Here is a 71,461-nt window from a genome sequence, read left to right on the forward strand (position 1 = left end):
AACTCTTTTAAAATGAAATCTTGAATTCAAAATCTTGCAAACATAACTCCATTAAAAGATGCTCGGTGGTTAGATTCCTTCCTGCTCTTTTTCTTACCCCTCCAGCATTCTTCCTCTTACAAAGCCCTTTTTTGTCTAATCTCCCTCTCTTCTAACTGTTATGTCCTTTCCTATTTTCTCACTTGCCTTCCTCCTTTTCTCCTTTTGCCATTCCTATCTTCCTCCCTTATTACCACCCTTCGTCTCTCCCTCCCACCTTTCTCATTACTCCCTTGCTGTCCCCTTGTCTTCTTCCTCCTCCCTTCTTTCTGATTTCCATCCATCCCTCCCTCCCTCTGTCCCTCTTTCTCTATGTGATGAACGAGGAAGTTTTGGAAGAGAGAGAGTTAGAATGAGAGGAGGAGGTTGAAGGGGAGGGGTGGGACCCTATAAGAGCAGCTGCCTCCAGCTTCCACGTAGCCAGAAACACCAGACAGTGGGAGGCAAACGTACTTACCAACCAAGAACCTGCACCCAAAGGGAACTCTGTTGGCAACCCCAATCTCACCCCAACACAGGTAAGATGACCTTGGAGAGAGCGGTGGAAAAGGGTGGGAACCAAATGGCTTGACCTGTAGTTTTTGTACAGAATCTTTTGCACTTTAGTTGTATAAATATTGAATGACAAAAAAAAAAAAAATGTAAAAGAAAATTCCAACTGGAGTCAAATTTTTAAAAAAGTGAGGATAATTTTACATCCCTTTAAATTTTTGAATGAAAGGGATGTTGCAGTCAGTCAGATTTAGGAACTCCAGTAAATGTCAACAATTCTACAATGAACTGTAGTGATTTATTGGACTTTTAATAATAAGTTTAAATTAAATTCACCTAAATTTGACAACAGTATTTGGACACGGGAGAAAAATTGAACCTTTCGGAACATAGGGAGTTAAGGTTTACAGCTGGGTGTATTATGTCCAAACAGTGTCCATCACTCCATCCTCCATGCTTCTCACACTTCTGCCAGGTCCCAGGATCATTGCTGCAGCTATTGTTGAGAAGGTGTGACACTCTGACCTTTGAGCTCCTTATGGTTAAGTGCATGTAATGACTGAAGCTTCATTTATTGTCACTTTTGGTGATAGACACACGATGAAATGCTACAGAGTGAGTTAAGATAATGTCTCAGGTCACTTTAGTTGACAAGCCATTGACTTTGTGCATCATAGAATCAATGCATCACCTCCTAAGGAGTATCTGTGGACTGTTACATCCTGTAATGGGTAAAGTTAAATATGCATTTGAGAGGGGTTAAAGGCATGAAGCAGCACAGATGTGCGCACCACAGAGAGCAGGAGGTGAAGAAGCTGCATCGGAGAAACACGCTGTTTGTTTTGTCTCTGAGTGGGCAGGCTATTTAGTAAAGAGGGAAAGGTCATAAATCGTGGGACGTGATTAGTCATTAATCATTAAGGCCTGATTTACTGCTGCGCTCTAGTGGATTTCATGAATGAACGGGGAGTCGGCACAGAAAACTACTCTTTGTGTTTACTTAGTAGCTCGAGAAACAGAGGAATGAACGGCAATTTAGGTGAATGAATGTTGGTTAATCAGAATCCGAGTTTCCTGAGCTCACTTTTCTTGCTATTAGAGGACTATTTTAAGGGAACTAGGTTAATATTTTAAAGATGAATGTTTGAATTTTACCATACCACAAATTTATAAAATTATATTATTTGAATCACATAGATATAGAATACAAACCTTGATGATATGCAACACTTGTGCAAATCCCCTAAATAATTAGAATAGCATTCATATGTAGATTATTATTAATAGCTGTTGTACTGTAGCATCAGCAGTTCATTTTTATAACAGCTTTACTATTATTATTTAAATTCTTTATGTGAAAAATTATTAAGATGTTAATGTTTTTTTTAAAGCTGAAGGTAATGACAAACCTTGAAGTGTCACCTTTTTTTAAACACTGAATAACGTAGTTAGTATTCTTTAGGCTGGGGCTCACTTTTCATTTGACCTTGAGAGTAACTCCATAAAAAAAGGCGTTGCTTATTTGAAGTCAGTACAGAATTTCTACTAAAAGCCTCCAGGCAATGACTGATAACTAATTTATTGCAATTACCTACTGTAGTAACAAAATCGTCTTGCAAATCCTCAGAGGTCGATCCCCAGTTACCGTGAAGCAATGTATTTTTTAAACCAATTCAGAGAAATCTAGAGACTGTATTCTCCTACGCTGAGCCTTCCTGTATTTACAACAGATTTGTTGACAAGTTTATCTCTCATTAGTTTTTATTAGCATGACTGTATTGGTTTGGTGAAACAAGTGAAATTACAGTATGTCTACATTGAGGTTATATAGAGGGAACAGAGAGAGAATAATCATATAAATTAATCTCAATTAACTCATGTTAAATGATCAACAGGTTTCGGCTTGTCCCTTCAGGGGTCGCCACAGCGACCACAGTTTTTACGCCAGATGCCCTCCCATTTTTATCCGAGCTTGGGACTGGCACCAAGGTAGCCCATGGTGGCTGGGTGAGGCTACACATGGTGGGATACAGACCTGTGGCTTTAATATTAGGTATAAGGATAGCTTGAATATTTTAAAACTAAAACTGACACAAATAGAGTTGTGGGTGTGAAGACAAACTCTTAAGATTTTATATTATTGCTGGATTTTAAAAACACTCCCTGAAACACAAGCAACATTAGCTGTTGATCATGATAGAATGCTATTGTTTTATGGGCAGTTTCACTGTGTTTCTCTGGATAGCTGGGTCAGTATGATGAGGGGACAGTGATGTGGGTCTTAAGGGTTAGGGTTGCTCCAGAACTTATTCTATATAGTGAAGAGTTGCTGTTGATGCCTCCTGTGACACTGACTCCCAGAACAGCATCAGCAGCACAACCTTGTAACTGTTTTTCAGAGAAGATCAAACCTAGTGCAAGGCGCCATCTTGTGCATAAATATTTAATGCTACAAGTTTTGATACATTTTAATTCCCTAGTTGGATTAATTTTGAGCCTCTTTCTACAGCTAGCTTTATTCCCAGATACTGCAGATTGTAGCGTTAAGTTTACTTTATTCAGGGCCTATCAAAACACATGTGGATAATGTAAGAAAATCTTACCTGATAAAGTAGGACGGGATATTTATTTTACATTATTTACCAGTGAAGGCTGATTGCTTGAGTTGTAGCCCAATTTCCACAGTCCATGCGTCATGTGCCTCATGTCCTTACATCCATCCATCCATTTTAATCCATCTCCTCTTTGGTATCAGTGAATTTGTTGATTCCCTCCACAGTACAGCACACCTCATTAGCTTTATGGATAAACTTCTTGACCCCAGGAAACCACTGAAGGCTGGATGGGGAAAATGCAGAGAAGATAAGGAGTGCTGGATCACAGGTCACACAGCATAAAGGGAGTTTGCACAGCTCTTATGTCTGCACTCATTGGTGATGGATGTGTGGAGTTAATCCATGGATACACAGCAGGGCCCTTGTCCATCCTTTTATGCTGGAAGGATCTCACAGATCCTTGTTCATGTTTCCATGCTGCTTCTCCTTTTCTGCTGTTTTCACATCAAAGTAGAAAAGATTCCCGTCAGATATGGTTGCAGTCATTTTCATTCTGGGGGCATTTTTTGTGATTATGACTGTTTATTGTTTTTTTAAAGGGAACATATCAGAGCAGAACAGCACTGAAATCTCTCCAGGATCCATGATTTTATGTTTATCTTTTAGTCTTGATGATTTAAGGGCTGAACTATATGAATATGCATATTGAAAGCTGAGATGAAAGTGTTGGACATACGATGATGAAGCCACATGTTGTGTTTGATGCAATATTGTTTTGTGTTGAGCAAGGCTTTGTGCCACGTTGCACCACTGTACTGCAAAGACTTGAGCTGCTCTATACATGTGGGTGGATGTCAGAAAAGAGACTGAATGAATGTTTCCTCCTTAATTATCCATTTTAAACCAATAAGATGAAATATTTCCCAGTCCAATGATAATCTATATACGTACATACAAAGCGACTAGTAGGTGGACTTGGAGACACAAATGCCAACACCCCATCTAATTTGCTTATAAAGTTAACCAAGTAGGATTTTTGACACCTACTGTACAGTATCTTCTGAGGAAACTACTAACTATGCAACAACCAACTTCAACATGGTTTCACAGTGCTATTGATTTAACTACAGTAATGAAGAAGAGGCTATACAGTTTCTGTTTTACGCATGCTGATGTTAAAGGGTTTCTTTCTGGTATCTAAGAGATTCCACAGGTTTTGACAGAGCATCAGTATTTGATACCCCCTGTTTAAGTATCCCCTGTTTGGGTTGCTATTATTACCTTGATTCTATGTATGGTTGCATAAATAGTTTTAATTAAACTCCATTTTGTATCAGGATAGCAAAGGTCAAATGTGGTGTGTTGTGTTAGGTAAAAGAACACTTAAAATGAAGCTGTGTCATCTGTCTAGCATAAAAATTATGTTTGTTACATATACATGATTTATTCAGCTGATAACTTCAGTTGGGAAAAACAAATAACGCTTCATTAACTTGTTTAATTATACATTTTGAACAAGTAATTTAAATTCACTTAACAGCAGCAAATATTAATTTTGTGCAACTAGTAGAGAGTTTAAACTACCAACAAGCCCGAAAAGCTAACTTACAGTTTGTTCACTGTTTAAGTTCCCAAACTCTGAACTTGGAAAAATCTGCTATTTATTTATTAACTTTACATAAACATCTATATTTTATATTTTAAAACTATATCAACAACATTTTTTATTCAACTTCGAAACTAAAGTTACTCAAACTTAAAATTATAAGTTAAATATTTTTGGGATATTTCTGAGATTTGGCTCAACCCGTTAAAATTATACAAACATACTTTTACATAATTTACTAAGATAAGCTACTTTTACTGATAAGGAAACAATTTAATGGACATTTTTGAGTAGGGTAGAAGTGAAATAAAAATTAACTAATTAATTTGGTAATTTGACATGTTAATATCGTTTCTCAACACAACCTTTAATTCAATATTAAGTTAAATGAATTTAAAGATATTTTTAAATCCAGCCAAAAAAATTATACTTTAGAATGTAGGAGACATGTCACAAAATCAAGTTTAGATAGCTTCAGAAGATCTGTAATAATATTATATACATATAAGAGTAATATGTTTTCCAGTTTTCCAAAACCTCTTTAATTACTGACCTTCTTAACCAAAATGGCTGATGATGGACAAAAACATTTATTCAAAGAGATTATTTTAGGTATAAAATGTTTACTATATAATGTATACTATATTTAAAAATCTAAATTAACATTCGTATGAGGACATCATGCAACAATGAAGAACGTGTTGGTTTCTGTAAAGTTGCTATGTATGTTGTATTTGCTCAGATCAGTTCTGAATATTATTTAAGATGCAGTAAACACACTAACTAACCAAAAAATGATTAGATTAACACTATAGTCAAACCAGTTCCAAATTTACACATGCATAGACCTATCTACACAATATATAATGTGGTGGGAGAATACATACAGTATCAAAGAGAAAAAAGTGCTGGAAAAATTTGACCTATTTGACCTTTAGAGATCATTTAGCAAAATTCAATAATTCATTGATTTGACATACCTTTGTCTCATTGCGACCTTACGTATATAGCAGAAAAAGCAAGTGTAACTAATAACATGCTACAATATTGAATTTTCCTTCCTTTTAGGTGTTTCTTTGTGTGTTCAGTAAAGGCCACAAGTTAGAAAATATAATATTAATAATAATAATAATAGCTGTATTTATAAATCCCTTATCAATTAAGTACAAAGGCTGTACAGTAAAAAGGGAAAAATTTAAAAATATATAAATAAATCAGGGTAAAAAGGATCAAATCAAAGAAAAACATTGGAATGGGCTTTTAAGGATTCAGTGTCTTGTCCAGAGACACTTCGACATATAGCCGGGACCAAGGATTGAACGACTGCCTTACGAACTGAGCTACAGCCGTCCCCCGTTTAAAGTTTTTTGATGAAGTGAGGAAAATAGACTATTGCAATAATTAACATGTGAGGAGATAAAAGCATGAATAATAGTCTCAGCATCATTAAAATTCTTTACCAGATGATAAAAGCAAGACTGAACTTGTTTCGTGATGTGATGCTCAAAAGCAACAACCAGTACTCAGTGATTTGTTCGATATGATAAGCAAGTGTGGTGCTTCGCAGATTAAAACTTCCAGTGAAAACTTTGTTGGAATAATGTTGAATGGACTAGTTGATGCATTGATATGTGATATGGTATAAAGTAGCTTAGACAGTGTAAAGGAAGATAAATTATTCAGGGAGTTCCGATCGCAATCACCAACAAGAGTAGAGGGTTAACTAGCCTATTGATATTATAAAAAAGAATTTGGGATTTAGACGATTCGCAGAGATGAGTTGTGAGACTCTGGCATCCTTCACCATCCTATTGAAAATATCTGCTTTGTTGGGGTCAATATTTATTTTTTCTCAATATCTTGACACTGTGATGCCTTCACACAACTTCACACAGAAAAGCTGAAGCCAGCAGGACAATTCAAACCTTCAACCTGTGAGACAGCAGCGCCAACCACACCATCATTGACTGTAGATGCATTGAGAAGTAACAGGGATTTAGCTTAGCATGTCTGCCTGTAATGGTTTCAGCACGTAATCTACTGCCTCGTCACACACAGACTGAACGACAGGAACATCTTGTAAAAGTAGTTAAGGTTTCTTTTTTTCTTTTAAATTCTAGCTGTAGATGTGTCAAAATGTCCACTTTACAGACACAGCTGTCAGCATGTGTTAGCTTACATAACCTGAGGAGACGCGGCGAGGCATCATAAGGAAAACATGTTATTCTTGTAGTGACAGTTCATTATAAAACAGTTAATTAAACAAACTGACTGGCAGTAGAATTTAAGGCAATGTGTTTAATAGACCCCTCATTTTTTAATATTCTACAATGGGATGTTTTTTATCATCTTGATGCAAATCTAAATCAGATGCTGGTGAAATAAACTGCTTTGTGTTTTTATGAAACAGAACTTATTTGCTATAGGGAAATGTTTCATTTTTTGAGCTATGAATGTGACGCATTATTACTACTAAAGCCCCTGTGGACTTTGAACCTAATAGTAGCTGAAAGATAGAGTAAAAGTGAGATATTGTATGACAGAGGGGGAGGAGCCTAAGTAGGTGAGAAGAAGGGCAACCGCAGACAAATCAATACCTAGGTAATGAACGTAGGCAGTGTCAGGGGCAATTAATATATAGATTGATAGGTAGTATAGATTTACTGTCCTGAAGTGTGTTACATCACTGGCCATTTTTGCTGCTTCGCTAGCTATCAATATTAAAACAAAGAGCACAATGTAGTTTGAGTGGGCCCGGAATATGCTGTCAATCAAAGTGACTTTTCTGACAGATAAAGTAGTCTAAAGTAGTAGTGCCATCTGGCTCCAGGCAGAATATTAAATAACATTCAATTACCTGTCAAAGTGACTCATCAAATGACAAAGCCAACAACATGAATACAGTGCAATTATCGGCCCTCCCTTTTTTTAAGGCTTGGAATTCATTGTCCTTAATTTTCATTCAAAGCAGTTTCTGTAAAAAACGCAAATTCTTTGGTCAATTTTGGAACAAATAAAGAGTTTGAAGGGTGTAATGAAACAATGAAACATATATTTTCTCATGCATTTGTGTTGAAATGTTGCAATATTGTAAAAGACACACAAGCTCCAACATAATACCATTTGACAATAATGTTTTTTGTATTGCGTTTTCAACTCCCTTCAGCTTTTTTACTTGAAAATGGTGGTGCTTGTATAGGCACAACTTCCTGCTGAGCTACCCGGGGTGCCAACATGACTGAAAAGGCTGTGGTTATTATATTTAAGTTATGTAATGAATCTTCAGTTCAGCCTTTTGAAAATAAAGATGAGCTCTAAGGCGGGTGCACGCTGCTCGTTTGTTCAACCATGCGTGAATAATCCGGGCTTTAAGTCTCTCTTCGAATGTGAAGTCATTTATTTCATACTTCCTGTTCTTGATGAGAAAATGGAAATAATGTAGAACATTTTTGTTGATAACATGTTGTGAGATTGTATGAGAATTTCCTGCTTAGAGTGAGTTTTGTGCTGTTGAATGAATCAGACGGAAGTGTACAGTTGAACATTACTTTATCTTTCAAAGTTACCTACTCATGATTCATTTACAATCAACAAATAGAAAATGGTGGTGCTTCTATTTAACTGAGCAAAAATAGTTACAGTTACACTCAGGTACTTCCCAATGAGACAATGCTGTGTTCATCTGTTCATTTATGATTCATCTAAATACTTACATTTGATGCCTCTTTTGGTGTTTGCTGCTCTTGTGCTCACCTTGCATTGCAGCATAAGATGTTTCTTACAGCGAAAGAGGACAAATGTCCTCACGCAGCTTATTCCATCAAACAAAGGCAACAAGTTGGACCTGGATCAAATACGACGTCAGATCGGATATCAGATACGTGATATTCCTGTATGGAAACAGTAAATTTCTGATCATTTACTGGACTGTAAGACCTTCACTAGTGGTGCCTCAGCCCAACACCAGACCGTAATGACTTAATTAACTGGTTTATTTAATGGTTAATCAGTTAATTAAAAGCAGAATAATTGGGTTATGAGGGCTCCTGAGAGAAAACCTGCAGATGTTGGTGTAAGAACAAAGACAAGAGCGTTCGCTGAGAAATCCTGCTGTTTTTCACAAAGCTTCTAACGCAGACTGATTTACGACATGAGATGAGGAGGAGGATGAGCAGAGAAAACTGATAACAACTACATTTAATGGAGTGTGTGCCCGTACTGGATCTGTGTGTGCATGTACAGGGGCTTCAGAAAAAAAGCCAACCTTTAACAACAGCTGTCTAAATATCATTAATCAATCTATCCACTACTGGAGACTACCAGGAAATGTTCACATATTGAACAAAACAAAATGACCTATCCTTCCACAATGTCTTTGAATAATTTCAGAGATCCCTTTACATGCAGTGCCATCCGGACAAAGTTTCAGTGTTAGCATCAGTGGCCTCCTTCATGCATTGAATGAATGATGGCAGCTAATTTTTGGAAGCTGGTACAAGTTCGAGTCAAAGGCAGGAGGATAGACAATGAGATGCATTGTGGGCAAGTGAACACACCTAAGCTGTTTGTTTAAAATCCACAGCCATCTGCCAAATGTATTCTGTGCTTAGGTGTCAAACTATTTTCGCGCCTAAAATGGTTTTGTTGCTCTTTTGTGCTTCACCCAAACGCCATCCTCTTTCTCGTTATACTTAAAAAAAAAAAAAAAAAAAAAAAAAAAGCCCTGACTCACAGTTGAATTGTTTGCACACAAGAAGAAAATTAATTCTGATTAATTTTGCAGAGTTGCCTTTTTATGAGTAAATTGGCATGAACTGTTTAGCAATTACACTTTTATCAGTTTTTAATTACTCTGAATAAATTCCAAATTTATAAGACATTAAAAAGTATTGTTTGACTGGAAACGAATTAGTTTTAGTCGATAGACAGTGACAACCTTCAGCTAAACTACGAGTGTAATGTGTGTGAATGTATTGGAGTCTTCTGATGTACTAAATAGGCATGTGTGAGAATGCATGTATATGTTTATTGGCTCTGTAAGTGTGTGTGTCTGAATGTTGTGTGTGAGACAGTGTGTCTGTCAGCAAAAAAACAATGATTCAGTTTGTTGCCAGAGGCATTAAATGAGGCATCAATTAAAGTAGTTAACGAGTTTGTTTAATGACATGAAAACTTGGGTTGTGTTTCTGACGTCAGACCCACCAGACTGAGCTGTTTCTACCAGAATAAGGTCAAATAAATTTCTTCTCCTGTTTCTTCCTTCATGAGTCATTTTTGTATATTTTTCTGTATCTGCCATGTCTCTAAATTTGCCCCTTATTCTCACTTTCTGTCCCCTTCTGCACAGTCCTGTCACTTTTACGCCCTTATTGTTCTCTATGTCCCTCCTTTTCCTGGTACAGTGTCACACATGCCAATAAGTGCCGATCCTCTACCTGGTTTGGACATGAAACAGCTTTTTAATGAGTAATTAGGATAAGTTAGAAATTAGATTTATACATCTGCAAAAAATGCAGACAATGTACTTTTCTACCGTGTCAGAAGAGAAACTGTGAAAGTTATTCTGAATTGTTTTTTTTATATAGTAGTATATAATGCTAACTGAGCTTGTTCAAGCTTGCACATGTGCTCAACCTTTATAAATGACTAAAGACACTGAATAGATTCCAGCCTACTGGCTTCATTACACTTGCTATTCAGAAATATCTGATCCATGGGTATTTGCACATGATATCAAAATGCATAAGCTCGATATCTCAATTGTGCAGGAACTGTGGTCAAATCTCAATATGTATTCTGGCATCCCAAGTTAAGTGAAGACAATGCCAATGTCAGGACCACGTGTCGTTCATTTCTATATCACACTTTGCAAGGAAAGACTTGCTGCTTGCTTGTTCAAAATGCCATTTACTTTTTCTCATTAACATGTTAATTTAAGGTGTAAATGACTTGCAATAGAGTTGAAAACCTAAATAAAAGCAGTACATAGTCCCACATTACTGCATTATTAGAAGTAAACAGATCTCTTTTCATGTGAGCAGAGTGTATCATACAGTTGACCTGAAGCTGTGTCTTTGGTGTTTCCTGTGTTTTGCAGACAGTTGGACCATGAAGACTGCTGTGGCTTTGCTGCTGCTCTGTTTGTGTGATCCAGGATGGACTGACTGCCAGGCAGACTGCCTGTCCTGCAGCAATATAATGCCTAAACAGCTCGGTTTCAACACCATGGTGAGGTGTCCACACAAATACACACGCACACGCTTCTTACACACTCTCCACAAATGCTTTATCCTGTCAAAGGTGTAAAGTATCACCCTGTCATTCAAAAATACTGTACTAACCCATATACATAGATTCACTCATTGGGGCTCTTTCAATTTGGTGATAAAATAAGTAGAACTCTCTGAGCCCACCTTCCACCATTTATCCTGTCCTCTCTTTATCCTTGTCTCTAACTCAACAAATTACCCTTTTGGCATTTGATTTTTAATTTGTTGTGGCTAATTGATTCCCAGGGATAAATGTGTGTTCCTCTTCTCAGTAACTATGCCTGCTGGTTATTTCTTTCTGCTAGTGACGTGTCGGCTTTTGGGAGACATTTTGGGAGGGAACACGCAAGAAGATATTTATATGTAGTGTTAGGCATTTAGGTCGCATGGGTATATTTATAGAATCCATATGTTATTTACTTATTTAAAATCTTTTCTCACTTTTAGCTACATCTTTCCTTCCTGGCTAAAATGGATTGTATTAGTAAATCAATGAGGGACCAGAGCTTCCATGATTAGTGATTAGTCTGCTACATGGAAACAATAGATGATGAGCTCAAAGCAATGTGGTATTTCATGCATAGTAATAATACTCAGTCTTACTCTGACAGATACATTCCCCCACATAATAGCACACACACACAGACACACACTCACATGCACACACAGAAACCCACTGGACCACTGAAGTGGAAGATATAGGTGATAAATCTCCCTGGAATCGAATCCATTTCATTCTGTCACATTGATTTTTGTATTATCAGTGCTAAGGACCTTCAACTCAACAACCTCGACAAGATGGTCTGAATAATACTGCAGCATGTTATTCATTAATATACATGAGGCCAGTAAACTGTGACTGACATCACTCTTACTTATTATATGCAAATTATATGCATATTATGTTTAGGTTATATGTGCGTGTCTTTTTGGGTCCTATTGTAAAGGATAAGGAATGAAAAGATAGCTGTACACATTTGAGGTGGTGAAGTAGAAAAGTAAAAGCCAAAATTGTCATGACAAATCTTCTTAAAAATGGCTAACACCGAATTATGCTACATTGGCTGGATTTTAAAATTTAAAATGCTGCGCATATCACAGACAGGACTGTACAATGGAAGCTTTAAATGTTTTTCATTTCAAATAATGGGTTGTTCCAAATCACCGGGTTCTTTTAGAGATATCTACCTTTACAAGTAGTTTTCTTTGCCAATATCTGCATGACACGTTATCATACAATTTAATTTGTTACTAGTTACTTACTAATTTGTTACTAGTGTACTCAGTTACTCTGAGCAAATCCCACACCGCAGTTTTATTATTTCGACCTACCAAAGGTTAAAACTAGTTCTTTTTTTACAAAAGGGTTAAAAACAATGTCTACAATGAGGCCTGTCTTTTTAAAAAGAACTGATCTGAACTGACTTCAGAAAGGTAATGCAGATGATCTGTTGTCTTTGTCAGGTGTGTCTCATTGAGTGTGCAGGAAACGTCTCCCCAGCCATTTCCTGGGACTCGTGCCGCAAGTTGCTGTTGTCACCAGTTTCTTCTCTGAGTGGTGCCACGCGGAAAAGATCTCAGGAGGAGGTGGAGGCTCTATTTCCTGAGGTGGAAGAGCAGGTGGAGAGAGGTCTGTTCCTGCCCATTGCTTTGCAAAGGTTTGACCATGTGACCCGCGCCCTCGGAATGGACGAGAGGGATATGACTGACAAGGGCAGTCAGATGAATTCAGCCTACAAATCCCACAATGACATATCCCTTGAGAATGAGTATGAGGAGGAGGCAGGGCAGGAAGAAGGTGATGCTGACTTGACAGCAAGAGGACAGGCTGATGAAGGACTGAGTCTCTCCAAGAGGTTTGGCGGCTTTGTCAAAGGAATGCACGGCTACAGGAAGCTCGTTTCCCCAGGAAGATCATACCAGAAGAGATACGGTGGCTTCATTGGCATTCGGAAGTCAGCCCGCAAGTGGAATAACCAAAAACGTTTCAGTGAGTTCCTGAAGCAATATCTAGGAATGAGCTCTCGGGCCACTGAGTTCAACAGTATGTCAGAGGACCTCGCCCAACAGAATGAAGTTTAGCAGCGTGCAACTTCACGCCACAACCAATAACAATTTCCTGATGTATTTTCAGTGATCTGTTTTTGACTTTCAATCACCGACATGTCAAACTTTAACAGGTGTCACCACAGTTGACCTATTGAATCCAATTTAATTTACCAAAAAGTTAAAAGTAAGGCTATAATCTAGGAAACCTTTGTCCCAAGACATAAGATTTGCTGTTTATAGTTTATATTGTTTATTTAAGTTGTAAAAAAATCTTTAATTATCACACATGCTTGTATACATTCGGATCCATCTTAATCTTCCAGTTGAACCTTTGGTTCCCCTGAAACTCGTCAATCTTCCAGGTCCCCTGCCCAGTTCTCGGGCCCCTGAATTATCCAGACCTGTTCCACTTCCCTTAGGGTGACAGTTTAATGAACATTTTTCAATTAACTGTCCAAGCCTATATGCTCCTGAGCTTCCATGAGGCATCCCTCTTCGAACCTGTGTTAAAACTGCAAAATGGTCTTACATGGATGCCTCTGGGTTTGAGGGGCTTTCTCTTATGAAGTATATCAGGAAAACTATTACAATATACAAAGTACCATGTTGTGCCAAAACGAATGACTCAGTCTCTGTCTCTGATAGGGAACAATATCACAGTTTCTCATGTTTTGGCATTACTGAGAGGGTCATGTTATCAGTTACGTACATGAAGTACTACAGTGCAGGTGATTTATGATAAATGAATGAAAACATGCAGAAACCCAGTTAAAACTCACTTATTTATCACTGTGCCAAACACACACCCATGACAGGGCAAGTGAGGCAGTTTGAATTCTCAATTTGGTGCAATGGTGAGCTAAAACACTCCATATTCATTTATAGATGTATTCTTCTGATCTTGCCAAACTGATGATGTAGAAGTGAGCATCATCTCGGACTGACTCTGTCAAGACACCACATTCCTGTCTACAAACTCTAATTTTTGTTCTTTAAATTGTATTTGTGTGAAATGTTTTTTTTTGTTGTTGTCAACTATGAATTTGTAAATAGCTGAATTTAAACATGTCAATAAAAATAGTTTATTATTTCCTTCATGGCTTGTCATGCAGCAACTGATTCTGTGTCTTTGTTCTTATTATTTTTAGAACAGCCACTAGCGGTAGTAACTATACTTTGCACGTTTTATGGAACTGCCATCGTTTGTAGACCAGTTACAGTATAGGTTATTGATTATTAGCCATTTTGAAATGAATATACAGTAATTTGAACTGATATCCCATTAAGCGTGACTTATAGCTACCACCTTTACTGGATATAATCACTGAAAATAGGCAAATAAGGCTGAGCCCTTTGATAAGTGGAGCTAATTTTTGAACAAAATAAAATAACTGTAAAATTACATTTGTGCCCAGTTAGGCATTGCCCGTTTGTTGTGGAAAAGAAAAAACAATCTTCCATGATATCATGTCTGGGTGTTCCAGCTCTTTATGGAGGCTTGAAAAAAAACTACAGCAGACAGTGATGGGCTTACTATCTCAGTGGGAGTTAATCTTTGACTGACATCAAAAGAAACTTACGAGAACAAGTTATATTTTTGCCCTTAGTGAGTATCAGTATAACCACCGAAAAAAGAAAAAACACTATGACCCAACATATGAGATTTTCCACACAAATGCCTAGGGGTTAGGGTCAGGGTTAGTGTTAGTATTATCTTTTTTTATTGACACGGTGCAAACATTTTAGATTTATGCAGTTGTTGAACATCAAGACGTGCACATTCATGTTATCAACATTATTAAATACTTAAAATCATTACCTTTGCATCACTTCATTGGTGAAATACTTTTAGAGCAGCTCATTACACCGTTTTTAAATGCCTTACACAGTTTGCCAGTCAGCTTCAATGGTAATTTAAATTTTTTTTTACTTGTTTTTATAAAACTTCATGGTCTTGCATCTGGCATAAATCTTTTACTTTTTGGTGAGGCAGCTTTTAGGGTTTAAGCTCCGAGCCAATGGAACAGTTTACCTGAGCACAAATTTTGTACACTATTAATTTATCACATTTATTTCCTTTTATATACAGTATACTTTTTTCTGTTTTGACTTCCCTCTATTCTCCTTTGTCATTTTCTCCCATTTTATCATTGCCTTAATTTGCTTTATCTATATTTTAATCTTTTTAATCTCTTAATCTGTTTTTATCATTTTTCATTTATTATAACCTTTTTTTTTATTATAGTCTTATAGTATTTCATGTGCATTTGTTTTATTGTCTTCGTTCTTATTAGGTTTGCCTATCTTCTCTAATGTTTTGTTGTCTTTTGACTGTTTCACATTCATTTTCACTGCTTTTATATTTTACTTGTTTGCCCTTGATCTCATCTATTAAGGACTTTTAATTGCTTTAATCTGTAGAGAAGATGCTATATGACTATTATTTTATTGACACGATTTGTCTACTCCTAATTTAAATAAAGAAGTATTGTGTAGGGTTTGTGTTCAACCACATCTGTGAACAAAACAACTAAAATGAAACAGCCTTAATGATCTGAACTCGGCCGATAAATGATTGATAACTGCTTGACTTACTGCACCAGAGCTCCAAACAGTCGGAGGGACATAATTGTGAAGGTTCACCGGAAGTGCACATTGTATTTGAAGCTAGCTTGATTTCATAGGACTGTCTGCTGTGCCTAAACAAGACTAGAAGACAGGGTCTCATATCATTCAGTGACTGCGTGCAACATCTCTCTTTAAAATATCCTAGCTTGTGGACTTGGTTGATTCCGTAAGTTTTGGGTTGTAATAAAACCGGGAGGCGCCACGGCAAGTGTTTTTTTAGACGTTCAGCTACAGCTAAATAGTAATCTGTTAGCTAAGTTAGCCGTTCATTAGCCTAAATTACGCTAACACTACACACAGTACCACTGGTGCTAACTTTAACCCAGAAAACGAAAATGTCTGGGAACTTTTATGCAACATTAATTGACTACAGCCAGTCATTTTACTTCAAAAGTGCATCTCCAGGATAATATACTAACACAACGTTACCGTAAGCTAAAGCTAGCTGTTCTGCTAAGCGTTTAACTCCAGCGATGCTTTGTAGTTAAGATAAGTCTGTAATAAAGTTGTGACAGCTCAAGGACTATTAGAAGTTGCTAGCTTACCAGGGCCCGTCTTTGTTGCAAGATGTTGAATATTGTATTTAATAAATTACTACTTGAACGTTATTTGAGCTCATTACAATAACTTGATGAATAGGACTGATTCTAGTATGATTTAAAAACTCTAAAATTACAAGTGACAATATAGTAGCACTGCATCCTCATACAACCTTGCAAAAGGTGGATAGTCACATTTGCAACGTTATCAATATAGCAACCTCTTGAAGATTTAAATTAATAAAGGAAATGTGAGGCTTTATGTTTGTTTGTATGTGGTTGCAGAAAGCACAGCTATGTGCAGCTGTGTGAGGAGCTCCAGGGCTCTGTCCGCTGTCCTGATTCCCAGGCTGGTGCCTCCCCAGACTCTGTATAGGTTGTCAGGCAGGGGCTTCTGGACCTCCCCCCACTGCATGGTTGCCAGTGAGAATTCTCAGCTGCCCCCACTGCCAAGTCAAGCCCGTGTGGTGATTTGTGGAGGTGGTATTGTGGGAACATCAGTAGCCTACCACCTAGCCAAGATGGGCTGGACTGATATTGTGCTTTTAGAGCAGGGAAGGTGAGATAAACATTTATGAAGTTTTATGCTTTGGGAACTCATGAAATTTTAGTGTTGGTATGGGGACATTTCCTGCATTGATGGACAATAGTGGATCAGAAAAAATAGCTGTAGATTGGATATTGTTATGCTAATCGAAAGAAACCTTTCTTTGCTGGCAGACTTGGTGCAGGAACAACTAGACTCTGTGCTGGCATTGTCAGTGTGGCCAAGCCTATCTCAATTGAGTGTCAGATGGCCAGTTATTCAAATAATCTTTACCAGCAGTTGGAGAAGGAGACAGGAATCAAAACAGGTCAGCCACATTGAAAACCTTTTGAGTGTAATTACAATAACTTTACTCTGTATGTTGGGTGTTTGATACACATAATATTTCTGTGACTGTGACTGTGTGTGCTATGTTTTCCAGGTTATGTAAAGACAGGGTCTTTGTGTCTGGCCCAAAATCAGGATCGCTTCATCTCTCTTAAGCGCCTGGCATCAAGACTTAAGTAAGACTCGCAAAATCTCAAGTCAAACTCAAAGAGATACATCCAAGAGATGTGTTAAGTCTGTGTGGATTAGGCATCTTTGCATAAGGGAGTAAATATCTGTGGTTGAAACAGCTCTATCAAGTGAGCACCAGTTCAAGTTCAGCCCCGCAATTTTTATGTAATTGAGCTCTTGCCAATAACTTGCCAGCTCTGACACACAACCCTTGTGTCTGCTGGGGTCTTGCTCAAACAAATCTACTTGTTTTTGTCTAGACATTTTGATTGCTGGTAGAAAGGAAATGTGCAGTCATTCTGCATCTTCTGTATGATCCTCTCTTTGAGCTAAATGTTCCTGTCTGCCGATTAAAAGTAAATGCATATATTTATTGTCTTAATTTGTCTCTCTTACATTCTATTCTAAGGGTAATGGGGATCACCTGTAACATCATTAAACCTAAGGATGTGGCCAAACTCCACCCTTTAGTTAATATTCATGACCTGGTGGGGGCAATTCACCTGCCTTCAGACGCTGTGGTGTCCCCACCTGAAGTCAACCATGCCTTGGCTGTGGCTGCTGCTGCACAAGGTGAATCAGAAACACAACTCACCTTTGTTAGGCTGTCAGTGGGCTTTTGTAGCAAAATGTTTTACAGGCAGGACAGATAACATTTAATCAATCCAATTTTACTGCTTCTGCCTCTGCTCCTCCTATTTATTGTCATTTCCTCCTTTTCTCTCCTCCTTATTTTTCTCTTTGCCTCCTTTTAATGTCTTGAGTTTCTCATTCTATCCAGGGGTTCAGATCCTGGAGCGGACCAGTGTTCAACAGGTTCTGGTGGAGAAGGGTCATGTGATGGCGGTGGAGACTGACCGTGGCCCCATTCAGTGTGAATATTTTATCAACTGCGCAGGACAGGTAAGCCTCTAGATTGGAGAGTTGGTGAGGGAAAGTCCTTGCAACAATTGAAGAATGATCTTTCTTTCAGCATTATTTAAATGTAAAACTCAATCTCATTCTCTCCTATATTGTAGTAACAGATACTCATAATATGACTAATAATTTGAAAGGATTTGCAAGACAGACTGGAGTGTCTCCAGCAGGACAGATAGACTAAAAGACATATTTGTTCTATCTGTCTCTGCTCCAGTGGGCTTACGAGCTTGGCCAGGCTAGTGAGGTGAAAGTGTCAGTTCCTCTTCATGGCTGTGAACACTTCTATCTCCTCACCAAACCACTGCAAGAACCACTTTCACCCAACAGCCCAGGTCTCACACATCCAACGCACACAAAAAGAAGAAATAAAAATAAAATTGTTTTCTTGGCAGCAGGCACAGTAACAGATGAATTTAAATTACAATCACTGTTGGTTTGTTGGCTAAAAATTATTTCTGTAGCATAAGAAAGTTTGATTAGTTCTTTTTGGAAAATTCCTATTCATATTTTATATTATTATTATTATTATTTATATTTTCATATAATTCATAATGCAATATATTGCTCGGTAAATAAGCCAACAAGCATCTTCCAGCATTCAAAGATAAAGTGCATACTTGACATTTGCTCTGTAATGGTATGACATTTAGTGCCACTTGAAAATGTAAGCATACATTTTTCAGTGAAGTGTATATTATTCCTAATAATGTGCAATTCCTAAAATACATCCTAGAATGTAATGTGATTCTGATGTCTCTGCAGGTTAAGTGTGTGTGTGTCTGTGTGAATGAGTGAGCGAGCGTATAAGATGTGCTTTATCCATCTTGTTGAATGAATTGATAATATATTCTCTAATAACCATTATTTTCCATTAAAGTAAATTCATTTATATGCTACTGACTGTATATGAAGTTGTATTTACTATAAACAAGGCCAAAAGAAGGTGGTTTAACTAAGTCTGTCTCTTGTCCACAGTGGTGATTGATATGGATGGCAGGTTATATGCACGGCATTGGCAGGGGGGTGTTCTGTCAGGGGGATTGGAGAAGAACCCCAAACCCATCTTTACTGAGGGCCGCAACCAGCTGGAGATCCAGAACATGCAAGAAGACTGGGACCACTTTGGTAAAACAAGGAGTATTGGAGGGTTGCAGCAGAAAAGAGAAATGGGAGGATGGTTTACATTGTAAAAAAAAAAAAAAGAAAAAAACAAAGCTGTCAGTCATGTGTTGGTGTCACGTGTTGTTTTTTAATATATTTTTAAATATTTTAATGATAATTGGCAAAATAGTTGTTATGCCATTTTTTGAGCAACCACATTTAAAAGGAGAGAACAATATCAAATGTCACGTCCCATAATTGTGTATGAACAGTCTGTCGTCAAATGTAAGAAATGAACTGAAGTTGAATTGGAAATTTCATTACATATAACCAAATACATTTGTCAGAATTCATTTTAACAAAATAAACACTAATCTGGTTGCAACTGGCACGTCAAATTAGCTTGATGCTGCTAACTCACCATTCATGGGGAAAAAAACCTTGCTGGACTGCAGTTCCAATTGCATCAGTGACTACCATGTTGAACCTCTTGCAATAGTAGACGGTTTGTTTGAAATGGTTTTTATTTTTCTGTAAGGGAAGAAGAGAAGCGGGAACAAAAGTATCAGCCTTATTTTGCTGCATTAAGATGCCCTGACTTATTCCTTTTGATGATATGAAAGCTTTCTGATTTGAAGTGCTCCTGTCTTTTACCTCTAGAGCCCATGCTCCGTGCCTTGCTCAGAAGAATGCCCGCTCTTGAGTCAGCAGAGATTCATCAGCTTGTCAACTGTCCGGAGTCCTTCACCCCTGACATGCGTTGTCTGATGGGGGAGACCCCAGGTGTCTCTGGATACTACGTGCTGGCAGGGATGAACTCCTCTGGTCTGGCTTTTGCTGGAGGAGCTGGAAAGTAAGCACGTGTATACTTTTGCTAGAGACTTTGCAGGGATAACAACTGGGATTTGTTTCTTTTTTTTTTTTTTTTTTTGGGTGAATTAAAGTAAGGCAAAAATGCCATATTATTATATTATTTGGTTTGGTATCCAGGTACCTGGCAGAGTGGATGACCTATGGCTACCCCACTGCCAATGTCTGGCCACTTGACATCAAACGCTTTGGCAACCTACAGAGCAGCCGCACTTTCCTGAGACACAGAGTAATGGAAGTCATGCGTAAGTAACTAGTTAGTTTTGTGTTCAGTTAAATTTCTTAATCAGGGAAACTTACATATTTTATTTTTTTTTTAAATTGCAATCAATTAAAAGGTCCTAATTATTCATAAATGTGTAGTTTTTTTTCCTGTTTTATTTTGTTATGACTTCAGTATCTCCAGTGTGTCTGTTTTGTTTTTTTTTGTGTTCAGCCCTGTTATATGAACTGAAGGTTCCTCGCTGGGACTTTCAGACTGGCCGTCAGCTACGGACCAGCCCTTTGTATGATCGTCTGGACACACAGGGAGCTCGCTGGATGGAGAAACATGGCTTTGAGAGGCCAAAATACTTTGTTCCCCCAGGGAAAGGTACAGATTATTGAACAGCAACACTGCAACCTACATTCACTGTATCTATTTTCAAATCCAGATTTAGTTTAGGAACAAAGTTTTCAAGTGCAGTACGGGTTAGTGTTATATTACAGTAAAAACTTATTTGCTTAGCTTGAATATGTCCTATTGTTTTTGTCTATTATATTTGGAAGTGATGGTACCTTTTTAGGTGAATTTAAGAAAACCAAAGTGTGGTCAGTATTTTGCAGGTGTCTATAGTGATAAACAATAGTATTAGGCAGTGTGTTGTACATTAAACTGTAATTTGAATCCAAGTTTTTATTATGATCCAAAAACAAAAAATAATATTGTATTACCCTATGTACACATTTTATGATTGGTTGCCTCCTCTCAGGCAGAATGTTTATATGAGCCAACCTATATGCCTCTTGGTTTGATTTAAAACTCTGTAGACCTGTTTGAGAATATGACCTGATACTGGCACTAACATACCAATTTAATTTTGATTCACAAATTTCAGAATAAAGTTGAGTCTTTGTGATTTAGTTCTTGCAGATAAATCCCATTGTTGTTCTCAGAATTTACCCTGGAAGCTTCATTTTCTTCCACATTCAGTTAGTGAGCAATATAGTCGTTTCTTGACATTGTCTAAAGTGCACGTTTGTAGCCTAAATTACAAACACATTACATGTTCTTAGAACTCTTGACAAGGTATTAATTTTCCTGATAAAGTGACTGAAACATGTTCATCTGTATTTTTTAAAACTATCATAATTATGGTTAGTCACAATCCCTTAAACTTAAACTGGTTTTGTATGTATTTGTAGATTTACTTTCTCTGGATCAGAGTAAGACTTTCTACAAACCAGACTGGTTTGACATCGTGGGAGCAGAAGTGAAATGCTGCAAAGAGGCTGTCTGTGTCATTGACATGTCCTCCTTCACCAAGTTTGAACTGACTGTAAGTCATGTCGGGCTATGGACAACTTGTAAGGGTAATCAACGCTGGGTCTTGTCAGACAGGAAACCGATGCTGCACAACCCTCTCTGGTTTCAAGTGATGTCAGCATGTATTTTCTCTTAATTCATCTGCTCTAACACATAGAGGAAGTATGCAGTTCTTTGCTAATTAGTAGCCACTTATGGAGCAGTAAAGTTTCCCCTCTTGTTAAATAAATACACTAGTCATAGAATAAAGGGCCTTGTCTGTTATGCTCATTAATGGAAGGCTAACACTTGGTTTGTCCTGATGTCCTAGTCAACGGGGGACAAGGCCTTGGAGCTGCTGCAACATCTGTGTGCCAATGACCTGGATGTTCCTGTTGGACACATCGTCCACACCGGCATGCTCAACGAAAGGGGAGGCTATGAGAACGATTGCAGTGTAGTTCGTCTAAGCAAAAACAGGTTTGAAACATTTGACCAATGCCACCATGAATCTTACACACTCTTTAAAAATGACTCATATTTTTGTTCCCTTTTCAGCTTCTTCATCATCTCTCCGACAGACCAGCAGGTCCACTGTTGGTCCTGGATAAAGAAACATATGCCCAATGAGCCACACCTCCACCTAGAGGATGTCACCTGGAAGTACACAGGTGAGGACACAGCAGCTTTTTTGAGGTCATGTAGTCATGTCGCCATCTAGTGTCCGCAGAATATTAAAGAGGGGAGGCAATGTATCACCATCACGCATCCACTCTTGACTCAGAAGTGGTATTGTAACCTGGTTATGATCCTAGCCTTTATGAAATCAGATGCTAGTAGGACCAAGTGGGTGCTTAAATGTCCAATCTTTAACTTTATATATACTTCATATAATGTAATTTTCTGTCATGTTAAATATGAGCAACGTTATGCCTACATTTATTTTGTCTTAAATAAAAGATCAAATGGCTGTGAATGGGCTGAGCTTTTTCTATGTTTATAAATGATTTTTTTACATGCAGCCTTAAATCTTATTGGGCCTCGTGCAATGGATGTTCTGGCAGAGCTGTCGTATGTATCCATGACACCTGATCACTTCCCCTCCATGTTCTGTAAGGTAGGAAACAGAGGTTTTCGCACTAGTATGTTTATAAGAGTAATAATAACAGTGGCGATAGCAGTAGTATGAATGGTTATATCAATTGTTAAACTATCTAGAGTGGGTAGAGTGGCAACTCAGGTTGCATCTGTGGTTTTAGTAATACGTGTGTTGATGCTAACAGAAACATGTTAATGTTTATAGGTAGTTATTATCCCACAGTACAGTAACTGACCCTGTTTTTGTGTTTACAGGAGATGAGTGTGGGCTACGCTAATGGGATTAGAGTGATGAGTATGACTCACACTGGGGAACCAGGTTTCATGCTCTACATACCTATAGAGGTGTGGGCTGCACACACACACATTATCTTTCACCCTTTCATATAAATATTTTTAAGGAAATGCTGACATTACTATTTTCATCTGCTGTCCTCAGTATGCATTGCATGTGTACAACGAGGTGATGTCGGTGGGTCAGAAGTACGGGATACGTAATGCAGGGTACTACGCACTACGCAGCCTGCGCATTGAAAAGTTCTTTGCCTTCTGGGGTCAAGACCTTGACACCTTCACCACCCCGCTCGAATGTGGAAGAGAGTTCAGAGTGAAGTTTGATAAGGTCTGTTGCTTTTTCTATCTTACCGTATATCATCAGCCAGTGTGGTTCCTGAATTGTTTTTATTTTTGGTTCCATACAGCTTTTTATTTGGCATCGTGGTGTTTGAACAGTATGTTAATTGTCATGGCAATTTTGGCAAATAATATGAGCACTAATGCACTGTATTTCACTCCTATCATTTTTTATACATAACCTCATCTGCCAAACAACAAGTTACTACTGTACCCTTTTCACTTTAATTGGTTGGAAGATCAGAGAACGGGAGCACGATATTAATAGATGCCATGTCATCTGCTATGCTGAAACCTTCAATAACTGACTTGTAGTTGTCGCAATGATAGTGAGGAATAATAGTCACCAAGCCGCACGTAGCCCAATAGCAGCAGCAGTAAACATTACCACCATAGTAATGTGCAAAAGTTAGTACCACTTCTTTCGATCTATGTTTTTCAGTAAAAACATAATAAAAATCAATTGTGATTGTAGCGAGTCTTAGTGTTAAGCAAAAATAACTTCAGACGAACAACAACATATAACTTTTTTTCCACCATGCCATTATTTATTTAACAAAAATGCAGAAAGAAAGAAAAAAAACATATGGGTAATACTAAATACCCCCTTATTCCTTCCATAGGATTAAGGGGATAAGATTCAGCCAGGTGCCGCTAATTATCAGCCCGATCATCAGTAGGCCTACATACCACCTATAAAGCAATTTTTTTGCCAAATGCCAAGAGGGAAAGACATAAGAAATTGTCTTAGGTACGCAATTGTTGCTGCCCATCAATCTGGAAAGGGTTGTAAAATTGCGTCCAAACTATTTTCCCAGCACAATCACCCCAAGGTCAGACTGTGCAGTACTCTTTTTGTATAGAAATACAAAAAGCCCAAGAGCTGCATTTTAGACCCTACAGGCCTCACTGAGCATGTTAAATGTTAAAGTCCATGGCAGCATAACTAGAAGACCAACAAGTACGGTTTGTTGTTGCCTCTTCTGTCTAAAATGAACTTTAAAGTATGAGTGAGATTTGCAAAACTGGATTTAAACAAACCACAAGACTAAAGTGGAGTTGTTTGGCCTTAATGCCAAGCGGCATGTTTGGTGCAAACCAAATTTAGCATTTTAGAAGAAACAACTCATACACACCGTCAAGCACGGTGGGGAAGAGGTAATGATTTGGGCTCGTTGTGCAGTCACAGGACCTGGGCACCTTGCAGTCACTGATTCAATCATGAACTCCTCTTTACACCAGAGCCTTCTAGAAGCTAATGAACAACAGGTGAAGCTTGGCCGAAATTGGTTCATGCAACAGGACAATAACCCCAACCACACCAAAAAATGTACATCAGAATGGCTAAAATTTAAAGGAGTCTGGGTTTTTATATATGGCCTGGTTTAAGTCCAGACGTCAACACAATAGAAATGTTGTGGTGGGACCTTAGGAGAGCTGTGCATATGCAAATGCCCAAAATCCTCACTGAACTGAAGCAATGTTGTAAAGAAGAATGGGCCCAACTTCCTATGTGGGAGTCTGATAAAGTCAACAGGAACCTATTACTTCATGTTATTTCTGCTTAAGATGAAGCTACATGGGGTACTTAGTTTTGCCCATGTTTTATTTATTTATTGACTTAATAATAATGATAAATAAATAATGGCACGGTGAAAGGTTATTCAGTATGTTGTTGTTCATCTAAGTTTATATATGCCTAATACTAAGACCCGCTACAGTAAGATTACTTTTTATGTTTTTACAAAAAAAACACCCATAAAATTAAGAAGGTGTACTAACTTTTGCACATGACTGTAAGCAGAGTTTAATGAATAATGTTAGTTTGACATATCACTATAATATAAGCATTGGCACGTGTAATCCATATGTATGGTATTATTTGAAACGTGATAAATCAAAAAGCAGTGGTTTCCTGTTCCAGCAGAGCTCTGCAGTGTTGAAGATTGTTTATAGGCCAGATTCCATTTTGTCAAAGATCAGCTGCTTTGGTACCGGCAGCAAAGTGGCCCTTGGTGGCTGGTGCAGCCACCAGGCCCATTTGCCAGATTCCTTCTCCCCATTTCTCCTTCTGTCTTTACAACCCTTCCTTTTCCTCTTCTCTATTAGGACACAGATTTTATTGGACGCGAGGCATTGCTGCAGCAGCGTCAGGATGGTGTGCCTCGGAGGTTCATCATGCTGGTTCTAGAGGACCACGACACCGAACTTGACCTTTGGCCGTGGTGGGGAGAGCCCATCTACCGTAATGGTCAGCTGGCCGGAACAACCACCAGCAGCGCGTACAGCTACACTCTTGAGCGCCATGTCTGTCTGGGTTTTGTGTCTCCGCCACCAGGCCAGGATGGGCTGCCCACACCCATCACCCCAGATTTCATAAACCGTGGGGACTATGAGGTGGACATTGCTGGCCAGCGCTACCCGGCTAAAGCTAAACTCTACCCCTTCAGCTCCCTCTTCACCCAACAGAAACGCCGCAGGGAAGACTTGGAGCTCAGCAACCTCCAGGGAAAGTGAGGCAGAGTAACACAAAACCTTCAGTTTGCCTCAGAAGAGGCGTGTGACACTCGCTTGGTTCAGCAGATCCACTCCTGCTCTTGCTTCGCGGTGCAATCCTATTATTTTATAATTTTCTAGCCCCTTAATTGACTTCCAAATTTTGTCTCCCTTTTTGAAAGTGCAATATTTAAAAAGCACCTAAAGCGTGAGCTGTATCAAATACAAAGCTCATGCGTTAATGAATTCTGCAATCTACCCCGCACTCCTTTAAACTCACATACGGTCCACACATTCTTGGGGCTGCTTTATTGGTACAATTTGTGGTCAAGTGCCTTTATCAAGGCAACATCAACACTATTTGTAGGGACTCTTTCACTGTGTTCACTTTAACCCATTGAGATGGAATTTTGACCGGCAATCTTCTCCAGTGTCTCGGTCAATATAAAGTTTCGTCTAGCAGAGTCTGAACGAAAAATCATTCGGTGCTGATGTGCAAATGCCTACACAGTCAATGTAGATGTTGACTCTAATTTCATTTTACAAATTGTAATTTTGCTGCTTTAATGAATATGGATTATTTATGATGTGTGGCCTAATTCAGATACACTATACTGTCCACTGCAGTATACATAATGAAAGATATCCTTCTCAATAAGGCAAGCAGGCGTGGAAAAGCATCAGGAATCCTGATGTTATCAATGGTAAACACTTTTTTGCCATCCCTTTAGTTCCCCCTTGACTAGAGTCATTATTATCAACTCTCAGCTGTTTTCATCCTATTAACTGTTTATGGAGCTTGTTAGAAAAATTGTCATATGTTTTGAGGTTGTTTGTTTTCAACCTGCATTGCTCGTCATTGCAAGTTTGTTTTTAGTGTATCATTGAATGTATGGCCGACGTTAGGTGACCTGTAGTTAAGGGGAACCAATGATAGGAAGGCTGCAACTGGAGCTCGAAATCCCAGACATGTCTATCTACATTCAAGACTTCTGACACAGAGTTAGAGGTTTGTGCGAAAGAAGTACTTAATAGGAGATATGAAATAAAGCAATGTATTTTTGTATAGCTAGTGTGTATAAAATCTCTATTTTCAGTACTGCCCATTATTATATCAATTTTTAAGTTATATTAGATGTGTGAATATCATGAGTTTGGTCTTTTGCTTTGTTCTTGCCACACTATTCTAAATCTGAATTATTTTTGTTTTTCAGAATATTTTTTAGATGGTAAAGTCATTTGGCAGCCGGAGCTTCCTTTATGTGCATTTGAATTCCAGGTAAATGGGTTGTTTTGTCTCTCGTTCCCGTCCACTTAACAGTGAGTCAGTGAGAGCTTCAGTGTTGCAGGTCTGGAGCTTCTAGGTATTTAGTGTCAGAGACACTATAGCAGCACGGTCGTTAGGAACAACGGACAAATGAGTAGAATTTTCCACAGCCTCATATCATGGCGAGCACATCACATCATACTGTACAATTGAGCATTTCATAAGTGTGTCTGCTCTGAGCCTTCACATGATGGGAATCTGAATGTTAGCTTGGCTGTTGAAATGAAGGGACAAGTCACACACACTGAGCACCTTAAAGATTAGGGCACAGAAATATACAAGATGAAGGCTGTAGATAGCTGTAGATGCATAGAGATCTATGTCACGTTATGTTGTAATCTCTGTACTTTAATATGGCTACATTACATTTTGAATCATTGCTCCTGATCTTGTCCTATTATAATTGCATCAAATATTGATGGCATTCTAATAGACAGTACGTAGCCACAGGTTGTTTTTGTCAGTTTTATTTCAGTGTCCTTGGGGTATTTTTTAAATATATTTAAGGCAAAATCTGTGATTCAAATGCAGCACAATAAATTGAAACACCACTGAATACACATTTCACCAGTCTGCATGGAGAGTGTCAATTTTTTTTTTTTTTTTTTTTGTCTATAACCTATTTGATTGGGAAATAATGGTTTCTCAGTCCCAGAGGAGAGCAGCAGTGACAGTTTTGTTTGGGGAGATCTCTTAAGCACAAAGCCGCAGTATCTTTCCGTTTGTATATTGCAGAAAGCATGAATATACAAAGCGTCAGCAGAACTTAATGTTTTACAAAAAAAGACTTTTACAGTTTTGCTTATACCGTTGGGTGCAGATGTTTGCATCCCCTTATTTTGGAATGGCAAAAGAATTTATTTTGATCAATATATATTTAATGCACATTGAGCTAGTACGAGTGTTCATCAGAAATTAAAGTTAGTGTTAAGTTTGCATACCTTTACATAGCATTTCAAATTAAGGAGACACAATTTTTGTTATAAAAACTTATATGTAAAATAGAGAATAAAGAATATGTAAAATGTTTAGTGTAAAGTTACCTAATGTTGTAAGAATAACGATAATGAAATTTTAGCTACTTCATGACACGAGACTGCTCAAAATGGGCTAATAGTTCTTTATATATACACTTAAAAACAGACACATTTGCATGTGAGAGTCTAGATCAGTTTGGATTCAGTCCCATTGTTAATGCTGTTAATGTGGTGGTTTGACCCCAACAACGATGGTTTTCGTATCACTGTTGTATAATATGCCGTTATCATCAGACAAGACTTCATATCTGAAAGCCTGCTGGGCAAAAACAGTAATTTTAGCTATATAAAATGTAATCTATAACACAAGGTCCAAAAAGCGGATTGGACAATAATACTTTGTGAAGTGACTGTGTATGGTTCAAAAAAAGTGTTTTTAATTTAAGTGGCAAGAGTGGAAGTCTGCAAAAATACTGTGCATAAAGGTATGTTAGTTCTGATCAGATGGTAGTGGAATCTGTCTCAGACACAAAGATGCTCAACCAGTGGACAGTGGATTTTGGTGCATGTCTGTCTTTTTCCCCTTCTAACGTTATTTATACTTGGGTGATCTATACATGTGAGTGTTTTCTGAAGAACTCTACCCTGAAGTGTGCACGCCAAATGAAACGACACTTGGCTGCCTAATGTAAACTATAAAGAAAGCTTTGTTTATACAAGAAGTTCAATTCGTCTTATCAGTAGTCTTCGTATACTGTATATGATACGAGTGGTCACGTGAGCTCTGAAGTGTAGTAAAGCTCTGACAGGGCCAGTGCTGTTTAACTGCCTCATTGTTTGTTTTTTCCCCAACATGGTCAAACTGTCTCAAACTCTAACAGATCTAGGTTTCAAGGGTTCAATCTCCATGGTTACCAGCTGTACAGTGTTGTTGGCATGAAAGCCAATGTTTTCTCTTCCCACACTGAGCCATCAGTGTGTTTCTGTGCTGTCTGCAAACATCAGTCTACTAATGAACATGAGTGCCTGCAGTGAGACTGAAGGTTTATTCATGTGTCAACATCGCAGCGGAGAACTGAGGCACCAGTTATCTGCTCATTATTCACATTGTCTGAAATTATTTCTAGAAATGAATTATGTAAGTTCAGCTCAGAGCCAGGAAAGTTACACAACAAAACAGTTTTATTAACATATTACAACAACAGCTTTCTCCTGTTTCCGTGGATTGTATTACATCCTTCTGGCTTTGCGTGGGCGGCATCCATTGTGTGGCACGGGGGTGTTATCAGTGATGGATACCACCTCCAGGCCTCCCATCGTCAAGCCTGTGATTGCAGACTTGCACAACAGAGATAAATACATTTATTGACGGAATCTGCTAATGGAGATCAAGAAATCTGTGGCTACTTTAATGACTTTATATTATAATCATTATGAAAAGTCTAATATTAGTTTTTAGTACAAGATGCAACAGGTTTCATTTTTCACTTATCCTGTAATTCTGCTAAATCGCTTTCAAGTTGCTAAGCTCTAATATGTCAGCCAGTAATTTTGGAAAATAAGACCAATATTATAAATCAACTGACAACAATAAACTTGTAAAAGTGTAAAAAAGACAATCGGGGATGAAAATAATCTGTGGTTACATTCTTTGTGAAGGTTGATCAATATCTACAAATATATTCTAATAGACTCACAAGGCAACAGTGCACAGTACAAGCAGTGATATACTCAGCAGTGATACATTTTATTCTTCCACTCACCAGACGTCCAGGACCAAGACCTTTGACCACGACACGAACAAACTTAACTCCTTTTACTGTGGCTTTCTGTTTAGAGAAAACATGCAATTTAAATCATGTGCAGTGTCCGACTTCCCCACCCAGAAAAGTTGGACAAGTTTCTTAGGTAGACTTTAAATATGAAGAAGGGAGCAGTCACTGGACATGTTAGATTAGACTGGGAGTCCAGCTGCCGTTTGTAGAGCTGAAACGGTTAAGCATATTATTGTCAAACCCTTCTTATCCCAGCTTCTCAGTTGTGAGGATTTGCTGTTTTTTGTGTCATGTTAAAGTAAATGTTCTTGAATTGGCATATTTGATCCCTAATATTGTGGTTTTGAAAGCTGTGATTGTCAAGAAAATAATTTCTAGAAGAATAATGAGCAGATGAATATAAAAATGGAAATAACTACTTGCAGCCCTAGATGGCAGTCTGTAGAATCGTTTTTGTCACATTTGCTTGAGCTTTTAATCATTAACAAAAGAAGAGGTATTACACTTTCAGCTGTAGCTGAAACTGCAATGTGTGTAAACAAGTTTAGATCAAATTAGTTTCACTATTTGCAACTACACATAACATGATAGAACTATAATCAAATAATTGCCCCCGTGATTACTGCAAAGGAAATTGTGTGACCTTAAGCCAGCAGTCTTCATAAATCAGTCCACTAAGTCAATGTCCTTAGAGAGAGCAGCTTATTTATACCAAATATCATGTGTTGTTACACAGAGTAGAGCAGAGTAGCAGCATGGGCTGTAAGCTTAGCTAATGCTACTGCCGAAATAACAGACTGCACTCTAACACAATCATGTGCTTTGTTAAAGTAGTGTCCTTGAGCAAGACACTGAACCTCTGACCTGCTGCCTCATAGTACTTCAGGAGTATCACAGTAAGATGAGAGAACTTACTGCAGCAGCAGAGATGCCTGCAGTCTGAGCAGCAATGGGTGTTGACTTCTTGATGTTCTTGAATCCCTCTGTTCCGCAGGACGTCCTGACCATTGACTGTCCTGTGTTGTCTGTCAGCTGGATGTGTGTGCTGACACAGGATAGGACAGTTTTAAAAACATTGACTCACAGCTGACATGGTTCATTTTTTTTAAATAGTCATAAGGATGTATTTCATACACGATCAGGTATATGTTCCCCATGGCTAGTTTGGCTATGTCACATACACCAGTATTTCTTCCCACTACTGTGGTGTTACTCAATTCAACACTCACTACATTTAAAAAAAAAACATCTGACATTTTAATTATACCAGGGTCTGTTTAGTCTGTTTTTCTCTGAACCAATAAGTCATTCAACAGTTTGTTTTCTTTTGGACTCTGCAAATGGTTTTGCTAGTCTGACTCAAGGGTTGGAAATTACACATTTGTCATGCATACCTATACATTATGAGGGACACATTTATTTTAGTAATCCTCTGGCACCCAATTTTTAGATGCTTACTATTAGATACCTCTTAGAAATAAGGATAAAATGCTAATGTTTCTATACAGAGTGAGCTTTATTTGGGCTTACCTTAACAATTCAAAATACAATATAAAAATAACTTTAAATAGTCAAATCTGCAGTTTCACTTACTTGTTGTATGTGGCTTTAATGTGAACGATTGGTAACTCCTCAAACTTTTTTCCGCCCCACCTCAGCGAACTGTCTGTACCAGGCAGTGGGGGATAATGGCTGAAGGATTAAACATAAATACGTCATCGACATTATTTTTGTGCAGTGACTTGAGCCTCTCATTTCCAAGTAAACGGAATGAAAGACATTACACGCATAAAGGGCAGAGGTAGCAACATTTTGTCTGACCTGAAGTCTCTGGAGGTTTTCTTGGAGTCTGTGGCGGATGCTGCGCTCTGCTGAAGATTGACAGCACTGCTACACAACGTTCGCTGCAGCCCACTGCTGCCACATCTGTTAAACAATTCACATCTTTATAAACCAATGTAACACGAATCTTAACTACATTATCACGTGTTACGGTTTAAGTCACGATTTAGTTTAAGCTGTCAGCTAACCAGGACGCTAGTGAACCATCAAACACTTACAGAGAGCTTCCATGTGTATTAAGGGAAACAGCAAATTGTCGACAAACGTTGCTCACAGAAGTAGCTAATACACAACTGAACTTATACATGTTTTATTTACGAAACAAATTAGCTATCAGACTATATGCTATCTTACACACAACAAACGTGACATTGAAGGAACTGCAAATTTAGACTACACTAATAGTTAGTTTTTATGAGGGGTGCAAATGACATTACAACAATGTTATTGCAAACATCACATAAAATAGCGAATAAATAAGCTGTTTCAACTATTAAAACATTAAATATGCATATTTTTATATTTTGTGCATATATTGCTATAATGCTATATTTTCGTTTTCGCTTAGTACATTAATGTCATCGTCCCCCATTTCACCCGAATAGACCATTCCGTTGTTCTGCACAGAATTGTGGGTAAAAGTAGTATAATGCTGCATTCAAGTAAATCCATATAAACATGGTACATAGTGGAAAAGTGCTCAAAGCCCGCAAAGTAATTGTTTGACATGGTGCTTCATGCCCAAATAAATCAAGATAGAGCGTTTTATATTGTGTAATTATAATAATGTGTTGTATCCTCATGTCATAAATTGCAAAACCCGTGGTTTAAAAAACGTTTTTCAGTTCCCCCTGCGAGCGTCACAATGTTTTTGCACATGCATTGAACGTGTTAGAAGAAGATGGCTGCCCCGTGTACGAGGATGGCGAGTAGGCCTTTTTTAAAGTTTATGTCTTGTTTTAGCAGGACAGCGCTAGGAAACACCGGGGTTTGTAAGTTTTCCAGCACATCTGTTTATCGGGTTACTTCACAAGCCAAAAGCGTGACGGAAAAGGCGCCTTCTCCGTGGACTTTGATGGCAGCGGTGTGCTTACAGAGGCTGCCGGTCATTTCAGCGGACTTAAACCCCATTGAGCAGCAGTTCAGACACATGCTGCAGCAGGTGCGTTTGTTTGGAAAAAGCTGACAACAAGCCCGTAAACAGCAATAAAACAGTTTTATTAGCTGTGTCGTTCATAGATGAGAATTCACAGGAAACATGTCTCATCCTGGTGTTACAAAAACATCTGTGATAAAAACCCAACAAAATGTTGTTGGAGAGCAAAGGGTTGATTCTTTACCTACTTAGCTATATTAAATTTATCAGAAGACAATAGTTTGTCACTTTGTCATTAAATATCTTAGTGTCAAGTCACCATTTTGAGAACACAAAGACCATACAGGTGACCCCAACAGAGACATATACAGCCATTTATCCAACCTTGTCCTTTACTGTAGGTCACAGGCGTGTTCTCCTTTTTTTTTCTTGGTTGTAAGCCTGGATGAAAACTGGAAACTGCTGAGGGCATCAACCCACCCAAAGGTCTTCAAAAGCCCCAGTTTACATTGTATTTTTGTCCACGTACTTTGATTAATTTCACTCTCAATCTGTCACAAACTCGCTTTACTAAAGAATTATCTTAACTATGATGATTATCTGGTATCCCTGTTGTGGACCTGGGTGTGGTACATGTACCCTTGTGTAAAACTGACCAGAAAATTAAATTAAAATCAATTTACTTTAACGTAATTTTTTTTTTTTTTTGGTCTGAGGTAATTAACACAAGGTCAAAGTAGTATTACTCTACTTTAGGAGAACTGTAAAGCAGCAACCAGCAAGTTAATACATCTGACATTATTTTGTTAAATAGTTGAATGACTGTTCAGTGAATACAATTATATAAAATAGGGGAAATCCTGTTTTTTTTTTTTTTTTTTACCGCATCCCAAGTTAACACAAAGATCTTTTAAAACCAAATGCAAAAATATGAACCAGTAAGTTGTTGTACTTTTTGCTTACAAAGTTGCCAAATACTATTCTCTCCACTGTCCTGATAATTCAACTAATTATTTAAACTTATTATTTATTTATTTCAGCTCTAGAGTACTGCTTAAGTTGTGGGTGCCAGGGAAAATATTTATGAAACTGCAATGCACATTTGAGTACCAGTGGCTAGACAGAATTTTTTTGTTTTTTGCTTTATAAGTCATAGATTATGATTCAAATCTATCCAATACTTATCTGAGGGTTGGTAACCAGCTAACATCCGTCAAGAGTACAACCTGGACAGGTTTCCAGGTAATCACAGGGCATCTGATTTCTGAAGAGGCCATTTAACTAGGAATGCAGCTTAAGTTTTCAGTGTATGATTAATGTTGGCCAGTTTGAAATATAACACAATTTGTATAATAATTAGGGTGCAACTTCTAATCTCTATGTTCGGACTACTAAAGGTCTGAAACTGGGTAGATAAGAATGTATAGGTCTAAAATGCGTCAGAGCCAGGCACCAGGCCGTGATGTTTGTGAAGCACTGAAGAAGATGGTAATCACCGATAAAGAAGTTGATATAAGCCATTTTACCCAGCAACAATTTCCTTATTACCATACTGGTATAAAGTTTAAGATGGAGACCTGGCCTCACTTGTTTTCAGATAGAGCTGGAGAAAAGCCTGCTGTCAGAACATGAGCTGCGGCTGCTGGAGGATGCTGAAAGAATGAGCCGTAAGCAAGCAGATGACTATGATTCTGATGAAGACGACGACCGTAGGGGCCAAGAGATTGTGTTGGCTCAGGATCTCGAGGACTCCTGGGAGCAAAAGCTGAATAGCTTTCAGCCAGCATCTAGGGTCAGAGGTCAGTTAAGAATATAGATATAAACATATACACAGTGTACAAAACTAATATAAATGGGCCTGATTAAATACTGTATGTGTAGAGGTATGTGTGTGTGTGATCTATTCAAGTTCAGTTTTTTGCTGTGTTCCTTTCAAAAACAGAATGGGAGAGTAAATTAGATCATCTGAAGGCGTCTCACACACCCAAGTTTAAAGTAAATAACACATGAGGAAAAGGACTTGTATTATTTTCAGCATGGGATTGTAATGTGTTTTTGACATTCAGAAAATCTATTCACTCCAGTACTCCCAATTTGCATTTTACTCCCTGTGACATTTCAATAGTTTGTGTACATTTTGCTCGACAGTCACAGCGAGGCGTAGCTGTTGTGAAGCAGCTGACGGCTCTGTCTCCCTGTCTGTTGTTTAGCTGATGTAGATAAGGACGTGACATCAGTGGAGCGCTGCCTGGCAGATTCTCTGGTTCTTCTGTCTCAGCAGCAGGTTGGCAGCGAGAAGCTGTGGCTGCTGCCTCAGACTCAGTGGCAGGAAGGGGAGACGCTGCGACAAACAGCCGAGAGAGCCCTCGCCTCTCTCCCAGGTAACATGAACCCAGGGGTTTTAAAGACTTATATAGGTCATGTTTAAATGAAGCTGCTGATATCTTCAGTGTGCTGTGTTTATGCCCCTGAAATTACAATTATTAAGTGTGTCCATATGAATAATTTTGGATTATGGCGCACTGAATCTCCAGGGAAACTAGATTTATTTTCTGTTCTTCTAGTGTTTAGTGAAGCTCCTCCATCATAAACTAACTTTTTAAATAGAACAAAATCGACATACCACTACAAATATGCACATACAAACAAACAAAACTTGATTTTGTATTAAAACATGAAAAATCATCTGTGTAAATACATAGTTACAATCACCCACACCTACAAATGATAGGAAGTCAAGGTTGTAGTTTAATAGAATGTTTTATTGATATTCCTTCAAACCAAAGCCCAGGGTTACTGTAGTCTTCATACCATTTTGTGTCAAAGCCACATTGTTAAAGCACCATTTGGGAATTAGGGTAACAGTAGCACAGGTCTCAAAATCAATCCGCCCGGAGCGTCAAATACTGAAGCTGTGTCAAAGCCGTTGCTCTCTCATAGGCATAGACAAGGTACCCTTTCGCGTAAGTATGTGACCACAGGGTTTGACCTTGTCCGTTTTGTTAGAAGGACGAGGCTCACTCAAATATCTTTAGAAGGAAATATCTCACCCTGCTCTTCTGTGAGTGTGTATGTCACAGGGGGGAAAAGTGACATACATTTAATGGAGAGACTTGTAATCCAAGCTACAGTATGTCACTTTTTAGAACGTTTTTTTTAGTAGACATGCATTTAATAATTTATCCCTACGGATTTCTGGTACGTTTAGTTGGACTTTTTTGTGGTGTGAGCAGTTCCAGTTTCCCACATGACTGTTTTAATGTAGTATTTTTACATATTTTGGCTATAATTATAATCTAGAGTCAGCTGGGATCTAAAAGCAAACTTTGATGGAGACAGTCATGGCTGATTGACTAACCCATACAGTCTGAGCAAAGAAGTCACAGGTTCTGGGTCGATTAAAACACATCATTCACGATTAATATGAATTGCACACTGTCTGCCCAGCTTAATGTCCTCTGGCTCTGGTGAAAGATTTTCTAATGGCTTTAAAAAAAAATTACCACTGATGATGTCATAGTCTTGAGACTTAATATTTTTGACAGGAAACCTGCATTATGAGCTGAGAGCATGTAGTTCCAAAGATGAGGACATTTAACACACCGCGAGTGTCTAATAAAATATGCCACCGAGTTGCATCATGGGAATTGTATGATCCAGCCTGTTCAAAGCTTGACTGAACAGGATATTCAGGCTTAGGCATATTTTGACTTCTTGTGATCAAATTGTTTTAGTCCATCTCTCAAATGTTTCCGAACTTTATGCAAGTGCAATAATCATCTGTTCTGTAAAATTACTTTTGCAAGACAAACTGATTCTTTAAATCTATTTAAAAATCTAGTGATCTTTAAGCTTTCTACACTCAGCAAACAAACAAAATCCTTAGCTCCATAGGCCTGAGTAATGTAAAGGTAAAGTGCTTTATTTGTCATTATACATATGATATGGAATTCAGATGGTCAGATGGAGGGTTGGTCCTGAGCTGCTGCGACTGAGCACGCCTCCACGATGGGCCGATCTGGCCTGATCCCTAACGCACAAAGTTTTTAGCAGGCCTTTAGGCTACAGTCCAAACCCAGGCTTAAGAGGGTCTGTTTACAGCCTGTAAGGCCAAACACAGGGTAGGTGTTTGCTCACGGCTGTATTTAAAGCACTGCTGTCAGTGCATAATAATAACTCTAGTTGACTCATAAATATAGCAATAATGTGATCTGCTCAGAACTTTTCTTACCTGGATTTTGGCACCTGATCAGATTGGAAATGTTGTTCATAGCGATTTACACAAATTAATCAGGGAGACAATGTGCTATCCATATCCTAAATATCAACTGCTACAGGATGCGTGTTTTGTCACCGTGCTCCATTTGCTGCATTCTTACTGTAACTACATTCTAATCTCTTTTGCTTTAATGGCCCAGTTTTCTGCTAAGGATCATTAAAGTTTGATGTGATCTAATCTAAAATAGCTCTGTGGTAATTAAAGTACAGTCGTCTGTATTATCCACAACAAGAGTGTCAAACCCACTTCCAACCCGCAGCTCCTTTGCATCGTCTTTTTCCAGTAGCTGCTTTCTAGCTGCTATCTCCACCTAGACCTCCACAGATGTACGTTCATCGATCAGCTGCTGATAATTTGACGGCAAAGGTGCAGATCATAGATGGCAAACATTTTATCCAGTGACCCTAACAAGTGGTATTTTACATTAGCTGTAAAACTGTGACTGATTCTTTATATTTTTCTTTTTCCAAGTAACTCCTAGTTACAGTCTCACAACATTGCACATAAGCTGTTAATGTGCCAGCTCCATCAATCACTTCCCATTAAGAGTTTCCACTTGACATCAACGTGTGCCATTTGGTGACTTACTGTAGCAGGAGTTAATCCATTTTTAATATAGCTGGACTGAGTGGGAATTGAATCTCTATCATGGCCGTGTTACTCTGCATGTTGAGACAGCTGGGACCATGGGATGTAGATAAAATGAGATTAGATTAAAACTTAATTGAAAGTTTGATTGAAATCGAAAGTGTGTTGTTGCGACAGCAGAGAATGAGAAACAGAGTATTAGGGTAATGTAACACTTAATTAAAGCAGTCAAACACTAATAATTCCAGAGGAATAGTACAACGAAAACACAGTCTCAGCATCGTACGAACTGTACCACTGCTTAAAGGGTATAAACATCTGCACTTGAGCTCACCTTTTGTCTTTAGCTCCATTAACTTAAAGCTTGATCTCTTCCTGCAGCAGCTGGGTTCAAGGCAACTTTCCTCGGCAACGCCCCCTGCGGAGTGTACAAGTACAAACTGCCCAAAGCCAGTCAGACGGAGAGCTCTGTGGGAATGAAGGTGTTCTTCTTCAAAGCCATTCTTTCAGACAGAAGCCCCGCTGCAGCTCCAGACTCTTCTTTTGTGTGGGTGAAGAAAACTGAACTGCAGCAATACCTGAAACCAGCGTACGTGATGAAGGTAGACCGCTTTATCCTCGACTTGTGAAGCCTAAATCATTGGAGGGTCACTGATTTACAGAACAATACATTTGAGTCCCAGAAAGTTATCACTTATCTGCTGTATCATAAAATGTTCTTACACCCAATATGTGTATTTCAATGTTTAAATAAATTCCATTGTTTTATAAAGATATTGTGCGCATCAAATTATGACACTGATAAAAATTCCAAGAAATCCTCAAGAATATATCTGAACTTTGGGTTCAAAAGTGAGTGGAATATAAAAACCCAGAAGACCCGTGGAGGCCGGCTTTTGGCTGACTGAGGACAAGCTTTTTAGGTTGACATGATTGTAGTCGATGTTTGATAAGACAAAAACACTGCAGTTATCACTGCAAATGAGTGGAAAGTAGAATTTATTAAAGTTTAGATTTATTATACAAAGCTCCACCTTTTACTGAGAATTTTGACTTAGAAGTCAAGTATTTTCTGGGTGTGTGTGTGGGGGTGGGGTGGGGGGTTACATTCCTGTCGTGTTTCTCCTGAAGCTTTCAGTCAGTTTAGTGGGTGTTTTTCTATGAAAGAAAAAAAAAAGAAAATGAGTTTAAACAATTATGCAACAACTTTTAGGTGTCTTGCTTTTATTTGATTTTTTTTTTTTTTTTTTGGAGCTGCAGAAGTCACAGATTACCCATCTAGCACTGACAAAAACAAACACCAAATGTTTTGAGTGCACACTTGATGTTGAACTGTGTGGGCCTGGGAGGGCTGCTGGAGGTGAACTGTTGAGCCTCAGTAGCAGCAGGCAGGGTCTTGTCTAACAGTAGGTGGCAGTATTTGCACACCAGCCATAGATAAGCACGGTGAAAAGCTGTGTAATTATGTGTGTGTGTGTGAGAGAGAGAGACCTCAGAGGGGGACTGCAGAGAGAGCTTTTCTGATCAACTTGGCTTCCTCTTACTCATACTGAAAATATCCATCATAGCAGGTTAATGTTCCTTTGGAATAGCTACGATAATTTGTCTTAGGTAAGAGCATTCTTATGTTCCCGACCCATTCTGCCTGCGATCAGCCTGTTCTTTCTATTTGTGTCTGCTGGGACAAGGATTTATTAATGTTGTAGACATTGGCATCAGAATTTTCCATCTTTATTTTCAGGGTTTGTTGAAAGCCCACAGCCTGAGCTGTTTTTGAAATTGGCTGAGTGCAATAAAGCCTTGCTCTGTCAGTTGAGATGTGAGATATGAAGGTCAGGGCAAGCTGATAAAGGCCATTTCTAACTGTCGGAGCATTTGGTTTGCACACAGAACAAGAGCTAACTGCTCTGTCTGCTGACAATGGTGTTCTGTTACCCTCAGTTCACTTCTGGTGCCTGACGTCAAATCAAGGTGTGATCACAGGTAGAAAAATAGCATCACTCGGGGTTTTTGTCTCAAAGGGGGCAAATGAAGGGCCTTCCAGGCTAGAGGAATTGGCTGTGGATCAAAAGGTTGCCGGTATAAATCCTGAAACCATACGTAATCTCTTAAGAAACTCTAAGAAACTATCGTCAAAAAGCTCTTGAGCACGACACCAAAGCGCCGCCTACTTCTGTGGTGTTGCACAGCAGAAAACAAAAAAACAGGCTGATGGTTCGGCAGCTTATGGTGATACGCAGGAGAGATAAATGTTAAAGGGCCACTTGACTCAGTGTTGGTAATTTTTCTCCTCTAGAGGAGATTTGTCAAACTAACCCCTGATGTTGCCATTAAAAGGTACCTAGAAAATGATAATAACTTGCATTATGGGAAATGTGGGAATAAAAATCGGGATATTTCAGGTCGCTTTGATGGGAAATGGCCGCTGATATAGCACCTTTATCCAAAGTGCTTCAGCGTCTTACCCAAGGAGACTTCAACACCGTCCCCGCTTTGATTTTGACCGTTCGACCCCAGGAGTAGTCTTTAAAAGGCTTCTTTATCCAAACCTTATTAAGATGTTCTCCAACTGGCCAGCCAGCAAAATAATACATTCAGGTGGGAGACTTTTAGTCTTAACATTTTTATTCACTACCATGGGGCAAGTTTCAGAAATACTACGCTGGCCATATTCCACCTCAGCTGACTCTTATGTTCTCGACTTTCACTCTGCACTTCGCTGATTACAAACAAACCTTTTTAGTTAAATTTGTCTTCGAGAACAGTCTGATATAACCCCGACGACATCAACATGATATCACCAGGGTTACTTTTGGAAGATCCGAAGCGAATCCACAGTTCCTGTGTGAAATCGTCTTGTTTTCTCTAAATGCAAACGCAAGATTCCCTTAACAGGCAAAAGCTACAGGATACAGTAGAATATCATTTCATTCCAGTGAAGTGTATTATCTCCTCTTTGACCACAGACTGGTTCAATACCTTTTTCATCCAATTAGATAGCAGCACATGATAGAGAAATGTCAAAGAAAAGGTCTTGTAGTTTTTTTTCCACTAGTAAGAGTAAAGCAGAGACGGTAAACGCCAGGTTGCGGCTCAAAGCTGCCTGATGGCTGCTTTGGTACCTTTGCTGCAGCTTTGGAAACGGTTGCACGTAGAGCAGAAGATGTTACTACTGCCGCCACACTGTCACATTCACGCTGGCCTCCTTCTCACTGAGTATTTCAAACTGATTTTAAAGCAGCCACTGAAACGTTTTTTTTTTTTTTTTAACCTTATTCTTGTAGTCCTTTGAAGTTCAGTGCACAGAGTGAGGCACTGCCAGGCTGAGGGGCTCAGCTCCATCGGGGTGACCTGTGCTAATAATAGTGCACTCACTTATGGCAATGTCAGGCACTATCAGGGGGTAAAAGCCTCCACCAAATAATACTTTGTATGTCTTCTTCACTGACACTGCTGGTGGATGGATCGGCCTGTTCTTACATGTATACTGCATAACAACTCTTACATAAAAATGTGTGAACATGTACCATACAGATCGCATCCACACACTTGGGCAGCAGCTTGGCGAGGCTGTGAAAATGGGCTCGGAGCGCACAGTCAAACTTCTCCACTCTGACCTGACAACCTTTAAACAAAGCCTGGCTCCAGAAGACACGAAACACAACAGCTCTGTTCGAAGTCAAGCTCACTACAGAAACTAGAGAAATAACTATTGCTCACAAAGAAATACAGCAACCCACCACCTCCACCAGTCTTTTGCAGCTTTTCTCTTTTTTTTTTTTTTTTTATGCAAATCTCCTATGACTGAGTGACGTGTAAGCAGGCCGGTCTTTCACAGCAGTTTACATTAGATAAAGAAGCTTATTAAGACTTTTTATGTAATGTCCATGAAGGTAGGAGAGTGCAGCTCAAAGCGAGGCTTCTGGATCATGCACCACTTTAAGAGCCTTAACCACTACCCTCCTTAGTTCCACTCTCCCAGCATGCAATTCTACCAGCAAGGCACTATATTTCTTACCCTTAATCATTCAGTGACTGTCAGCTAAGCACACACACTTTCAACCCCATGCTGCTTTGCCTTTTATACAGCTACACACACCGAAACAAACATCTGCTCAGGGACTTTTGCCTTTCTGTTAACCTCCCTTTCAAGTGAACACGCTCACCAGTGTTCCTGCTACCTGTGCACCTAACAACAGATGAGATTAGATTCACCCATATTGTCCCTGCAATAAGCAGTACCAGGACAGCAAATGCAGTTTAGTATCTTAGCAGACAGTAGGAAATGTTTATCTAAAGATGTAAAAAGATAAATGTACAGACGTACACAATAATACCACAGTGCTACCAGCAACAATACTGCAAACAAACCCTTTCTACAAACAAGGACATCGTTTGGTAATTTGCTAGTATTAAACAAGACATAAAAAAAAACCTATTGGTTTCTCAAAGTGAGCATAAACACCAGACTATCTGAATATCTGAATTTTATGCCAGTAATGAGGACAAAATGTATTAAAATTCAGAAATCCCACATATATCTGCTTGAAAAGAGGCATTTAAATTATTATTCATTAAAAGTTTTATCCTTTTTTGTTATCCCTAAATATTTGTAATTAAATTAGCAACAATCCAATTTAAAATATGTCCTTATAAATGATTAACACTTAAAAACGTAGCTAATCTGCCTTATCAGGACTTTGTGGATGTGGTTTGATGATCAGAGTTTGACTGACTGGGTCCTGGCAGAAAAGAAAACACATGAGATGTCATCAGAATCACCCTCATGGCTGTAAATATGTATATGATGTGTGTGTTTGTGTGAGTGTGTGTTTGTGTGTGTTTTATTAATCTGAACTTGATCTAGTAAAAAGAAGCTGAAAAAATTAAAGTATTTAAATCTATATAAATACTAATCTAAAAGAATGGAAATTGTTCAAACTATGGCATGTGTGTGTGTTTTTGCTCATTGCTTATAGCCGGAAGCTGAATAACAGCATGTTTGTGAGGCCTTTAATAAAACCAAGACAGAAAAACAAACCGCAGAGCAAAAGGAAAAAAAAAAAAAAAAAGTACCTGCAGTGCACACAGTTGAACTGTGGCAACAAATGCAGAGCACCTGCTGCATTGCTGAGGGTGGCAGACTGGAGGAGGAGGAGTTGGGACAAGGCGTTGTACACTGTGATGGCTGGGATCTGTGACTGAGTGGGGGGCGATGTGAGCCATCTGAACCCGCGGTCTACCATCCATCACGCCAGAGAGGCAGCAACGGTGGCAAGCAAACAGAAGAAAACACAGAACAAAAACTAGTATTTTGCTATAACCCATTGCTCTCTTAGTCCTGTCCTGTCAGAGATGTGATTTCTGTCGCTACACTGGCTGCAAAAACATTTTCAACTCCAATCAAATTCAGATGGTCAAAGTAGAGTGCATTTTCCTGGATGTAAAAGCTGTAGTGTTATTTGGAGGGGCAGTGTGGTGGAAATGGTTGCGTTTTGAAAACAGACCTCCACAAAATGTGATGGTTGCTATGTTTGAGAAAAACACAGAGGTCCTGGAATAACTGTTAAGATATGCTATTAATACTGTCAACTGCAGAACTATCAAATGAGAAACATTTTTTTTTCTAATGAGGTACACGGTTTACGGTATATGTTTTTCACAATTAAAAGTTTCGGATCATTAATTAAAAAAAACTCTGGTGTTGAGGTATAGCATATTTTTCTGAAAGCATTTTTCAGAGTAAACTCTGAAAAATAAAACGTCTCTAATGTACCAATTGCTCCTTTTCCGGCATCAGTACAAACACTTTTTGACTTAAAAAGGAAAAAAAAATACACACTTCCTATAAAACTTATGTAATAAAACCTAAATAATTTCACTATTTTGAGCACTACAATCATAATTCCATGTACTTCCACTGGGGCATTCGAAGAAGTTTAACACAGATGTCCAACAGCTAGCACATAAAAACAAAATGTTTCGTATACACTGCAAATATTAGAGTGCTTGAAAGCATTTCAAAGCAATAAAAGTAATAAAATGATTGCCACCTTTAGCTGGATCCTGTGTAATTGAGTACATTTGGTGAGTGTGTGCTCTGTGTTGCCCCCTTTTACCTTGTCACACACCAACACAAGTCCAATGATGTTTTTAATCAATGTTGGTCTTGCAGGGTTGTTTTTGTCTCTTGCTGAAGGGTGAAACAGAAAACCTTAACATGTTAACATGATGCAGTTTGTTTTTGATATTTTCGTTCACTTCCTTAAAACTGTGAGCATCTGCACAGTCAGGTTCTACTTGTCTGTTCATTTGTTAAAATGATCGGTAAATATCACAAAGATGATTTTATCCACAGTGTAATTCATTTAGCATCAAACACATGAAATTGGCCAACTGCATTTTTAGTTTTCTTGCTGTTTCATTTTTTTTGTGTGTCAACTATGTCAAGCTCGAGTGAATGTGCATGTTGTTGGAAAGAGCTTGAAATTGTGTGCAATGTTGTTGCGATGGAACAGTTGGAGATGGCAGACGCTCCTCCCGCTTCCTGCTTCCTCCTGCACCACTCTGCAGGAGGAAGCTTCAGTCCTCCACACCCCCGTCTAGCCTTCCTTCTCACCCTCTTCCTTCCCAAACATCCCTCCATCCAAGCCACCTTTCTCAGTCATTTGCATTATGAATATATCAGATTTTTACATTTGTTCTTTTTGCTGACTTTCTAAATTTTCTGTGTGATACAAGTTATAATAACTGCTTCTATATGTATATGATGACATTTCTTGTCTTTCTTTTTTTTTACTTGTTTCTTACTTGCCTTTTCTCCATAAACCCATTCCAAACCTCCACCCTCTCTCTTTTCCTTACACCCACTATCACACACACAAACACACACACACACACACACACACACACACACACACACACACACACACACACACACACAAACATAGATCCGTTCATACTGTGTCTGGCAGGCAGACCTCCGGCCTGCAGGGTGAGTCTTCCTCCCCTCCTCTGACTGTCTGGATCTGCAACTGCCTTTGTATCACCCAGATCCTTCCCCCTTTCCCTGGGAGCTGTCAATCCAAAGCAGACTGTTGAGTAAGTTGATTGGCTGCGGGGGGGGGTGGACTAGATGGGTCGATGACAAATCGCGTGTGGGGTTTGGATGCAGTGTGAGGGAGAAAAAAGAAAGTGTGAATGGACAGCAGGAGGGTTAAGGTCACATCTTACTGTGTGATAAGATGGCATTGTGTCAGGACGGACGACCCCTCCACTGACCCCGACTTCCTCCATCACCATCACCCCGTCACAGCACTCCACCTCCTCTTCTTCTAGCCTGCAGGCTGTCTGATTGGCTGCTGGGCTTAGCAGTTCACCCCCGACCACCAGCTGGACCAGAGCGTCATCACACCTTCGGGTCACTGGCAGCATATGGAAACAAGTTCTAACAAGTTCTCTGGTTCATGACCAAATATAAAAAGAGTGTTTGATTTTAAATTTAATCAAAGATCTACCAGTGTAGAACAAACACTAACACAAAATCAAATGAAGCTCAGATGGATAAAACAGGAAACCTTGCATGCATTCACGTTCACTAACGTCCAATGATTGGTTGGCATAGCATGTAAGAGGGCTAGTCTCCTTCCAAAGACCTTTCAGGTGACGATCAATAGTCCCTGAGGGATATTTGAACGCGCCCCCTTTGGCAGCAGCTACTGGCCGAAGTCCCCTGGGATTGGAGGGACAGCAGCTGCTACAGCAGTGCTAAACATCTGGCAGAAATGTAGGAAAGTCAATGTCTGGTCCAGAAGGTTGTTAGCAGAGATGTTGGCACTGACGATCATGTTAGACGATGCTGTCATCATTAAAAGAGACTGCAAAGAGCATGGCACGCTAGTCCCCAGACTGAGAAGTCATCTGTATCTTTCCTTCAAAGTGCAGTGGAACATTTCTGCAATGATAAAAGACACCGTGGTTTTGATAGAAAGGCCTCAGGGACTGTGTTAGACTGTGTTGCATACTGCATGCATGGTGGCAGCTGACGTAAAAGGCCTTTTTTTTTTAACTGCCCGCTGAACTGCTGCTGCATTTCCTCCCAAAAGGAAGCAGTAAAATTGTATTTTTGTGTTTTAACACAAGCAAATTGTGAACACCAAGGTTGTTCAGAACATACCAGCACCCACAAAGCCTAAACAGCGTTACACAGCATTAGACTCAGGTTACGATGCAGTAGAACTAATACATTTTTCATAATCTACTAGAAAACAATTACAATTGACAGACTTAAACAAAACGTCATGTGATGCAAGTGAGTCACATTTTATTGAATGTAGAGGTTAGGTTCACAATATTTAAACCAACGGCTTTTGGCTCGTCCCTTCAGGTATTGCCACAGCTACACGAGTTCCACACGTTGATTTTCCACGAGTTTTTACGCCGGATGCCCTTCCTGCTGCAACCTTTTCCATTTTTATCTGAGCTCTGGACCGGTACCGAGGTGACCCTTGGTGGCTATGCGGGGCCACACCTGGTGGGGTCAGATTTGAACCCCCTGCCTTCTGCATCCCAACGCAATGCTCTGCCACTCAGCCACCACTTTAATTTAGACTGCCCTAAAATAATAGGCAGGTTTTGCTCACCATTAATACAGGCTTTTATGAGATTTCTCTAGAAGACGCGTCATATGTAGTCGATGGGAGACAAAACCCACACAGAGCGTCTCTCTGTGTAAACATGAATTAAATGGCGTATCTGAGGACACTTTAAGGTTCTAACCTTCAAAATTAGTCACATTTTGTTGATGACTTGCTCGTTTTCACCGCATCTAAACAGCAAAACACAAGCTTTCAGCATTAAAAGGCTTAAACTTTGGAAGATGTCTATTTGATTTGATCAACTCAGAAAGATTAACTAGGTTTACTGAAGTTTACTGTCAGCTTCAGATACACATTTCAAAACCTTTGTGAATAAAACAAGTACTGCAGATTTTGTCCCCCATCACTTCCATTTCATGGGTTTTTAGGAAAAGATCTGTACATGGCCATTTGGGTGTTCTTGCAATTCTTAAATGGTACTGCAATTTATAACGGAGTAAAACAGAACATTTGAACATGATATTTGGGAAGAGCTGCTAAAAATTTCCCTACTCTGGGCAGCAAATGTCACAAGATTACAAAATTCAGTGAGATCCTGGAGGGCCTCACAAGTAACTTTCAACTCAGCAGAACTTTAACTGCTCCGAGGTGAAGCAACACCACACGCAAGACGTCTGCCAGCAAAAACAGCCTGGCTGCGAAAAAAAAAGATCAACTCCAGGCATTTACTCTGCCTTTGATAATGATTTTGAACACTGTTTCTGGTGATGTCAGTGTAGCTTTCATCTCATAATGCACTATGCATTATTAGAGCTAGTCGATGCTCTTTCAGACATTTTTATTTCATTTGCCCTTGTCAGTACTTACCCCTCTTGACTCTGATGGAGAAGTTCCACAGGAGGTTGCTGAGCATACATTCTTAACAGAATCCCATTTCAAATTAAATTTAAATGACCCCCTCAGCTCATAAGCAGAAGCTCTCCTGACAACTTAATTCATAATTCAGTGCTGAGCCAGGGCCTTGAGGGCCGTAATGACGGCCTAAATGGAGAAGAGATGCTACTAAATGGGCTGTTTGTTTGCACCTAAACCTCTTTACAGGCCACAAGCCCACAGCTCAGCACTGTGGTGGTGAGGAGGAGACGAGCTGATGTAGAGAGAAGGTGGAGGGTCGAGAGAATTTGCTGACCAGCCGCTTTCCTGTCTCGGGTCACTATGGGCTGCTTGACCACGCTTTAAAGAGCATCTCCACTTGTAAGTTATGCGTGAGTTAATGGCTGCAGTTTATTTGTGTCCCTGTGTAGCTGACTGGAACAGACCGAGACACACTCATGAGATATTTATGTCAAGAAGAGGATGTTGTGAATGGTGGCACCGTGAAGCCACTAAACTAGGCCGACTACAGTTAGTTAATGTGAAGGAAGACCTGAGTCGGTCACACAGCAGCCAAACCGTGTCTGCTGAACCTAGTGAAATCGTGGATGCCGCATCGTCCTTGCTACGGAGCAGAGGGACCATCTGACATTGATGCACATGGCACAGGGAACTTACATGTTTGTGAAAGCACTATGTATAGGTGTTTGAGCAAAATATGCTGCTATCCAGACGACATCTTTTTCGGGAAAGGCCTTGTTTATTTCAGCCAAACAATGCCAAGCAGCATGTGTCTGTAGTAAAAGCATCCAGGTGCTAAACCGACCTGTCTGCGGTCCAGACCTGCCGCCCCCTGGAAACATTTGGTTCATTGTCATTTGAAAACTATGACAACGGAAGCTTAAAAATGGTGGACAGAAAACAAAAATCCTACATCAAGCAAGAGTGAGAAAAAAAAAATTGTGCTTTCAGAACTAAAGCAAATGGACTCTTCACTAAACGAAAAGGCAGCATCCCCTGTCCCAACTTTTGTGACAACAATCCAGTTCCTCAGTTGCAGCATATGTTGTCTTTGTTCTATTTACAATCAAAAAACAGGGTTTCAGATGATTTGCAAGTTATTAAATCTTAAAATGTATAACATTTAAATCTTATTAGATAATTAGATAAATCTTTTCTTCTTACTTCCAAAGTTAGTTTTTACCCCTCATTTTGAAATACTGAATTCTTTCTGTTAGGGACAAATAATCTTCTAACATGAGTCCACATGAGTTAACAAGCAAACAAGCGTTTTCCCATTTGTTAGTCATCAACAGTAGCAACTTAGCTTACTGGTAACACTCGGAGCCAACACCAGAGCCTCACAGCCTCTGGCTTATAGTTTAAAGATGGTTTTAAGGCCTGGGCAACTTAATATTTTCAGCTGCAGCGCCTGCAAACTGTTAGCTAAGAACACCAATATCAAATAGTGATGACAAGGCTCGTTCACAATCCCTCTGGCTTTAGGAGAAAGATTTTAACTGCTGAACAAAGCACATAGTGGTTCCCTCAGGTGAGTCATATATCAGGACATCTGTGCATGTTACTTCTCAGCCTTCTGAACCACAAAGGACACAGCGTGACTGTCCACTTTGGTAAAGATGGGCCTCTTTCCAGTGCTTTTACAGACACTTTGCTCCTTCTTTGTTTGCAGTCATTGTAGATATGTTCAAATTTCCGACATTTCAATTTTGTTTTTTCTACACGCAAAGTGAGAATGTGCATAAACATACGTGGCGCCGGAAGCCAAAGGACTGAGATTCTCTGGGCATTAATTCAAGGCAGACAAGACTGAAATTGGGACAAATATAGTGAAGGCCACTTAACAACTGGACCCGATTGCAGTAGCTGCACTCAGCAGTTGGTAAGTGGCCTCCTGTCTTACTGCTTCATTGCCAAATGTGGAATAACAATAAAAATGGTAATAAAGTTTGAAAGAATGACTAAGTACAAAAACGATAATGCAGTGTTTAAAAGCCAAATACAATTCAGAGGGGAAATTATATTTGATTTAATGTTATGCCATCACTGAACCGTTTCATTTTGCTTATTTTGACTTAATGTTATTTTGAATTTACTTGACTTCCTCGAAGAGCAGACAAAGACAAGAGCAGCCTGTGTCTGGCCAAAAGAAAAGTGGATGTCTTTATTTATTGCTGCACAGGAAAGATATCAGCTACCTCTCCTTTTAGTTCGTGGCAGACTCATCAACCAGGTGCGACTCTTGTCAAAAGATGATTCTGAAGCAACAAAAGGTCATTTCACTCAGGGCTGACAAAAAGATCGCTCTATTTGTCAGAGGCTATGAAGAAGGTGTTGGATCCACTACTGGAGTTCATTGATTCACGCTCTGCTGAATCAGACCTGAGTGTGTCCTACCTCTGGCTAGGGCGCCATCTTTTTTTTTAACAAAGACGACTCAGCAGACAATACGCAGCTCAAAGCCAACACCTGACACCAGTCACGGCATAATTCGATGAAAAAACACGTGGATAATGCAAAGGACGGATCTCTTTGTGTTGCATCACTGGGTGATCCACGATTTAAGACAAATTGTATCGGCTCAGATAAGGCTAAGGGCAGCAAAATACACAATACAAAACATGTTCACCTCATAGTATTTAATCACAGGAGAGGAGACAGGAAAAGAACAATCTGCAGCTGGGAGAGAACTGAAATCACTGCACAGGCTTTGTTAGAAGACACTCTGCAGGACCAGAGGACACTGTGGCAAATTGACAGACAGCTTGAGAATCCGTTACACACATTGCAATCAGACACTGAGGCCATCCAAATATATATTTTTTTATTGTTCTGACAGTTGAAAAATACAGTAAGCTTCAAAGCAATCAGTGCAACAAAAGGCAAAGGCACGTGTAGTGACAAAATTGGAGATATTATTTCCTGATGTCTTATAGTCCTCTGCACAGATTGTGCTGTCCATGATTCAAGGACCTAATATTTTTCTTTTCTCATTTGTTCACATATGCTTGGAAGTTGATATTGTGCAGCAAAGAATTTTTAATTAAAGTCATAAACTTTATATTTTTGTGGGGAGTCCATAAAGTTCTAAGGGGGCAAAAGACCCTGCACTGGGTCCGTTCCTGGATTGTAGTAGATTAGAACTCTTATTAGACAGTGGAAGCAGTGTTGGAATATAACGCAGCACATTGGTTAGAGATCAGCAGATGACAAAGAGGCTCCTAAGACCTTTTTAATCATGTGACAAGTTTCTCTTTTAACACATTAGAACTTGTTTGAAGGAATACGAGCTCAATGTGATTACTGCATGAGCCATGCTTCAAAAAGGGACAAGTTATATATATATATATTATATATTATGTGCATTATCATCCCATAATGAATAACATGTTGTAAGAACTTTTCCCCTTTAGTTTTAGATGAGTTAGAGAGACTGGAAAGAAATGGGAAAAAGTTGGGATGGGAATTCAGGTAGCAATTTCACAGTAAGGCAGCCAAGCAGGCCCATAGGCAGCTACAGCACCTGCTGCCACTGGGCAGCCTCTCATTGAGTCACCTGGATCAGGTCAGTCCCTTAAATATTCCTCTTTTATTTACCCTTCACTATACTGTAGTTATGTAGTTCATGCTCCCAGAAAAGCTGCTTGGAATATCTGAAAGCAATGACAACTACAGTTACTGCAACGTCTCTAAAACATCTATACACACCTCAGTTTTTCAAATGACTGGATGACACATCACACCACCTCCTCAGGTGCTGTCGTTGAAGTTGCTGACATGCCCTAGAGTAAAACATTTAGTCTGTAATTTCTCCAGTGAAGCTGCGCAGTGGCGTTGTTGTATAACCGTGTTGTTGAACATTCCCACGGTGTAAATGTGTATGTGGTTGTGTGGCTGTCTGAGGTGCTGCTGAAACCGACATTGCTCCCTCATATGTAACCCATCAGAAACACATTAACGTCTAGCTTGACGTGCACACGTGATAGATTCAGGAAGCATATGGGTCGTCCTGTACACATTCACAGGCTGTCACTGTGTCCATGTTACTTTCTGAGGCAGCATTTACTGTATGGAACACATTGCTCAGTGACTTGACTGTGTGAAATGTTACTGTTAAAACGTTCCAGTTTTGTTCTTGTCATTTCCTCAAGGTCTTTTTTTTTGTCATCTTAGTAATAAGCTCTATTCGCACTGATCTGCTTCTATTTGCTCGGCTGAAACTCAGCATACCAGTTCTACCTTTTGTTAAAGAACAGCTTTACAGTACTTTTTAACTTGTGAGTCATTATTTCAAAATCCCTCATCCAACGTCTCTTTAACTGAATTCCACCTTTTTTTTAAATTAATCTAATCAGAGAAATAAAATGAAAACATTTTCAAATAAATTAAGTTTTACTTATACAGCAACACACATATAATGAAAAGTAAATAACACTGAGTAAATAATTAATAAATTGCAAATAGAATTTTGTGGATTGGGCCTTCCACCTGAGGACAAAAGAGCTGATGTTGAAATCTAACCTAATTTAGTCTAAACCTGTCTCAAAGGCCCCTAGAACAAAAATGTTAGTCAGCACTGCAATGCATTGATATTTTTACATTTATATTGAAGAAATGAATCATGAGTGAAAAGGTAGAGGCTCTGTTACTTGCGCTGGCTCACTTCACCTGCAGATACATCAGTCAAGAGCTAAAAACTAGAAGCTCACTGACACTGAAACTATCTAAATACTGCCCTACAAGGTCCGTGATTATCTCAGTATTAGTGGATGTTATGATTTGAGCAACAGCACTAAGAAGACACAACGTATTACAGATGCAAGACAAAAGACCACATGTTGCTCTGTATCAGCTCAGTTTATTGTTGCTGCTGCTAAACACTGACACACTTTTCTTCTTTTAATTAATGACTTAAAGGTAACATGTCATTTTGGGCTCAGTGTGCAGATGTGGTACATTAGATCCTTAAGGATCAATATCAAGACTCTCTTTGCTATTTACATATTGTACTTTTATGATACATTGTCTCCCCAACAAAGTCTATACAGATGATACGTTTATATAGGGAGACACATTTTTCCAGAGCTACTTCATTATAATAGATATGAACTTAATGGTGAGATGGTTATGATCACTGACCTTCTATGCGGGTTGAGCAATGTTAACCTCAAAAAATATTATTGTCAGTCACTGGATCTGCACATCCATGTTTCAAGGTTGTACATTACTCATCAAATAAAAAGTATAATAATGACACGTGCCAACTTGAAAATATGAAACATCTGATTTGCTATTTTTTCTGTTTTCTGTTTCCATTTCCTCGGGGAAGTCGTTGGTTGTGGAGCGCAGAGGAGTGTGTGGAGTGTGGACCCGGCAACAGAGACACCCAACACACATCTTCAAAGAGCTGCTGTTACCTAAGGGGTCAGTTGCTTTTAAAGAGCCCGGATCCACCCATGTCCTACTGTGCCATTACCTGCTTTAACAGCAGGATTTGTCGGCGACTCTCACCTGCACTCTGTGATGTAGGTTTGGGAGTGAGCTGTATTAAAAAGTCATTAAAGCTGAAAGAAGCACGGTGGGCTCAACCCTCTTGGCAAAAGGCGCCTCTGGAAATTACTCCATCCATCATAATTACACCAACCGGACACTGCCTCACAGAGGCCAAGGGACACAGATCCTTTCATGACCTCACTGAACCAGACTTAGAAGAGAGAAGGAGGAAGGAAGAGAGAATGTGTGGGGAATGACAAGTGAAAGGAAGAAGGAGAAAGAATGACGAAAGGAGACTTGGGGTGAAGTATTACCAGGATAGAGGAAGTGAAAGGAGCAGTGGGAGAGGAGGAAGGCTTCAGGGAGCGATGGAAAAAAAAAAGGAAGGAAGACGGAAACGAAGAACATAAGACGGTGTTTGAGCACAGATTAACCGTGAACAAAGGCTGCTGTCATAAAACAGATGATAAAAGAAGGGAACATATTTCCTCCATATCCGACTGCGGGGCTCTGTTTCTGTGAATCAGTGGCGCAGGGTGTGGCAACAAATTTTTGTTAATTTGAGGCCAGAGGCAAACAGGGCAGCTGGAAATTATGTTGGATATAAAGAAATACATTATTTGTGCATCTGGCTTCAGTCATGACTAATCAGATAAGCAATTTTCCTTCCTTTTAAACTTTGAAAATGTTATGATGTAATAGCCCAGAGGATCACAAAAGCCTCTCTTGAAAGGAAGCTAATGTCCTTGTGTGGGAGGTGTACAATTGCCACAAGTGAGTATACAGTACCTTAAATAAACTACTTAAGGCTGCTGATTGTATTTGTTGTCGTGGCCGTGGGGGAACCGATGCCTAGCGCAGGAAATGGTATTAAAGGAAAAGACAATCAAAGGTTGGCAGCTTATCACAGTGGTAGCCCACACTATTGACTAGAGACTGTCCCAGTGCACATTGTTTGGAGAAAATAAAGACAACCTCTGTGCCCTGTAAGTCCATTATGGAGCTAAAAGAAAAACACATATATTCAAATGCTAGGGGAGAATTACCGTGCCCTCTTCAGAGATGGGTGTTGTATTTATTGGATCTGAATCCAATATCTGAGCAATTAACAGTTGTAAGGAAATAACGTTTAAATAACGAGAACTTACTGATGAGTAAGCAGCTGTTGTTGAGCTGTTGGTGATGTTTCTTTTCAAAGTGTGGAAGTTTTGATGTTGTTATTACAGAACAATTTCAATTAGCTAATTTACTGTACTGTGGGTCAACAAGAGTATATAATCGGCAGCAACCCTTCTATGCAAGCACCTTACTATCAACCATAGTTTTATTGTAATGAGGGCTTGAATCGCGTTTCTTGAATAAGTTGGTGGAATTTTTTTTTTCAATGCTGTGCCTGTGTTACCCACTTGGTAAAGAGGTTTTCTTAATTTGCTTGGGTTCTATTTGCCTTTCTTTCCTTTAGTTGCAGTGTGTTGAGCTCTTAGCACCACAATACATTGATATAATAAATAATAATAATAAATATAAATAATAATTTATCAATAAATTGATAAATCTCTAACATGCCCTGTTACCTGTAGTGGTGCTGGTTCTCGGGATGCTCCTTTTTGTTTTATCAGAGCTTTGGGACAAAATACTCTACGGTATATGGTTGTTTATTGTGGAGAAATTATTGACATTGTCTCTCAAAGTAAAAACAGTCTTTTAGCATCATACCTTGTATGTATAGAGAAACTTAAACATCTAAATTAAGTGAAAGTGAGGAAAATAACATGAAACATGTATTTGTTTCATTAAATTAAACTAGAAGGTTGCCGACCAGCCGTGGCCTTTCTGTGTGGAGTTTGCATGATCTTCCTGTTCTTGTGTGAGTTTCCTCCAGTTTCCCTAGTTTCATCATGCATGTTAGGTTAACTGGTGACTCTAAACTGCCTGTAGGTGTAAATATGTCACCCTTAGATGGCCCGTCGCCTTTTTTTAGTGTACCCTGCATTGCGCTCCCCCCCCGCGACCCTACGCAGGGTAAGCGGTTACACATAATGGATGGATAGATGAGTTTTGACTGATCCCACGAGGAATCTTTGTAAATCAACAGTCACCAAATTTTTTTCAAAAACCCCTGAAAATCCAAGTTCAATCCACCTCATATCATAGAAATATTCAATAATTTATTGTTACACCCTCTACATGATGCCTATTTTCAAATATATTGAGTGCTGTATGTGAGATCATCATCCTCTCTTTCGGTATTGTGAAGCCTCGCTTTGCTTGTTGTGTTGCTGTGTGCAGCTTGCAGTCTAGATTTAGCTACATGTGTGTCTGCGCTGATGTACCTCCTCCATCTCTCTGCACAGCAGAGGCTCTGAGGCTGGCAGTGCTGCCAAAGGGCTGGAGGAAACATCAGCCTGGAGACACAGAAAAAGGGAGCGAGGGGGACTGGGGTTATTAATGATGACCGCTGGAGCTTGGTGGAATGACAAAACAGAAAAACAAATAGTGTGTGAAATGCACACCTGTCCGCTGCAGTTGGTGGAGGCGGTGAAGGAGAAGGTGAATGCTATGAAGATGGACATTGAGGTGTGGGGCGCTATAGAGAAAGGGGACAGGGTTGTCGTTGGGGGAACGACAGGAGTGTAGTGGAGGGCTACAAAACAAAAGAGGAGATAGAGAGGAGATCTGAAGAGCTGGAGGGAGGAAATCAGTAAAAGCGGTGGTGTATGTCCCTGTAGAGAAGGAGGAAGGGGTGTAGAAGACTACAGAGAAAGAGGAGGAGTGTAACTGTTGCAGAGAAGGAGTAGGTGGAGGAAGCAAAAGCTGCAGAGGCTTTGTTCTCCTGTTTTTGAGTCTGGAATAGACTCACATCTGCTGGGCCTAACAGAGGAAACAGGGAGAGGGAGCTACAGAGAGAAATGAGCGAGAGAGAGAGAGATGCTAACCCAAATTCCTGTTACTATGTGTCAGTGGTCAGTGTGCGAGGTTTCCTGTTGCTTAGTTACTATATTGTAACAGCAGCGTCAATGTCTGTGTTTGTATGTGTCATCCTCCCAGTGGTGGGTGTCTGCACGACGCTCCCACTGCTGCCGCCATGTCTGCTACCTCAAAACTATACTGCTGTTAACAGGAATCCGTCTAGGTCTTTCACCCCAAGTAAGTTCGTATCGGCGACTCGATCGCCTTGGTGAATATTCTGCCTCAGACAGTTGGTGCTGTAGAGGGAACAGCAGTACACAGCTGGCGTTCAGGAGCCAACACGCTCTCTTGACGAGCCGTGTGCACTGGCCCAGGTGCCCTGTCATAACCCCGCCTATCAATCACCATTGGCTGATAGCTCCCACCCCGAGGAAATGTGAATCTACCCTTTTCCCCCTTTCAGGATGATGGATGAGGGTGGAGCAGTAGGCCCTAAGAGCCGGGGCTCTACTGGCTGTGAAGCTGCACGGAGGTAGTGAGGAGGGCCGACAAACGTAATGTTATTGTAAGTCTCAGAAATCACATCTTTTCTTAAAATAAGTGAAAAACGTAGAACCTCACAGTGTGAAGACTCCACTTCAGGGCACACGAACCCATTTCCATGCTTTTCTTCAACTGAGTGACACAGAAATGTCACACAATTGTCAATTGACCCCGAGTTTCTTAATATTAGCAACTGAGCTTGAAAGAAGAAAAATCATCACATTTCATGTCAGGTTTATTTGAGGAAAAGTCAGATGAGAAGAGACGGTGCAAGATGAAATTACTTCCTCGCTTGGACAGTTTTTGCATCATGAGGCTCTATAAGTGAGGATGAGCAAGAGAGGAGAAAGGTCTCCTCACAAAGTGCTGCATCTGATGAAACATGTCTCTGAAAATGTGTCTGTGGTTTGATCTTCAACCCATCAGTACAGCAGTAACAATTGTAGTACATCGTCATGTAGTGTACAGCATACTGCAGCTATTTTGAATCAAAGGTTTGTTTTTAAATGTTGCTGAGCTGAGCCAAATGATGACACAGCAGTAGTGTCTTTTATCTTGACATGATTCAAGGCCTTTTCTTGTTTGACTATTCACCGATGCAGTCTGTGACGGAGACAGCGCCAAAAAAAAGTTAGGATTTAACCTTTTATGATCCAAACCAAACTCTATTAAAATAAACATGGAAATCTTGGGGAAAGCTTTGGCAATATTTTCAGTTCTGTGTCCTTTAACCGCTACAGCACCAAAAGTTATAATGCTAAACAAAATAATACTGTGCAAACTCGTCGGATTCTTTCATTTTGCCAGTCACACTTTGTGGCAAGAGATTCTAGTTTGGTTTGAACTAGACGAAAAGCAAAACGCTACTACAATGGCTGTTGAGTTGCATTATGGGTATCGTGGCCTATTCATGGGCTACAGTATGTCTGCTTCAGAAAACCAGTTAGAAACGGAATCACAATCAAAACTTGGCACCCACGTGATCCCATGTGCTCAGTGACCCACTCAGAGACACTAGCCTGCTTCTCCATTTGTCTCACGACTCCCTGCGGACACAAGAACAAGGATAAAATAAAACAATCCTATGCCTCTTCTAGACTTTCTAAACAACATCGGATGGAATGGAGTTAATTTGCTGTGTCGTAAAGCTCAGAAAACTTATTCACTGTTAAACAGCGGCTCCTTTTTGAAGGATTTTCTATAGGAGTCGATGCAGAACTGGCATTTGAAATTTGAATTTGGTCACTATGGCACAATTTCGTCACTTCCCCAGATTTTCCTGCACCAATTTTGATCCTTTGCAGTTTTCTGAACTCTACTTTTCCAGAGGCCTGTGTGTCTTACAAATGGACAAACAAAGGGACGACACGAAAACAGTGACAAAATTTACACGGCTATAAAATGTCCCGTCCATTGTAGACCAAGATCACTGTCTTTTTAGCCACCCTTTTATCCCCTTCTTTTTAACACCCGGCATTAATGTGTCCCTGAAAGGTGTTATTTTTTGTCTTTTATTACATTAGGACCCCCCTGTGAAAACACAAGCACTCCTGAGGGCACTTTCTCCCCTTATCTAAGAGGTAGCCTCCACAGTACAGTATGCCTCTGGATCTTCTTGTTCCACTTGTTCCTAACACACTCGTAAAACCACACATCAAATCTCTCCCAGAAGACATGCTCTCTAAATGAACAGTGGCAGCTGAGAAGACGCAGTCACACTAATAAATGTGAAAGAGATGAATAGTTGATTTTCTGCTGCTTGTCTGGTAGCAGTGGAGTGATGAGAGTGAAATTAGAGCCATATGAGTTGATTTTGTTGTGGGCCAGCTGCCGCACTGCTCCGATTATGCAAATGTGTTTAACGTCTTAGCTTTCAAATAAAAAGTTGCCGTCAATATTTCATTATTTTACAAAGAAGGAAATTTGAAACAAAGACAACAACAACAACAACAACATAAAACCTTATAATTTCTCAGCCAGACTAACTGACTCTGTTAGCAGACGCCTTGTTGTGATGCTGGTCTCTTGTACAGACTGCTGCTCTCCAAAGAGAGGTCTGCATAAAAACTGCAACTGGTGACAATCTCCACGACACAAAAATATGTTGGATGGAATTTTATAGTGCTTTGCCATAGTGTGCCACAGATTCTCTGTTGAATAGCATCAGTGGGATGTGAAGAGGATTCTTTGTTTTGAATGTAAGTGTGCCTGTATTAAATATATATCAACTTAAATTATTCAAACTTTAAAGGGGACAACGTGGTGCTATTTGTGCTACGGAGCCGCATGACTATTGGAAATACATGGTGAGAAAACAGTCTGCCACATTAGAAAACAGCAAGTGAATCAGCAGGCGTAGTTGCTCTTCTCCTCTTGCAAGTTATTAATTTGGATGGATAAGAGACACAGTTATGAATAAGAGTTTTACCAATGGGCAGCTGCTAATGTTGTAAGATGAAAGCTGTTTTTGGACAAACTCGAAGCAGTGGTCGCGGGATTTAGACACTGTGACAATTGTGACATTGGATGATCAGGTTCTGAATGCTGCTACTTCCTATAATGACGGAGGGGGAGGGGCACGCAAGGAAGCTGGTTTGATTTTTACCCTCCCACTTCGAGTTCTCGCAAAACGCATGTCCTGCTTTAAGGTCAGGGACGTAGTTATACCCACAGGGCTAGTTTATAAACCACTGTAGCTGGTGAGCAAACGTGTAACATACAGAAAATACCAGACAGCAGGTTGATAAATATATCATTTTTTTTTGATCGATTCAAATGTTTGTTTTTGAGCTATGTAAAAATGCTGAAATGGCAAAATCCAGAGTAGTGATTCCTGTGCTGTCACTGAATGCCAGCGCCCATGGCTGTCTGGAGTTACAAAGTCACGTAAACTGTCTGCATTTTCTTGGAAACAGGTGCAGCAGGTGATGTCAAAATATGTAATATGGAAATGCCATACATCCCGTCTCCTTTGCCTTTCACTTCTCCTTGTGCACAGCTTTACATTAAGAACGTAGCATTGTGTCTACATTGAAGTTGTAGCATTAGAGTCACTTGCTCTGGGTGATTGTTGGAGGTGTTCAGGGACAGTACAGAGTGTAAATCACCTGAATTTATGGAGCATCCAGAGCCCAATGTGCAACTGTGTCACACAGTTTATTCGAAAGACTTAACAAGCTATTATAGTGTTTCCTGTTTTGGAGCCTTTTGGAGCTCTCTTTTACTTTGAAGGTCAGCACTGTCTGCTTTTCATCGCAATGTAGGTAGAGCAGTCGTCTACCAATCCTGGGGTGTTGGTTTGATCGCAAGCTCCTCAAGTCACATTGATCAAGACACTGAACCACAACTTAGTTGCTCCCGGTGAGTGTTGGCCAGCTGCATAGCAGCTCCCCCATCCGTGTGCGTGTGAATGAGAAGCAGTGTAAAGCACTTTGGGAACCAATAGGTAGACAAGCTCTACATAAGACCATTTATCGTTTGTGCCTCAAGTTTAACTGTGGTAGAATTTATTTTGCCCACCAAGCGCAAATCCACTATTTACAGTGAATCTAGGTGTAAAGATCATTTTGTCTCAGGCAGATGGTGCAGACAGAAATTTATTTTGCCGTGGCAAAAACACCAGGAAAATATTTAGACAAGGTCAAATATTGTTGGCTGGTGGTATGACGAGCAGATATTCTACAAGTGCATGCTGCTGGGAGCACCATCCATGAGGTTGTGGAGGGGTATTGGTCCTTTACTTTACTTATAAAGTACAATAAATCAGCTGGTTGCTAGAAATCGTGCCAAAATTCAAATTCCTTTTCATTACTAAATTGAAATTTAAACACAGAAATCATACACATATTTTTTAGAGCACTTCCACCATGTTATGATTTAATGAACACTTATAAAGTGGCTCTGTGCTCCACTTGCCAGTTGTTGTTTTCAAAGAGAGTAAAGACTTTTGTGTTCTGCTATTGCAATGCGCAGACCCTGGTGTTTTGACATTTTGTAACCTGAAATGCGTTCTGTCTGATTAAGCCCTTAGTTTTGTCTGGAAGGCCCACAGTTTCAGGTTTTGAAAACCCTTGGTTAACAAAGGCCTCAGTGGCTACGTCTGCAATTGACCTTAAAAATCCATGTTGCAATTCTGGAATGAGAAATGATGATAACAGCGGTGCCACTGTTTGGTGGTAGAAAGTCTAATTTAAACCAGACATTTATCACCTAGCAATTAGCAAAATAAGGTCTGGCGAGGGTTTTTGAAACTGGTGTCAGGATGCAGATAAACAAAAACAAATTAAAAGCTCTGTTTGGTCTTGAGAAAACAAAACCTCGTCTGCTTTTCTCCATGGTGACAGTTCAGATGTTTTTTTTTAAAAGAAATGTTATAAGTAGACAGATATTTGTTCTAAGTATTTTCTGCAATTACAACTTTCTATTACATTAAAGCCGACAGTATTAGAAAGCATGTGTCTTTTTTAACTCATCACTATATGTCTGTGATATCCTGCAACACTGCAGTAGCTGCTGTACACATTGAAAGCAGCTTCATTCATGAGCTTGCATTATTCAACTCATCCCCTTTGTTATCTGATTGCTCCGTATGTGGATGCCCACAAATCTCCCCACTTTGTTTCTTCATGCTGGTTTAATATCTCATCCATCCAGCGTCTGTCTGTTACAGTTTAGGCATAATACAATGCTCCTTTCCAGAGACATGGACGACAGGAAGAGGATTATTTTTTAGCTCATGGTTACTCTGAAAGAACACGCGTCTATTTATGGAAACACTGGTTGCTGCGTGGGTCAAACCTGTGATGTTACAATTATAGTCTTTTTATCCACTTGGTCATCCGGTTTCACAGCATGAAGAGATCTGCATCCAGAGCCGACAGCTTCCAGTTTTTCTGTCTGCTGCAGGAACTCGTTTCGGGATGTCCACCTAACACAAACGACTCAATCGCAGCACGCTGCCCATGCTTCGTTGCCTCATCTCATATCTCATCCCACCCGACCCCTCGACTGATTTTTCCCCCTCTGATAGTTTTCTCATTACGATCCTGGCACTCCCAATGAAAGAGAAGGGCTTTCTTTTTACTGGACTTTTGTCGAAATAGGAATTTCCTTTCATCTAGCCCTACTTGTGTGTCCAGAGTCCACACAGGACATTATCTGTCCTATCAAAAAAGGGAATGCAGCCCCCTCTCACACTCCTCAGGCTCCTTAAATAGGCTATTTTCTCCTCTAGTGTTGTTTCCCCTCTTCTCTTTTTTTCTATTGATTGGACAAGCGCAGTGGATCAATAGATTGCTGTAGATCAGAGCGATTGGTGCTCAAGCAGGCTACCATCTCCCAACATTCAACACGGTCTCACTACAAACCACTCAGAGAGACTCTCATTTCTGTGCCAAGGTTATGAAATAGAGGGCTGATAAAAGTTGACGGCGAGGCTTGTTTGTTTTGACCGATGAATAGGTTAACTGCCGTGGCATTGTAGCAAGCCTTCTGCCAGTGCTCTGGGTCTCACCTCATTGTCGAGCAAATTACCTTGAATCTATGGTCTCTTTATTGCACTCACAAATCCTGAAAGTTGTTAGTGCCACAGGGCTGAAGAACACAAGAAAAAGATTGTATACTAATGGCCCCATGATGCTTCTGGTTTTCTTTTGATTCACTTGAGATATCAACCCATCAATCATTTGGCTGTACCATTAAAACAGAAGTTCTTTTTTTACTATCTTCACTTTACTTTTCTTTGATTTCGCTTTTTTGACGTCAGGCAGACACTGAATTCTAGGCAGATGTTTTGGGTTCAGTACAAACCCTATAGTTCCTCGACTCTCGTATTCTTCCTGTTAAAACAGACAGTATGTCAGAAAAAAAAAAAACCCAAATTGTTTGCACTGGAATTTATCCCACCTAAATTATTATGGAGGAAACATTAATACAGTTGCTCACTCACAAATCTGACACTCATAAACACTGAACAATGTTCTACTCCCACACAGTGCTGTTCTGTCTGCTGGTCGTCAGTCCATCGCTTTGGTTCAGGATGTTAGAAGAGCTATTACAAAGATTGCCTTCACATTTTGTACGTGGCCCTTATGGAATAAACGTTAATGAACCTCTAACTTTTCCCTGGAGTGCAGCCATGATGTTAACATTTCCTCTTTTTTTTAGAGAAATTCTCTATCTCAACAATTTCTTAATGGATTGCTATAAAAATATATATTCAAAGAATCCAAAGGATGACTCATAATACCATTGGTGTTTACCTCAGATGTTTACCATACAGTAGGTCAACAATTTTAGTAATCAATACCTCAACATGTACAATATTGGATGGATGAAACCAAAATCTATAGATAGGCATGGTTCCCAGATGATGTATTCCACCAACTTTGGCTTTTGGTGGCTCCATTACTTTTGTTTTAGTATCACAGTTTCTTTAAACATGTATCAACAGTCATTAAATGGCTTGGCATTCATGTGGATCTCAGGGGGAATCAAAATCACTTTGGTGACCCTCTGACTTCCCTTGTAGCACCATCGTCCGATCAAGATTCGTATTTCTCCAGTAATTTATGTCTAAGTACATGTTAAACCTTGACAGCATGCTGCCACTAGCATTCAGCTCAAAGTAACAATGTGATGAATTACATCCTCGCAAAGCTGCTAGCATTGCTACATGCTCATTTTGCGTGTTCATCCATTTATATTCTAGCTTCCAAAAATCAGGTTTTCTCTTGCATTATATACTGGCAGTGCACCTATGCACCACAGAAGGCTCTGGAAACATAAGGATTTTAAAACTGAAATAAAGTTGAATCAGGCTCAAGTTTTTCTGCAGAACTGCGTATGGTCAGCGGCGAAGCCACTGCATTGACCAATCACGAGCATGCAAGAATGGAATTATGTGTAATAAGAGTGTTTACATCAAGAACGTCATGACAAAAGATGCATTTTTTAAACAAACCTTAAACATATAAATCCATGTAGCGAACTGGACTTCCCAGATCATATTTCCTCGTGTCAGATGTCTGAATGCAACCCAGTTCCACAGATGAACAAATACTGCAAGTAATTTTAGACATGTACTGTTGTACTTAACATAGAGACAAATACTCCATCTGGAAAACATGACTTCCTAGAAAATGCATCCTTATCTTTAGCAATTCCCCGAGAGACAATTTTGGCCCCATTTCTTTCTCTTCTCTTTCTCTGCGTTTCCTCTGGCAACATCATTGGTAAACACACCATCAACTGCTTTGCAGTGGATGTGTAAAAGCACCTTAAAACCAGAAACTCAATAAGGCACCTTTGTTTGCTCTTTGAACGCACATAAGGACACATTTGGTATGAAATTGTGCTGAGCTGGCTAATGAACATACACATCTAACCTCTGTTTCAAAAAAATAATGTTGTTCCCTATTGTTTCATTGGAGACAAAATAATGTCTCATTGTTTCATCTTTTGTAGACCTTGAGTCATTTATACGCACTTTTATTCCATCTTGTTTATACTACTGCAACAAATTGCACTCCGGGTTAAATCAAAGATCGCTCTCCATGCTGCAGTGAGTTCAAGACGTAGGCAAGATGCAAGGCTTCTAACAAGCTTTAAAAAGACTTCGAGCATATTCTTGTTTTTAGCCTCTGTTCAGTAGCTGACAGACTGAGAATTAAATTAGCTATTTATTTATAAAGTATTTATTCAAAGTGTATACTCTTCTACTTAAATGTTAAGTTTCTGCTCTTGTTGTTAACCTGTGTCATCTTTTAATTATAACATAAACCACGTGACAACATGTCAAATGTGTCCGAGTAGAAAAGTTATGTCCCTGCATGTGGCATTTGGGTCTGATCAAAACACTTTGTAAATGGCACCAAAAAAATGTACAAAGGAATAATCAAATGGATGTAATCCACCAAGAGAGGGGGGGATAAAGGGCCCTCCACACTCTCATCAGTGAACGTGGTTTCTGTTCTCTGTTTCTCATCCCACAGAGGAGTTATTTTGTCTCTACCCACTTCTGGAGGGCTACTCCAAACGGATGCCAGTTCGGAAACAAGAGGGAGGCTTTAAGGGTCACAAATGGGACAAAGCGTTATTATTGGTATTATGACAGAAAATGGTTCATTTGTTATAGTAGCCATATAACAGGCTCGTTCTTAATGAGGGCACATCCATCTTCCTTGCTACAGTATGCAGCCTGCAACCACAGCATTCAGCGCTCCAATGACATGAACTGCACCTCTGTCCATTTTAAATGACTGGTTTCTTCACCTGTGCTACATGCCCTGGGACATTATGCAAATGTCCCCGTCCCCTTGCCAGCACACCCTGCTGCTCTCTGCTTATAATCAGATGCTATTATGCACTGTTCCCTGTAAATGCTTCTTCAGCAATTAAATCCACAGTGACTAAAATCACACTGGGGGAGGGGAGGTTGGACAGGTGTAGTATGTCCAGTGATGCATATTTCCATAGCTGCGTGTTTAATGGCCTTTTGGTTGTGCTGGGGAAATGACAAGTGAAGAAATGTAACAACTATTAAGTGGGTTTCAGTAGTTAGATAAGAAAGGGTAACTTTTTTGGAAATAAACCTAACTTGCCATTGGATAAAAGACCTTATTGAACAATGTAGACAAAATGATCAACAAGACGCTCGGGTGAGAATGCCTGCTAAGAGGAACAGCGGGGCACCTCACAACACATAAGAGCACTGTTCTTGGTTTAGCTCTTTCAAGTCGTTCCTGTCTTCATTGCACCATAGGAGGACCAGCTTTGGCCTCAATGCAGGGAACAGATTCTGCGCTGATGAAAGCCTGTTGCCTGTTGCAAAATATCTGGTTCAATATTTCAATATTTCATCATGCCCTTATGGCAGAGAGAGTAAACAAGGCTCTGTATTTCCCCTGAAATCCCAAACTCCACCCCCTTCTCTTTATCTGTTCTTACATATTTATATTTTGTCTCATTCTCAGTCTAATTTTTGCATTAGCTTGTTGTCTTTTTACTATCTTCATTTACATTTATTTCCCTCCCTAACATACACGCTTCCCCTATTTGCTTTTTTCTAGTTCAAATAATCTTAACCAAGTGCACAGTGCGCAGTGGTTTAGTTCAAAGGACCTTGGAGAATAGAGCTTTCCCAGTGAATCCACAGAGCTGCGTTGGCTTTGCTTTTTCAGAAATCTGATACATTATATTTATTTTGAAGTGTAATTGGCTGCGGCTCCATGGTCCTTGACATGTATTTGTTCCTAACATGAGCTGGACTTCTGCTTAATCCTCTAACCCGTAAAAGACTCAGCTCCTTCCCCTAACGCAGACAGATTTATCATTTAACTGGAGGAGTTACGTTATCTAACATCCCATTTTTATATGTATTTTTCTTCACAGTGTCTAGTGCTCGCTTGCGAACATCTCATGCTTCTAAGAATTACTCTGGAGCTCACGCTTTAAAAAATGCTCCATTTCTAGGACATGTACTCTGATTCATTCATTCTTTCTGTTAACATGTTTTTTTTAAGTCCCCTGTTTTTGTTGTTTGCTTTAACTAGTAACACCCACTGATGTGGGTACTTTTAGTCAGAACACAAGCAATGCATTTCATGTCATTTGGAAATTAATGGAGGGGAGGGTGGCCCCTAAAAGCTGAGTCACAGCAGCATTTAAAAACAGTGACATTTCCTAAAATAATCTCTTCATTTTAATAAAGTAGCTACAATTAGTAAATTCAGTTCAAACTGGATGTTTTTTGTTGACCAACAGCAAACTGTCGTGGAAGAACTTTTGATGGCATAAAGGCTTGGAGACCTAAAGCAAGGCAACACTCATATAAGTTGTGTTGTTTCATAAATTATTTTATCACCGTGATTACTAAGTAAACTAAAGATGACCCGATGGCTCAAGTGATGTTTCTGTCTAAAAAGCACATTTTAATCATTTTACCGTAAGTCCCTTTGCTTTTTTCCATGTCAGCCCGCTAGTGATGCAAAGCTGCTCTCTTTCATGATTCGACAGTTTAAACACTTTACTCAAGTAAACGCATCTTGTAAACGTGAAAAATCGATTGTCTGGCAGGGGCATGAACAGGAAGGCGGAGAAAACTGGAAAAAAAAGTTACACCTATTCCACTCTTTTCATTACACTTTCTCTCATTGACTTAGACACTTGGGTCCACTATGAAGTCAGGTTTTAAAGACAGTTGACACAAAGGCTGAAACCGAAGCTTACTGCCAAAAATAACTGCAAAATGCTCGAACAAAACATTAAAAACAAAAGCAAATTTGATCTTTTTTTAACAAACTTTTACACTCTTTCAATCAGTGACTACACAGTAGACAGCAAGAGTTCACTCAATATGGCACAGCATTAGTACTGTAGTTTCTCTTTGGGAAAAAAAGCATAATTAAAAATTCCATCTAAAATCAGATTATTATTATTTTTTTTACTGCATCATGTTTCATTCTTCTTCCATATTGTTCAACTGAACACTGTAAAATACCACTGTTGAAATACAGACAGTAGTATTTACAGTGTTTGGCTTTTCTGTGTTTGAACAATATGGGGAAAAGAATGAAATCGGATGCAGTAAAGAACAAATGCCGTGTCGCGTTGAGTGTCTGAATTGGTGAAGTTCAGATGTTCACTGTGGCTCTTGCCTTTCAAAGACAGTTGGATGCAGAAAGACCTGCACACAGGTATAAAAAAAAAAAAAAAAGTTTTCTTGAAAAATGTCTTTATTACAGTATTTCAACAGTTCATCTCAAAAAAGTGCAAGAGCAGAGTGCAGCAGGGTTTGTTATCTCTGGTATATTTCCTTGGGATATTGGCATGTTGATAGATTTTGTTTTTGGTATTTTGTTGTCTACTGTGTGATGACTCATTGGAAGAATGTAAAAACTTCTGGTTTTTTAGTGTTTTGTTGGTGTTTTTTTTTAGTGTATGAGCATAATGCATTAAAATGTATCATTTTGGACTGTAAGGTCAGAGTGGACACACGTGTCTAAGCAAATGAGAAAGACTGTGATAGATAAGAAAATGATTGTTATTTGAAGAAGTGTACATTGGGAGTTGCACACATATAAATCTGGGGTTTGTAATTGTGAAAGTAGTTTCGATCAGCTGGGAAAATTTTTTTTATTTGTCTGATACATTTAATTCTTTTTGGGTCACTGAATCACATATGTGTTAACTGCCACATTTGCACGAGAGGACTTCTGCTGCGCTAAGAAGGCGATGATGAGGATCAAGTGGATCCCGGTTTCTTAAATCACATCTTAGGAGTACAAAATAAATAGCTCCTCTTAACACTAGGTCTATAGCCTTTTATTTCATCCTGAAAATAACCAGGACCTCCTCTGGAGTCACTGCAACATCTCTGAGCTCAGAACATTGTGCTCTGTCAGATTTAAACACATTTACGCAGGGCTGGCTCGGACCTTGTTGGCCCTGTGCTTGCACTAATGCAACAGTTGCACGTATGATTGCATTTATAAGGCAAAACGAATCATTAAATACACTAGAAACAAATAGTGTGATTCAGCAGGGGAAACTGTGTTTTACTTTTGCTGGAAGTAAAAATGTGGTGAGACCCTGAACATAATTTCACTGCAGATTACCTGTTTGCTGTGCAGAGAACGATCTAGGTACAGTAAATTTACTATAGATTAATAAAGACGTTATGCTCTTCCACTGCATAATTGTACTCTGTTCCTCTCTTACACACACTCGAGACAAACATATCCACCGTGCTGCTTTGTGGCTGCCACAAAAATATACGGTAAGTCTTAGAAGAGAAAATATCTTTGTTAGTTAGATAGTGACACAGTGGCGCGGTAAAAGGCGCGATTCTTAAGAGGGACCTCACCAAAGCCGTGAGGCTGAAGCACATGGAGCAATGCCAGGATGCACCTCTGTCCGAAAATCTACCCCTGGAAAAATACTGAGCTGAGCTAACGAATCTGTAAGTTATTTGGGTTATTTGAGCTCTCATTTATTAGTAAAGAGCCGTGTTCAAAACATTCAGCAGCTTCCATTTGTAGCTGGCACAGAGCGTCACTTTGGCTGTTTAAAATGACAAACATCAGTTTCTGCAAACGTTAATTTCATTAGTAACCTGAAAACAGGCCAAAAGGAAACTCTAAAAGCAGTTTCTGCAGTTGGTGCTTAGTCAAATATTACTCGTGAGAGAAGAAGGCTGCCGTGAAATTGCAAGCAGCGAGTTTTCCTCCAATAACTGATTGGATCACATTAATTTTAGGGTCATATTTTTTTTATTAAATCAACATTGATACTTTAACTTATAAATCATTTTTAGGGCGCAGCTTGTATGACTGCACTTGATGTGAGTGGTGTTGGTGTAGATATGCGGCCGCAGAGCGAAATTCCACCACAGACAATTCCAAGAGGACATTTAAATATATCGGTGCCACTTTTTTCTCTGATGTTTGATATTCACCGTCGCACTGGCTCAGCTAACCGATGTGTGCCACTGTAACAAGGTGGGTTGATGATGAGTGCGGATAAATAAACAACACACCACAGCAAAATTCTGCTTTTGTCTCAGCTTCCTGCCACAGCACACACATCATCGCAAGCAGTCAACTCTTATTGGACTGACAAAAGTGATACTGAGTGGAAACTGCACCACTAGGCATTTCCTGTTTGACTATCTAAGGATCTGTGAATAAAATGTCGGTGCATGAGTGTGTGTGTGCCAAGATCTGGCCTTGCTCCATCTATCATAGACGGAAACACTCACAACCATGACAACCAACTCCACTCGATGACCAGTTTGAAGCCGGTCATGTTGGTGGTTGTCAGGGTGAATTGTTGAAACAAACGCTGAAGTTCTTCCCAACTAGGTCAGCAAACCCGTGAATCACTTGCACTGCATCTCATACCCCCCACCCACATCTTCCTCCTTGTTCTAACTCACTGAAAAAATAGCCTAACTACCTTTCTCTTTTGCTCGGTTTCTTTATATATTTATAGCACATCTGTCCCTGGAATATTGTCAGGCTACTTAATGCCCTGCATTTGATACAACTTGTAATATCGGTGATCATACATTTCAAGCTTATTCTGTTTCTAACTTCAAAAAAACCTTTCAGCTTTGATGGTAAAACTTTAAAAACAGGTGACGTGGAGACAGGAGGACTCAGCACCGACTGAGCCCTCCTCTGAATGTTAACTAATTGTAGTTTTCAAGCAGGCTCTGGATGCCCATCCCTCAGTGTGTTGCAAAGAAAGTTGAACTAAACCTGAATTAAAGCCAGGCAATAATTTCCATCTATCAGTCAACCACAAACTGCCTGTGGGGGGCCCGTAACAGGTGTGTAATCTACATACCGCAATCACCACATAATCACAGCAATTGCATGCACACCAAATTGTGACTTGCATTAAACAAAGCATGTTGCTTGGTTTGGTCTCAGGCCTTTTTCGCAAGATTTTGCAACATCTCCCCATTTCTACATGCGAATGTCAAACATTTAGCTGAAAGCCTTAATCGGAGCAACAGCACTTTAGGAGAATAAACTTCAACAATGTAAGCAAGCATAATGAATATGGTCAGGACCAAGGATCCATAGTGTGTTGACAGTGATTTAGCATTTCTACATATCAAAAGTGACAAACACGAGTGTTAGATCAAAGTAATTGATTATCTCAATTAGCAGGGGCCCCATGATGACACTGTGCAGCCTAGAGGACAGTAATGATGTTGTAATTAATTTGCTTGATTGTTTTGGCACTAAGTTCCTAAGTGGCTCATTTAAATCTTTGTCATTTGCTTTTTTTTTGCTTAAGCCTGAGCACATTTTTACAAGCTCAAAAAAGTTTTTGTCCCTGCTTAGTTTCAAGTGCTTTTAATCTTCTACTCCCCACCGCCCCCCCCTCCTTTTTTATTTTAACTAAAAATAATGGTATTATTTTTGCAGTACCTTTGGTATGAAGCAGTCATTACTGTTGTGTTTTGCACTTCACTTCTCAGAGATCACTTGTCAAACAAACAATGTGGGCAGTATTGTGAAGGTTTTATCAGTGGATTTTGTGTTTAGATGGACTGCTGCTGGTGACACTTTTGCTACTGTGCTATGTTGATTGACAGTGGTGAAGAGCAGCAAAATAGGAATTTAATAAGGTGACAATGTGCAGGAAAATACTTGAAGTTTTTATTCTTTGCAATGCCGAAACTATGTCTCATCATAAATGACTGCATTAATTTTATAATATACTAAGGCCATGACCAACAATAGTATTATTATTGAGTATTGTGTGTGTTTCAAAGGTTTACTAGTCATCAGAGCCAGGTAGCACATTTCTTCATACTATAAAACTAAAGTATATAAAGTATTTAAATTTTTTCCTGAGTACCATTTCACCATAGTAACAGTACTTGAATAACACAGCCACCTCTGTTCCCTGTAGAGTAAATTACTGTAGCTTTGGTTAATGGGATTCGTTTGAGGAAGGGAAGGTTTGAGAAGTGAAACAGGAAAAATAACAAGATGTAGAAGTAGAAGAGAAAGTCAGGGCTGCTAATTACGTCCAATCGAGGTTTTTAAACAGCAGGTCTGCAGGTTAAACAGCAGCCTCACTCTGGAAGCTGTCAGGACAGTCAGGCAAGCCTGGAGATGATCGATGAACCGGCATATGGCTGTTGTCGGACCCATTAAAGAAAGCTCATCAGCAGCACATACATTGCGGGCTGGTACCAATTGCACTGCTTGTGCAGATGACAAACCTTGTGGGGACACACAGTAGCCGCAAACATTTGCTGCCATGGCCCTGGTCATAATGCTGACAAACTGCTGCTGGATGATTTTTTTTTTTTTCCTTGGCTATGATCGCGCCAATTTAAAAGCTGTTCTCAATAAATCAACAGCTATGCAGAAAGTCGCCCGGCTTCATTAGTTTAAGTTTTCATTGATGAGGCTGATAAGGCAAACAATCAATGATGGGCGATCGGTTATCATCGTTTATTGCTTAGTCATCTGCAGTAGCCTCCAATCAGCCAGATGGTTCTTAAAGCAACATTTTTTTTGGTTTGTTTCGTTTTTTTAGTGGAAGGAAGAGATTTTGATCTTTCGTGTTTACAGCTTTGAGCCATCTGTGTTCATCTGTAAGTATGAGTGGGGAGCTACATGGATGGATATTACACTGTCACTGTAAAGGGCACGGGCTTATTTCATTGAATAAATAGAGAGAGGTTAAGAAGAAACCAAGCAGATGGCAACTGCAGAGCCCACAGGTCCACAACAACACCACCAGCCACTTATGGCACAGCCGTGATTGA

The 71,461-nt window shown here is 39.4% G+C and overlaps 4 protein-coding genes across 7 annotated transcripts; 3 read left to right on the forward strand and 1 right to left on the reverse strand.

Annotated features, from left to right (window-relative positions):
• Nucleotides 1-399: 399 nt before the first annotated feature.
• pnoca (prepronociceptin a) lies at nt 400-14,121 on the forward strand. The gene is made up of 3 exons (XM_067495658.1): nt 400-557; nt 10,790-10,920; nt 12,426-14,121. The coding sequence occupies exons 2-3, from the start codon at nt 10,801-10,803 to the stop codon at nt 13,041-13,043; spliced, it is 738 nt and encodes a 245-aa protein (XP_067351759.1). The 5' UTR covers nt 400-557; nt 10,790-10,800; the 3' UTR covers nt 13,044-14,121.
• Nucleotides 14,122-15,670: 1,549 nt separating this feature from the next.
• pdpr (pyruvate dehydrogenase phosphatase regulatory subunit) lies at nt 15,671-27,737 on the forward strand. 3 transcript variants are annotated; one of them, XR_010912316.1, is made up of 19 exons: nt 15,671-15,804; nt 16,463-16,736; nt 16,898-17,031; nt 17,146-17,227; nt 17,632-17,795; nt 18,004-18,125; nt 18,358-18,475; nt 19,119-19,268; nt 19,905-20,097; nt 20,235-20,359; nt 20,551-20,706; nt 21,519-21,652; nt 21,950-22,098; nt 22,177-22,289; nt 22,641-22,735; nt 22,972-23,061; nt 23,156-23,338; nt 25,459-26,854; nt 27,060-27,737. XR_010912316.1 is itself a non-coding variant. In XM_067495056.1 (18 exons), exons 2-18 carry the CDS (start codon nt 16,474-16,476, stop codon nt 25,864-25,866), a joined length of 2,679 nt encoding a protein of 892 aa, XP_067351157.1. In that variant the 5' UTR covers nt 15,671-15,804; nt 16,463-16,473; the 3' UTR covers nt 25,867-27,737. The 3 variants fall into 3 exon arrangements, 2 of the variants coding, with proteins under 2 accessions (XP_067351157.1, XP_067351158.1); XM_067495056.1 differs by having other exon boundaries at nt 25,459-27,737; XM_067495057.1 differs by lacking the exon at nt 16,463-16,736 and having other exon boundaries at nt 15,683-15,804; nt 25,459-27,737.
• A 1,576-nt stretch (nt 27,738-29,313) lies between these two features.
• On the reverse strand, nt 29,314-32,166 carry mrps11 (mitochondrial ribosomal protein S11). Its single transcript, XM_067495060.1, has 6 exons — nt 31,985-32,166; nt 31,746-31,850; nt 31,518-31,616; nt 30,840-30,969; nt 29,913-29,978; nt 29,314-29,487 (listed from the first exon to the last, which is right to left on the reverse strand). The coding sequence occupies exons 1-6, from the start codon at nt 32,071-32,073 to the stop codon at nt 29,380-29,382; spliced, it is 597 nt and encodes a 198-aa protein (XP_067351161.1). The 5' UTR covers nt 32,074-32,166; the 3' UTR covers nt 29,314-29,379.
• Nucleotides 32,167-32,473: 307 nt separating this feature from the next.
• On the forward strand, nt 32,474-38,501 carry mrpl46 (mitochondrial ribosomal protein L46). Of its 2 annotated transcripts, none has more exons than XM_067495059.1 (4): nt 32,474-32,928; nt 34,460-34,661; nt 35,073-35,243; nt 38,114-38,501. In XM_067495059.1, the coding sequence occupies exons 1-4, from the start codon at nt 32,668-32,670 to the stop codon at nt 38,356-38,358; spliced, it is 879 nt and encodes a 292-aa protein (XP_067351160.1). In that variant the 5' UTR covers nt 32,474-32,667; the 3' UTR covers nt 38,359-38,501. The 2 variants fall into 2 exon arrangements, with proteins under 2 accessions (XP_067351160.1, XP_067351159.1); XM_067495058.1 differs by having other exon boundaries at nt 32,483-32,928; nt 38,111-38,501.
• Nucleotides 38,502-71,461: the final 32,960 nt, after the last annotated feature.

This window comes from Channa argus, chromosome 2 (genome assembly GCF_033026475.1).
Source record: "Channa argus isolate prfri chromosome 2, Channa argus male v1.0, whole genome shotgun sequence".
In the NCBI taxonomy this organism is placed as follows: domain Eukaryota; kingdom Metazoa; phylum Chordata; class Actinopteri; order Anabantiformes; family Channidae; genus Channa; species Channa argus.

What these genes read in the sequence shown, in the direction of transcription:
- pnoca (XM_067495658.1), top strand. Translation starts at nt 10,801, where the DNA reads ATGAAGACTGCTGTGGCTTTGCTGCTGCTCTGTTTGTGTGATCCAGGA. An exon ending in AGCTCGGTTTCAACACCATG is followed by an intron (nt 10,921 to 12,425) that starts GTGAGGTGTCCA and finishes TGTCTTTGTCAG; the next exon opens with GTGTGTCTCATTGAGTGTGC.
- pdpr (XM_067495056.1), top strand. Translation starts at nt 16,474, where the DNA reads ATGTGCAGCTGTGTGAGGAGCTCCAGGGCTCTGTCCGCTGTCCTGATT. An exon ending in TTTGCTGGAGGAGCTGGAAA is followed by an intron (nt 20,098 to 20,234) that starts GTAAGCACGTGT and finishes TTTGGTATCCAG; the next exon opens with GTACCTGGCAGAGTGGATGA. An exon ending in TGCTCTACATACCTATAGAG is followed by an intron (nt 23,062 to 23,155) that starts GTGTGGGCTGCA and finishes TGCTGTCCTCAG; the next exon opens with TATGCATTGCATGTGTACAA.
- mrps11 (XM_067495060.1), bottom strand. Translation starts at nt 32,073, where the DNA reads ATGTATAAGTTCAGTTGTGTATTAGCTACTTCTGTGAGCAACGTTTGT. An exon ending in ATTAAAGCCACATACAACAA is followed by an intron (nt 30,970 to 31,517) that starts GTAAGTGAAACT and finishes ATCCTGTGTCAG; the next exon opens with CACACACATCCAGCTGACAG. An exon ending in CAGGCATCTCTGCTGCTGCA is followed by an intron (nt 29,979 to 30,839) that starts GTAAGTTCTCTC and finishes TTCTCTAAACAG; the next exon opens with AAAGCCACAGTAAAAGGAGT.
- mrpl46 (XM_067495058.1), top strand. Translation starts at nt 32,668, where the DNA reads ATGGCTGCCCCGTGTACGAGGATGGCGAGTAGGCCTTTTTTAAAGTTT. An exon ending in TCAGACACATGCTGCAGCAG is followed by an intron (nt 32,929 to 34,459) that starts GTGCGTTTGTTT and finishes ACTTGTTTTCAG; the next exon opens with ATAGAGCTGGAGAAAAGCCT. An exon ending in GCCAGCATCTAGGGTCAGAG is followed by an intron (nt 34,662 to 35,072) that starts GTCAGTTAAGAA and finishes TCTGTTGTTTAG; the next exon opens with CTGATGTAGATAAGGACGTG.